General features: G+C 40.8%; 1 protein-coding gene across 1 annotated transcript; it reads left to right on the top strand.

Moving 5' to 3' along the window:
* The first annotated feature begins 39,138 nt into the window (after positions 1-39,138).
* Positions 39,139-55,998, top strand: LOC135570103 (zinc finger protein 678-like). The gene is made up of 2 exons (XM_065016164.1): positions 39,139-39,164; positions 54,388-55,998. The coding sequence occupies exon 2, from the start codon at positions 54,492-54,494 to the stop codon at positions 55,479-55,481; it is 990 nt and encodes a 329-aa protein (XP_064872236.1). The 5' UTR covers positions 39,139-39,164; positions 54,388-54,491; the 3' UTR covers positions 55,482-55,998.
* Positions 55,999-72,089: the final 16,091 nt, after the last annotated feature.

The raw sequence follows: 72,089 nt of genomic DNA, 5'->3' as shown, positions 1-72,089 counted from the left end.
TATATATATTATAACACCCAGACAGATTCCACCTCTAGAGACACATTATATATATATATATTATAACACCCAGACAGATTCCACCTCCTAGAGACACATTATATATATATATTATAACACCCAGACAGATTCCACCTCCTAGAGACACATTATATATATATATATTATAACACCCAGACAGATTCCACCTCCTAGAGACACATTATATATATATATATTATAACACCCAGACAGATTCCACCTCCTAGAGACACATTATATATATATATATTATAACACCCAGACAGATTCCACCTCCTAGAGACACATTATATATATATATTATAACACCCAGACAGATTCCACCTCTAGAGACACATTATATATATATATATTATAACACCCAGACAGATTCCACCTCTAGAGACACATTATATATATATATTATAACACCCAGACAGATTCCACCTCCTAGAGACACATTATATATATATATATTATAACACCCAGACAGATTCCACCTCTAGAGACACATTATATATTATAACACCCAGACAGATTCCACCTCTAGAGACACATTATATATATATATATTATAACACCCAGACAGATTCCACCTCTAGAGACACATTATATATATATATATTATAACACCCAGACAGATTCCACCTCTAGAGACACATTATATATATATATATTATAACACCCAGACAGATTCCACCTCCTAGAGACACATTATATATATATATTATAACACCCAGACAGATTCCACCTCCTAGAGACACATTATATATATATATATTATAACACCCAGACAGATTCCACCTCCTAGAGACACATTATATATATATATTATAACACCCAGACAGATTCCACCTCCTAGAGACACATTATATATATATATATTATAACACCCAGACAGATTCCACCTCTAGAGACACATTATATATATATATATATTATAACACCCAGACAGATTCCACCTCTAGAGACACATTATATATATATATATTATAACACCCAGACAGATTCCACCTCTAGAGAGACATTATATATATATATATTATAACACCCAGACAGATTCCACCTCCTAGAGACACATTATATATATATATATTATAACACCCAGACAGATTCCACCTCTAGAGACACATTATATATATATATATTATAACACCCAGACAGATTCCACCTCCTAGAGACACATTATATATATATATATTATAACACCCAGACAGATTCCACCTCCTAGAGACACATTATATATATATATTATAACACCCAGACAGATTCCACCTCCTAGAGACACATTATATATATATATATTATAACACCCAGACAGATTCCACCTCCTAGAGACATATTATATATATATATATTATAACACCCAGACAGATTCCACCTCTAGAGACACATTATATATATATATATTATAACACCCAGACAGATTCCACCTCCTAGAGACACATTATATATATATATATTATAACACCCAGACAGATTCCACCTCCTAGAGACACATTATATATATATATTATAACACCCAGACAGATTCCACCTCCTAGAGACACATTATATATATATATATTATAACACCCAGACAGATTCCACCTCCTAGAGACACATTATATATATATATTATAACACCCAGACAGATTCCACCTCCTAGAGACACATTATATATATATATTATAACACCCAGACAGATTCCACCTCCTAGAGACACATTATATATATATATTATAACACCCAGACAGATTCCACCTCCTAGAGACACATTATATATATATATATTATAACACCCAGACAGATTCCACCTCTAGAGACACATTATATATATATATTATAACACCCAGACAGATTCCACCTCTAGAGACACATTATATATATATATTATAACACCCAGACAGATTCCACCTCCTAGAGACACATTATATATATATATATTATAACACCCAGACAGATTCCACCTCTAGAGACACATTATATATATATATTATAACACCCAGACAGATTCCACCTCTAGAGACACATTATATATATATATATTATAACACCCAGACAGATTCCACCTCCTAGAGACACATTATATATATATATATTATAACACCCAGACAGATTCCACCTCCTAGAGACACATTATATATATATATATATTATAACACCCAGACAGATTCCACCTCTAGAGACACATTATATATATATATATTATAACACCCAGACAGATTCCACCTCCTAGAGACACATTATATATATATATATTATAACACCCAGACAGATTCCACCTCTAGAGACACATTATATATATATATTATAACACCCAGACAGATTCCACCTCCTAGAGACACATTATATATATATATATTATAACACCCAGACAGATTCCACCTCTAGAGACACATTATATATATATATTATAACACCCAGACAGATTCCACCTCTAGAGACACATTATATATATATATATTATAACACCCAGACAGATTCCACCTCCTAGAGACACATTATATATATATATATTATAACACCCAGACAGATTCCACCTCTAGAGACACATTATATATATATATTATAACACCCAGACAGATTCCACCTCCTAGAGACACATTATATATATATATATTATAACACCCAGACAGATTCCACCTCTAGAGACACATTATATATATATATATATTATAACACCCAGACAGATTCCACCTCTAGAGACACATTATATATATATATATTATAACACCCAGACAGATTCCACCTCCTAGAGACACATTATATATATATATATTATAACACCCAGACAGATTCCACCTCTAGAGACACATTATATATATATATATTATAACACCCAGACAGATTCCACCTCCTAGAGACACATTATATATATATATATATTATAACACCCAGACAGATTCCACCTCCTAGAGACACATTATATATATATATATTATAACACCCAGACAGATTCCACCTCTAGAGACACATTATATATATATATATTATAACACCCAGACAGATTCCACCTCCTAGAGACACATTATATATATATATATTATAACACCCAGACAGATTCCACCTCCTAGAGACACATTATATATATATATATTATAACACCCAGACAGATTCCACCTCCTAGAGACACATTATATATATATATTATAACACCCAGACAGATTCCACCTCTAGAGACACATTATATATATATATATTATAACACCCAGACAGATTCCACCTCCTAGAGACACATTATATATATATATATATTATAACACCCAGACAGATTCCACCTCCTAGAGACACATTATATATATATATATTATAACACCCAGACAGATTCCACCTCTAGAGACACATTATATATATATATATTATAACACCCAGACAGATTCCACCTCTAGAGACACATTATATATATATATATTATAACACCCAGACAGATTCCACCTCCTAGAGACACATTATATATATATATTATAACACCCAGACAGATTCCACCTCCTAGAGACACATTATATATATATATTATAACACCCAGACAGATTCCACCTCCTAGAGACACATTATATATATATATATATTATAACACCCAGACAGATTCCACCTCCTAGAGACACATTATATATATATATATTATAACACCCAGACAGATTCCACCTCCTAGAGACACATTATATATATATATATATTATAACACCCAGACAGATTCCACCTCCTAGAGACACATTATATATATATATATTATAACACCCAGACAGATTCCACCTCCTAGAGACACATTATATATATATATTATAACACCCAGACAGATTCCACCTCTAGAGACACACATTATATAACACCCAGACAGATTCCACTTCTAGAGACACATGACTTTGGTGAGACAAGTGCAAATCAATCCCAGAACAACAGCAAAGGACCTTGTGAAGATGCTGGAGGAAACAGGTACAAAGGTATCTACAGTGGGGCAAAAAAGTATTTAGTCGGCTACCAATTGTGCAAGTTCTCCCACTTAAAAAGGTGAGAGAGGCCTGTAATTTTCATCATAGGTACAAATAAATTAATGAATTTATTTGCAAATTATGGTGGGTGCGGAAAATGTGGACCAACCCAACACAACAGGCTACCAGGTCCAGAGCATGAACACCAAAAAACATACACACGTAACATATGAGTAATCCCGCACGAAACGTACTTTAAATAAAGAAGCAACTAATAAGACAAAACAAATAGACAACGAAAAAGGGATCGGTGGCGGCTAGTAGGCCGGTGACGACGACCTGCCGAGCGCCACCCGAACAGGCAGGAGAGCCAACTTCGGTGGAAGTCGTGACACACTGCAGCTAATGTAGAAGGAAAAACTGTGTTCATTTGTAAATACTCTGCCAAATCATATGTAAAGAATGCAACAAAGATGCAGAATCATCTGGACAAGTGCATGAAGTTCCCTCAGCGCTCACAACAAGCAACCTCTGACAAAAGTCCCTCTACTTCTATTCAGAGGTGAAAATGAAGAATCAGACACCTTATCGATAAGTCAACCAGCTCATGGTCCTCCTGGAATCAGACAGTATTTTTGACTCAATGGAGGAACATAATCAGAGAAATGCTGATGAATGTCTTGCTCTAGCTGTGTATGCAACTGGTTCAACTCTGGTGCTCACAGACTATGTGTATTGGAAGAGATTTCTGAATGTTCTTCACCCAGCATACACACCTCCAACCAGACATGCTTTATCTACTCATTTACTGGATGTAGAGTTCATCAGAGTTCAAGTGAAAGTCAAGCAAGCACAGACACAAGGGACAACAGACACACCGGTCTCTACATTGCAGATGAGCTGAAGGCAGTCATCAATGACCTTGGACCACAGAAGGTATTTACACTGGCGACAGACAATGCTTTGGACCACAGAAGGTATTTACACTGGCGACAGACAATGCTGCGAACATGAAGGCTGCTTGGTCTAAAGTGGAGGAGTCCAACCCTCACATCACACCCATTGGCTGTGCTGCTCATGCATTTAATATGCTCCTCAGGGACATCATGGCACTGAAAACAATGGATACACTCTACAAGAGAGCCAAGGAAATGGTTAGGTATGTGAAGGGTCATCAAGTTATAGCAGCAATCTACCTCACCAAGCGAAGTGAGAAGAATAAGAGTACCACATTGAAGCTGCCCATCAACACCCGTTGGGGTGGTGTTGTCATCATGTTAGACAGTCTCCTGGAGGGGAAGGAGTCTCTCCAAGAAATGGCCATATCACAGTCTGCCGATATGGACAACCCCATCAAGAGGATACTCCTGGATTATGTATTTTGAGAGAGAGTGGTAAGCAGCCTGAAACTCCTGAAACCTATAGCAGTAGCCATTGCACGGATTGAGGGGAGACAATGCCATCCTGTCTGATGTTCAGACTTAGCTTGCAGATGTAAGAGAAGAAATCCGTACTGCCCTGCCCACTTCACTGTTGCTCCAAGCAGAGGAAACTACAGTTCTGAAATACCTCAAAAAGCGCAAAGACTTCTGCCTGAAGCCCAGACACGCCGCAGCATGTTGGACCCCAAGTATGCTGGCAAGAGCATCCTGTCTGGTGCAGAGACCAACAATGCCTATGGTGTCATCATACCGTGTCTCACCACCTTGGCCTGGATGAGGGCAAGGTTCTTGGCAGTCTGGCGAAGTTCACTTCCAAGGAAGGGCTTTGGGATGGAGATGCAATATGGCAGTCGTGCCAACATATCTCATCAGCCACCTGGTGGACGGGTGGATCTGAGGCCCTTTCCCCTGTTGCCTCCATCATCCTCCAAATCCCACCAACATCAGCCGCCTCAGGGTGCAACTGGTCCTTGTTTGGGAACACACACACCAAACCATACAACAGGCTGACCAATACAATGGTTGAAAAATTTTGGCCATTCGGGCAAATTTGAGGCTTTTGAGCCTGACAATGAGCCATCCTCAACAAGGTTGGAAAGTGACAGTGAAGATGAGGCCTTCAGAGTCTGATGTTCAAGAGGTGGACATTGAGGAGGTCCAGGGAGAAGACATGGAAGCCTGAGAGAAAAACAAACAAAGCTTTAGTTTCTAGACTATCATTTTACAGATGTATGTTGAAAATGTTTTTGGGAGATGCGATGGATCATTGGGGATCATTCCTTTGCTGTTCAGTGAAATCATTCCATGTGATTCCAAGAACACAGGATGAGATGTTACTATCCTTTGTGCAAGCAGTTCCAAGAGTTCATGAACAGTGAGCCTGGTGAAATTTGGGGAGCGCATCATCAGTAGTGTACCTTTGGTTCCTAAGAGTCAACTTATTTAATAAAAAGTTAAATTCGGAACTAAATTGTTTTTATTTATTTATATTGGAAGGATTTAATCATTTGTAATTATGTCTACTTATGATATAGTAAAAGGTTTATGTTTCTGTCTCCGTATAATATATATATATAATATAACATGGTAAAAGTATCTGATGCAAAAAACATCTACATTTAAATGGTACAGTGCAAAAGTATTCATCCCCCTTGGTGTTTTTCCTATTTTTAACTGAACTACCGGTGAATACCATTCATTCCTCTGGATGACGTATCCAGGAGTTTAATATATAAACTGTTGGTCCTCAGTCTCATGGTACAGCGTAAAGTATTCATCCCCCTTGGTGTTTTTCCTATTTTTAACTGAACTACTGGTGAATACCATTCATTCCTCTGGATGACGTATCCAGGAGTTTAATATATAAACTGTTGGTCCTCAGTCTCATGGTACAGCGTAAAGTATTCATCCCCCTTGGTGTTTTTCCTATTTTTAACTGAACTACCGGTGAATACCATTCATTCCTCTGGATGACGTATCCAGGAGTTTAATATATAAACTGTTGGTCCTCAGTCTCATGGTACAGCGTAAAGTATTCATCCCCCTTGGTGTTTTTCCTATTTTGTTGCATTACAACCTGGAATTTAAATGGATTTTTATTTGGATTTCATGTAAGGGACAAACACAAAATAGTCCAAATTGGTGAAGTGAAATTTAAAAAATAACATGTTTTGAAATTAAAGAAATGTTAAAAAATATGGAAAAGTGGTGCATGCATATGTTATTCACCCCCAATGCTATGAAGCCCCTAAATAAGATCTGGTGCAACCAATTACCTTCAGAAGTCACATAATTAGTTAGATTGCAACAGGTGGACTTTATTTAAGTGTCACATGATCTCAGGAAATATACACCTCTTCTGAAAGGCCCCAGAGTCTGAAGCAAGGGGCACCACCAAGCAAGGGACACCATGAAGACCAAGGGCACCACCAAGCAGCGACACCATGAAGACCAAGGGCACCACCAAGCAAGCGACACTATGAAGACCAAGGGGCACCACCAAGCAAGCGACACCATGAAGACCAAGGAGCTCTCCAAACAGGTCAGGGACACCATGAAGACCAAGGGGCTCTCCAAACAGGTCAGGGACACCATGAAGACCAAGGGGCTCTCCAAACAGGTCAGGGACACCATGAAGACCAAGGAGCTCTCCAAACAGGTCAGGGACACCATGAAGACCAAGGGGCTCTCCAAACAGGTCAGGGACACCATGAAGACCAAGGAGCTCTCCAAACAGGTCAGGGCACCATGAAGACCAAGGGGCTCTCCAAACAGGTCAGGGACACCATGAAGACCAAGGGCTCTCCAAACAGGTCAGGGACACCATGAAGACCAAGGAGCTCTCCAAACAGGTCAGGGACAACATGAAGACCAAGGGGCTCTCCAAACAGGTCAGGGACACCATGAAGACCAAGGGGCTCTCCAAACAGGTCAGGGACACCATAAAGACCAAGGGGCACCACCAAGCAAGCAACACTATGAAGACCAAGGAGCTCTCCAAACAGGTCAGGGACAAAGTTGTGGATAGGAACAGAATAAGGTTGGTTTATAAAAAATATACAAAACTTTGAACATCCCACGGAGCACCATTAAATCCATTATTGTGAAAAGGAAAGGGTATGGCACCACAACAAACCCGCCAAGAGAGGGCCGCCCATCAAAACTCATGGACCAGGCAAGGAGGACATTAATCAGAGAGGCAACAACGAGACCAAAGATAACCCTGAAGGAGCTGCAAAGCTCCACAGCGGAGACTGGAGTATCTGTCCATAGGACCACTTTAAGCCGTACACTCCACAGAGCTGGGCTTTACGGAAGAGTGGCCAGAAAAAAGCCATTGCTTAAAGAAGAAAATAAGCAAACACTTTTGGAGTTCACCAAAAGGCATATGGGAGACTCCCCAAATATATGGAAGAAGGTACTCTGGTCAGATGAGACTAAAATTGTGCTTTTTGGCCATCAAGGAAAATGTTATGTCTGGCGCAAACCCGACACCTCTCATCACCCCAAGACTACCATCCCACAGTGAAGCATAGTGGTGGCAGCATCATGCTGATGTTTTTCATCGGCAGGGTCTGGGAAACTGGTCAGGATTGAAGGAATGATGGATGGCGCTAAATACAGGGTAATTCTTGGGGGAACCCTGTTTCAGTCTTCCAGAGATTTGAGACTGGGACGGAGGTTCACCTTCCAGCAGGACAATGACCCTAAGCATACTGCTAAAGCAACAATTGAGTGGTTTAAGGGGAAACATTTACATGTCTTCGAATGGCCTAGTCAAAGCCCAGACCTCAATCCAATTGAGAATCTGTGGTATGACTTAAAGATTGCTGTACACCATCTGAACCCATCCAACTTGAAGGAGCTGGAGCAGTTTTGCCTTGAAGAATGGGAAAAAATCCCAGTGGCTAGATGTGCCAAGCTTATAGAGACATACCCCAAGAGACTTGCAGCTGTAATTGCTGCAAAAGTTGGCTCTACAAAGTACTGACTTTGGGGGGGTGAATAGTTATGCCCGCTCAAGTTTTATTTTTTGTGTTATTTCTTGTTTGTTTCACAATAAAAAATATTTAGCATCTTCAAAGTGGTAGGTGTGTTGTGTAACTCAAATGATACAAACCCCCCCCAAAATCAATTTTAATTCCAGGTTGTAAGGCAACAAAATAGGAAAAATGCCAAGGGGGTGAATACTTTCGCAAAGCCACTGTAACGGTTGTCTTCGTCGTCTGACGAGGAGTTTGAAATATCGGACCAATGCGCAGCGTGGTATGTGTTGTGTAACTCAAATGATACAAACCCCCCCCAAAATCAATTTTAATTCCAGGTTGTAAGGCAACAAAATAGGAAAAATGCCAAGGGGGTGAATACTTTCGCAAAGCCACTGTAACGGTTGTCTTCGTCGTCTGACGAGGAGTATGAAATATCGGACCAATGCGCAGCGTGGTATGTGTTCATGATGTTTTATTACTGAACACTGAAATACAAAATAACAACGGGAAAAACCGAAACAGTCCTGAAAGGTGCAGAAAACACTAAACAGTCCTGAAAGGTGCAGAAAACACTAAACAGTCCTGAAAGGTGCAGAAAACACTAAACAGTCCTGTAAGGTAAAACACTAAACAGTCCTGAAAGGTGCAGAAAACACTAAACAGTCCTGAAAGGTGCAGAAAACACTAGACAGTCCTGAAAGGTGCAGAAAACACTAAACAGTCCTGTAAGGTGCAGAAAACACTAAACAGTCCTGTAAGGTAAAACACTAAACAGTCCTGAAAGGTGCAGAAAACACTGAACAGTCCTGAAAGGTGCAGAAAACACTAAACAGTCCTGAAAGGTGCAGAAAACACTAAACAGTCCTGTAAGGTGCAGAAAACACTGAACAGTCCTGAAAGGTGCAGAAAACACTAAACAGCCCTGAAAGTTGCAGGAAACACTAAACAGTCCTGTAAGGTGCAGAAAACACTAAACAGTCCTGAAAGGTGCAGAAAACACTAAACAGTCCTGAAAGGTAAAACACTAAACAGTCCTGTAAGGTGCAGAAAACACTAAACAGTCCTGAAAGGTGCAGAAAACACTAAACAGTCCTGAAAGCTGCAGAAAACACTAGACAGTCCTGAAAGGTGCAGAAAACACTAGACAGTCCTGAAAGGTGCAGAAAACACTAGACAGTCCTGAAAGGTGCAGAAAACACTAGACAGTCCTGAAAGGTGCAGAAAACACTAAACAGTCCTGAAAGGTGCAGAAAACACTAAACAGTCCTGAAAGGTGCAGAAAACACTAAACAGTCCTGAAAGGTGCAGAAAACACTAAACAGTCCTGAAAGGTGCAGAAAACACTAAACAGTCCTGAAAGGTAAAACACTAAACAGTCCTGAAAGCTGCAGAAAACACTAGACAGTCCTGAAAGGTGCAGAAAACACTAAACAGTACTGAAAGGTGCAGAAAACACTAAACAGTCCTGTAAGGTGCAGAAAACACTAAACAGTCCTGTAAGGTGCAGAAAACACTAAACAGTCCTGTAAGGTGCAGAAAACACTAAACAGAAAATAAACACCCACAAAACACAGGTGGGAAAAGGCTACCTAAGTATGATTCTCAGTCAGAGACAACGAACGACACCTGCCTCTGATTGAGAACCATAGTAGGCCAAACACAGGGAAATATAACATAGACAACCCACCCCAGCTCACGCCCTGACCAACCTAACACAAAGACATAAAAAATAACATAGACAACCCAGCTCACGCCCTGACCAACCTAACACAAAGACATAAAAAAGAACATAGACAACCCAACTCACGCCCTGACCAACAAACACAAAGACATAAAAAATAACATAGACAACCCACCCCAGCTCATGCCCTGACCAACCTAACACAAAGACATAAAAAAGAACATAGACAACCCAACTCACGCCCTGACCAACAAACACAAAGACATAAAAAATAACATAGACAACCCACCCCAGCTCATGCCCTGACCAACCTAACACAAAGACATAAAAAAGAACATAGACAACCCAACTCACGCCCTGACCAACCTAACACAAAGACATAAAAAAGAACATAGACAACCCACCCCAACTCACGCCCTGACCAACCTAACACAAAGACATAAAAAAGAACCTAGACAACCCACCCCAGCTCACGCCCTGACCAACAAACACAAAGACATAAAAAAGAACATAGACAACCCAACCCAACTCATGCCCTGACCAACCTAACACAAAGACATAAAAAAGAACATAGACAACCCAACCCAACTCATGTCCTGACCAACCTAACACAAAGACATAACGAAGAACATAGACAACCCAACTCACGCCCTGACCAACCTAACACAAAGACATAACGAAGAACATAGACAACCCAACTCACGCCCTCACCAACCTAACACAAAGACATAACGAAGAACATAGACAACCCAACTCACGCCCTGACCAACCTAACACAAAGACATAAAAAAGAACATAGACAACCCACCCCAGCTCATGCCCTGACCAACCTAACACAAAGACATAAAAAAGAACATAGACAACCCACCCCAACTCACGCCCTGACCAACCTAACACAAAGACATAAAAAAGAACATAGACAACCCACCCCAACTCACCCTGACCAACCTAACACAAAGACATAACGAAGAACATAGACAACCCAACTCACGCCCTGACCAACCTAACACAAAGACATAACGAAGAACATAGACAACCCACCCCAACTCACACCCTGACCAACCTAACACAAAGACATAAAAAGAGGTCAGAACGTGACAGCCACTGTATTAATATACATTTGCATATATTTCCGCTAATTCCCATATATTCCCACGGAAAGTTTCCACCTCTGAATATTCCCCAATATGCCCTAGTTGTGTGCCTTTCCATATCATGTCCAATCAATTGAAATGACCACAGGTGGACTCCAATCAAGTTGTAGAAACTTCTCAAGGATGATCAATGGAAACAGAATGCATCTGAGCTCAATTTGAAGTATCATCGCAAAGGGTTCTGAATAATTATGTAAATAAGATATTTCAGTTTTTATTTGTAATAAATTTGCATAAAAAATAAAAAACTGTTTTTGCTTTGTCATTTTGGGGTTTTGCGTTTAGATTGCTAATGATTTTTATTTATTTAATCAATTTTAAGAATAAGGCTGTAACGTAACAAAATGTGGAACAAGTGAAGGGGTCTGAATACTTTCTGAAGACACTGTATATCGAGGCTCTTGGTGGTAAAACAGGTTGTTGGACTCTTCAAGGTGTCGAAAGCTGCCCCATGAATGCTTCCCACAGTTGTGTCCATTTGTCTGGATGTCCTTTTGGTGTCGGACCATTCTTGATAAACTGTTGAGTTTTAAAAACCCTGCAGCGCTGCAGTTCTTGACACGAACCGGTGTGCTTCGTACCTACTACCATACCCCGTTAAAAGACACTGAAGTATTGTGTCTTGCCCATTCACCCTCTGACATACACAATCCATGTCTCAGTTGTCTCAAGGCTTAAAAATCCTTCTTTAACCTGTTTCCTCCTCTTCATCTACACTGATAATATTGATGGTAAAACAGGTTGTAATTGATATTGGTGGTAAAACAGGTTGTAATTGATATTGGTGGTAAAACAGGTTGTAATTGATATTGGTGGTAGAACAGGTTGTAATTGATATTGGTGCTAGAACAGGTTGTAATTGATATTGGTGGTAAAACAGGTTGTAATTGATATTGGTGGTAAAACAGGTTGTAATTGATATTGATGGTAAAACAGGTTGTAATTGATATTGGTGGTAAAACAGGTTGTAATTGATATTGGTGGTAAAACAGGTTGTAATTGATATTGGTGGTAAAACAGGTTGTAATTGATATTGGTGGTAGAACAGGTTGTAATTGATATTGGTGGTAGAACAGGTTGTAATTGATATAAACAGGTTGTAATTGATATTGGTGGTAGAACAGGTTGTAATTGATATTGATGGTAGAACAGGTTGTAATTGATATAAAACAGGTTGTAATTGATATTGGTGGTAGAACAGGTTGTAATTGATATTGATGGTAGAACAGGTTGTAATTGATATTGGTGGTAGAACAGGTTGTAATTGATATTGGTGGTAGAACAGGTTGTAATTGATATAAAACAGGTTGTAATTGATATTGATATAAAACAGGTTGTAATTGATATTGGTGGTAGAACAGGTTGTAATTGATATTGGTGGTAGAACAGGTTGTAATTGATATTGGTGGTAGAACAGGTTGTAATTGATATTGGTGGTAGAACAGGTTGTAATTGATATTGGTGGTAAAACAGGTTGTAATTGATATTGGTGGTAAAACAGGTTGTAATTGATATTGGTGGTAAAACAGGTTGTAATTGATATTGGTGGTAGAACAGGTTGTAATTGATATTGGTGGTAGAACAGGTTGTAATTGATATAAACAGGTTGTAATTGATATTGGTGGTAGAACAGGTTGTAATTGATATTGATGGTAGAACAGGTTGTAATTGATATAAAACAGGTTGTAATTGATATTGGTGATAGAACAGGTTGTAATTGATGTTGGTGGTAGAACATAGTTGTAATTGATATTGGTGGTAGAACAGGTTGTAATTGATATTGGTGGTAGAACAGGTTGTAATTGATATTGGTGGTAGAACAGGTTGTAATTGATATTGGTGGTAAAACAGGTTGTAATTGATATTGGTGGTAAAACAGGTTGTAATTGATATTGGTGGTAAAACAGGTTGTAATTGATATTGGTGGTAGAACAGGTTGTAATTGATATTGGTGGTAGAACAGGTTGTAATTGATATAAACAGGTTGTAATTGATATTGGTGGTAGAACAGGTTGTAATTGATATTGATGGTAGAACAGGTTGTAATTGATATAAAACAGGTTGTAATTGATATTGGTGGTAGAACAGGTTGTAATTGATATTGATGGTAGAACAGGTTGTAATTGATATTGGTGGTAGAACAGGTTGTAATTGATATTGGTGGTAGAACAGGTTGTAATTGATATAAAACAGGTTGTAATTGATATTGATATAAAACAGGTTGTAATTGATATTGGTGGTAGAACAGGTTGTAATTGATATTGGTGGTAGAACAGGTTGTAATTGATATTGGTGGTAGAACAGGTTGTAATTGATATTGGTGGTAGTACAGGTTGTAATTGATATTGATATAAAACAGGTTGTAATTGATATTGGTGGTAGAACAGGTTGTAATTGATGTTGGTGGTAGAACATAGTTGTAATTGATATTGGTGGTAGAACAGGTTGTAATTGATATTGGTGGTAGAACAGGTTGTAATTGATATTGGTGGTAGAACAGGTTGTAATTGATATTGGTGGTAGAACAGGTTGTAATTGATATTGGTGGTAGAACAGGTTGTAATTGATATATAACAGGTTGTAATTGATATAAAACAGGTTGTAATTGATATTGATGCTAAAACAGGTTGTAATTGATATTGGTGGTAGAACAGGTTGTAATTGATATTGGTGGTAGAACAGGTTGTAAATGATATTGGTGGTAGAACAGGTTGTAATTGATATTGGTGGTAGAACAGGTTGTAAATGATATTGGTGGTAGAACAGGTTGTAATTGATATTGATATAAAACAGGTTATAATTGATATTGGTGGTAGAACAGGTTGTAATTGATATTGGTGGTAGAACAGGTTGTAATTGATATTGGTGGTAGAACAGGTTGTAATTGATATAAACAGGTTGTAATTGATATTGGTGGTAGAACAGGTTGTAATTGATATTGATGGTAGAACAGGTTGTAATTGATATAAAACAGGTTGTAATTGATATTGGTGGTAGAACAGGTTGTAATTGATATTGATGGTAGAACAGGTTGTAATTGATATTGGTGGTAGAACAGGTTGTAATTGATATTGGTGGTAGAACAGGTTGTAATTGATATAAAACAGGTTGTAATTGATATTGATATAAAACAGGTTGTAATTGATATTGGTGGTAGAACAGGTTGTAATTGATATTGGTGGTAGAACAGGTTGTAATTGATATTGGTGGTAGTACAGGTTGTAATTGATATTGATATAAAACAGGTTGTAATTGATATTGGTGATAGAACAGGTTGTAATTGATGTTGGTGGTAGAACATAGTTGTAATTGATATTGGTGGTAGAACAGGTTGTAATTGATATTGGTGGTAGAACAGGTTGTAATTGATATTGGTGGTAGAACAGGTTGTAATTGATATTGGTGGTAGAACAGGTTGTAATTGATATTGGTGGTAGAACAGGTTGTAATTGATATATAACAGGTTGTAATTGATATAAAACAGGTTGTAATTGATATTGATGCTAAAACAGGTTGTAATTGATATTGGTGGTAGAACAGGTTGTAATTGATATTGGTGGTAGAACAGGTTGTAAATGATATTGGTGGTAGAACAGGTTGTAATTGATATTGATGGTAGAACAGGTTGTAAATGATATTGGTGGTAGAACAGGTTGTAATTTATATAAAACAGGTTGTAATTGATATTGATATAAAACAGGTTATAATTGATATTGGTGGTAGAACAGGTTGTAATTGATATTGGTGGTAGAACAGGTTGTAATTGATATTGGTGGTAGAACAGGTTGTAATTGATATAGAACAGGTTGTAATTGATATTAGATATAAAACAGGTTGTAATTGATATAGAACAGGTTGTAATTGATATAGAACAGGTTGTAATTGATATTGATGGTAGAACAGGTTGTAATTGATATAAAACAGGTTGTAATTGATATTGATGGTAGAACAGGTTGTAATTGATATTGGTGGTAGAACAGGTTGTAATTGATATTGATGGTAGAACAGGTTGTAATTGATATTGGTGGTAGAACAGGTTGTAATTGATATTGGTGGTAGAACAGGTTGTAATTGGTGGTAGAACAGGTTGTAATTGATATTGATATAAAACAGGTTGTAATTGATATTGGTGGTAGAACAGGTTGTAATTGATATTGGTGGTAGAACAGGTTGTAATTGATATTGATATAAAACAGGTTGTAATTGATATTGATGGTAGAACAGGTTGTAATTGATATTGGTGGTAGAACAGGTTGTAATTGATATTGGTGGTAGAACAGGTTGTAATTGATATAAAACAGGTTGTAATAGATATTGATGGTAAAAACAGGTTGTAATTGATATTGGTGGTAGAACAGGTTGTAATTGATATTGATGGTAGAACAGGTTGTAATTGATATTGATATAAAACAGGTTGTAATTGATATAAAACAGGTTGTAATTGATATAAAACCGGTTGTAATTTATATAAAACAGGTTGTAATTGATATTGATGGTAGAACAGGTTGTAATTGATATTGGTGGTAGAACAGGTTGTAATTGATATTGGTGGTAGAACAGGTTGTAATTGATATTGGTGGTAGAACAGGTTGTAATTGATATTGATGGTAGAACAGGTTGTAATTGATATTGGTGGTAGAACAGGTTGTAATTGATATTGGTGGTAGAACAGGTTGTAATTGATATTGGTGGTAGAACAGGTTGTAATTGATATTGGTGGTAGAACAGGTTGTAATTGATATTGGTTGTAGAACAGGTTGTAATTGATATAAAACAGGTTGTAATTGATATTGATGGTAGAACAGGTTGTAATTGATATTGGTGGTAGAACAGGTTGTAATTGATATTGATATAAAACAGGTTGTAATTGATATTGATGGTAGAACAGGTTGTAATTGATATTGGTGGTAGAACAGGTTGTAATTGATATTGGTGGTAGAACAGGTTGTAATTGATATAAAACAGGTTGTAATTGATATTGATATAAAACAGGTTATAATTGATATTGGTGGTAGAACAGGTTGTAATTGATATTGGTGGTAGAACAGGTTGTAATTGATATTGATGGTAGAACAGGTTGTAATTGATATTGGTGGTAGAACAGGTTGTAAATGATATTGGTGGTAGAACAGGTTGTAATTGATATTGGTGGTAGAACAGGTTGTAATTGATATTGGTGGTAGAACAGGTTGTAATTGATATTGGTGGTAGAACAGGTTGTAATTGATATAGAACAGGTTGTAATTGATATTAGATATAAAACAGGTTGTAATTGATATAAAACAGGTTGTAATTGATATTGGTGGTAGAACAGGTTGTAATTGATATTGATGGTAGAACAGGTTGTAATTGATATTGGTGGTAGAACAGGTTGTAATTGATATTGGTGGTAGAACAGGTTGTAATTGATATTGGTGGTAGAACAGGTTGTAATTGATATAAAACAGGTTGTAATTGATATTGGTGGTAGAACAGGTTGTAATTGATATTGATATAAAACAGGTTGTAATTGATATTGATATAAAACAGGTTGTAATTGATATTGATATAAAACAGGTTGTAATTGATGTAAAACAGGTTGTAATTGATATTGATATAAAACAGGTTGTAATTGATATTGATATAAAACAGGTTGTAATTGATATTGGTGGTAGAACAGGTTGTAATTGATATAAAACAGGTTGTAATTGATATAAAACAGGTTGTAATTGATATAAAACCGGTTGTAATTTATATAAAACAGGTTGTAATTGATATTGGTGGTAGAACAGGTTGTAATTGATATTGGTGGTAGAACAGGTTGTAATTGATATTGGTGGTAGTACAGGTTGTAATTGATATTGATATAAAACAGGTTGTAATTGATATTGGTGATAGAACAGGTTGTAATTGATGTTGGTGGTAGAACATAGTTGTAATTGATATTGGTGGTAGAACAGGTTGTAATTGATATTGGTGGTAGAACAGGTTGTAATTGATATTGGTGGTAGAACAGGTTGTAATTGATATTGGTGGTAGAACAGGTTGTAATTGATATTGGTGGTAGAACAGGTTGTAATTGATATATAACAGGTTGTAATTGATATAAAACAGGTTGTAATTGATATTGATGCTAAAACAGGTTGTAATTGATATTGGTGGTAGAACAGGTTGTAATTGATATTGGTGGTAGAACAGGTTGTAAATGATATTGGTGGTAGAACAGGTTGTAATTGATATTGATGGTAGAACAGGTTGTAAATGATATTGGTGGTAGAACAGGTTGTAATTGATATTGGTGGTAGAACAGGTTGTAATTGATATTGGTGGTAGAACAGGTTGTAAATGATATTGGTGGTAGAACAGGTTGTAATTGATATTGGTGGTAGAACAGGTTGTAATTGATATTGGTGGTAGAACAGGTTGTAAATGATATTGGTGGTAGAACAGGTTGTAATTGATATTGATATAAAACAGGTTATAATTGATATTGGTGGTAGAACAGGTTGTAATTGATATTGGTGGTAGAACAGGTTGTAATTGATATTGGTGGTAGAACAGGTTGTAATTGATATTGGTGGTAAAACAGGTTGTAAATGATATTGGTGGTAGAACAGGTTGTAATTGATATAGAACAGGTTGTAATTGATATAAACAGGTTGTAATTGATATTGGTGGTAGAACAGGTTGTAATTGATATTGATGGTAGAACAGGTTGTAATTGATATAAAACAGGTTGTAATTGATATTGGTGGTAGAACAGGTTGTAATTGATATTGATGGTAGAACAGGTTGTAATTGATATTGGTGGTAGAACAGGTTGTAATTGATATTGGTGGTAGAACAGGTTGTAATTGATATTGGTGGTAGAACAGGTTGTAATTGATATAAAACAGGTTGTAATTGATATTGATATAAAACAGGTTGTAATTGATATTGGTGGTAGAACAGGTTGTAATTGATATTGGTGGTAGAACAGGTTGTAATTGATATTGGTGGTAGTACAGGTTGTAATTGATATTGATATAAAACAGGTTGTAATTGATATTGGTGATAGAACAGGTTGTAATTGATGTTGGTGGTAGAACATAGTTGTAATTGATATTGGTGGTAGAACAGGTTGTAATTGATATTGGTGGTAGAACAGGTTGTAATTGATATTGGTGGTAGAACAGGTTGTAATTGATATTGGTGGTAGAACAGGTTGTAATTGATATTGGTGGTAGAACAGGTTGTAATTGATATATAACAGGTTGTAATTGATATAAAACAGGTTGTAATTGATATTGATGCTAAAACAGGTTGTAATTGATATTGGTGGTAGAACAGGTTGTAATTGATATTGGTGGTAGAACAGGTTGTAAATGATATTGGTGGTAGAACAGGTTGTAATTGATATTGATGGTAGAACAGGTTGTAAATGATATTGGTGGTAGAACAGGTTGTAATTGATATTGATGGTAGAACAGGTTGTAATTGATATTGGTGGTAGAACAGGTTGTAATTGATATTGGTGGTAGAACAGGTTGTAATTGATATTGGTGGTAGAACAGGTTGTAATTGATATAGAACAGGTTGTAATTGATATTAGATATAAAACAGGTTGTAATTGATATAGAACAGGTTGTAATTGATATTGGTGGTAGAACAGGTTGTAATTGATATTGATATAAAACAGGTTGTAATTGATATTGATATAAAACAGGTTGTAATTGATATTGGTGGTAGAACAGGTTGTAATTGATATTGATATAAAACAGGTTGTAATTGATATAAAACAGGTTGTAATTGATATAAAACCGGTTGTAATTTATATAAAACAGGTTGTAATTGATATTGATGGTAGAACAGGTTGTAATTGATATTGGTGGTAGAACAGGTTGTAATTGATATTGATATAAAACAGGTTGTAATTGATATAGAACCGGTTGTAATTGATATAAAACAGGTTGTAATTGATATTGATATAAAACAGGTTGCAATTGATATTGATATAGAACAGGTTGTAATTGATATTGGTGGTAGAACAGGTTGTAATTGATATAAAACAGGTTGTAATTGATATTGATGGTAGAACAGGTTGTAATTGATATAAAACAGGTTGTAATTGATATTGATGGTAGAACAGGTTGTAATTGATATAAAACAGGTTGTAATTGATATTGATATAAAACAGGTTGTAATTGATATTGGTGGTAGAACAGGTTGTAATTGATATTGATGGTAGAACAGGTTGTAATTGATATTGGTGGTAGAACAGGTTGTAATTGATATTGGTGGTAGAACAGGTTGTAATTGATATAAAACAGGTTGTAATTGATATTGATATAAAACAGGTTGTAATAGATATTGATGGTAAAAACAGGTTGTAATTGATATTGGTGGTAGAACAGGTTGTAATTGATATTGATGGTAGAACAGGTTGTAATTGATATTGGTGGTAGAACAGGTTGTAATTGATATTGATATAAAACAGGTTGTAATTGATATAAAACAGGTTGTAATTGATATAAAACCGGTTGTAATTTATATAAAACAGGTTGTAATTGATATTGATGGTAGAACAGGTTGTAATTGATATTGGTGGTAGAACAGGTTGTAATTGATATTGGTGGTAGAACAAGTTGTAATTGATATTGGTGGTAGAACAGGTTGTAATTGATATTGGTGGTAGAACAGGTTGTAATTGATATTGGTGGTAGAACAGGTTGTAATTGATATTGGTGGTAGAACAGGTTGTAATTGATATTGGTGGTAGAACAGGTTGTAATTGATATTGGTGGTAGAACAGGTTGTAATTGATATAAAACAGGTTGTAATTGATATTGATGGTAGAACAGGTTGTAATTGATATTGATATAAAACAGGTTGTAATTGATATTGATGGTAGAACAGGTTGTAATTGATATTGGTGGTAGAACAGGTTGTAATTGATATTGGTGGTAGAACAGGTTGTAATTGATATTGGTGGTAGAACAGGTTGTAATTGATATTGGTGGTAGAACAGGTTGTAATTGATATTGGTGGTAGAACAGGTTGTAATTGATATTGATATAAAACAGGTTGTAATTGATATTGGTGGTAGAACAGGTTGTAATTGATATAAAACAGGTTGTAATTGATGTAAAACAGGTTGTAATTGATATTGATATAAAACAGGTTGTAATTGATATAAAACAGGTTGTAATTGATATAAAACAGGTTGTAATTGATATAAAACAGGTTGTAATTGATATTGGTGGTAGAACAGGTTGTAATTGATATTGGTGGTAGTACAGGTTGTAATTGATATTGATATAAAACAGGTTGTAATTGATGTAAAACAGGTTGTAATTGATATTGATATAAAACAGGTTGTAATTGATATAAAACAGGTTGTAATTGATATTGGTGGTAGAACAGGTTGTAATTGATATTGGTGGTAGAACAGGTTGTAATTGATATTGATGGTAGAACAGGTTGTAATTGATATTGGTGGTAGAACAGGTTGTAATTGATATAAAACAGGTTGTAATTGATATTGGTGGTAGAACAGGTTGTAATTGATATTGATATAAAACAGGTTGTAATTGATATTGATATAAAACAGGTTGTAATTGATATAAAACAGGTTGTAATTGATATTGGTGGTAGAACAGGTTGTAATTGATATTGATATAAAACAGGTTGTAATTGATATAAAACAGGTTGTAATTGATATAAAACAGGTTGTAATTGATATTGATGGTAGAACAGGTTGTAATTGATATAAAACAGGTTGTAATTGATATAAAACAGGTTGTAATTGATATTGATGGTAGAACAGGTTGTAATAGATTTTGATGGTAGAACAGGTTGTAATTGATATTGGTGGTAGAACAGGTTGTAATTGATATTGGTGGTAGAACAGGTTGTAATTGATATAAAACAGGTTGTAATTGATATTGGTGGTAGAACAGGTTGTAATTGATATTGGTGGTAGAACAGGTTGTAATTGATATTGATATAAAACAGGTTGTAATTGATATTGGTATAAAACAGGTTGTAATTGATATTGGTGGTAGAACAGGTTGTAATTGATATTGATGGTAGAACAGGTTATAATTGATATTGGTGGTAGAACAGGTTGTAATTGATATTGGTGGTAGAACAGGTTGTAATTGATATTGGTGGTAGAACAGGTTGTAATTGATATAAAACAGGTTGTAATTGATATTGGTGGTAGAACAGGTTGTAATTGATATAAAACAGGTTGTAATTGATATTGATGGTAGAACAGGTTGTAATTGATATAAAACAGGTTGTAATTGATATAAAACAGGTTGTAATTGATATTGATGGTAGAACAGGTTGTAATTGATATTTATATAAAACAGGTGGTATTTCATATTGGTATATAATATATATATATATATTGGTGTCTATATAAATAATGAGGGTAAAAAGTGTCACAATAAGTTCTAGCCACATTCTATTTTACAGACAAAACAGTTGCAGAGGTTTATTTATTCAAATCCCTTCTGTTGCAAACCAAATGCTGCACTAGAAGCACGGGGGAATTATGTCTAGATTTTTCTGTCCAGTGGAGATTAGTTTATAAATTGCCTGGCTGGGCTGTGGGACAGTGGAGATGAGTTTATAAAATGCCTGGCAGTGCTGTGGGACAGTGGAGATTAGTTTATAAATTGCTTGGCAGTGCTGTGTGACAGTGGAGATTAGTTTATAAATTGCCTGGCTGGGCTGTGGGACAGTGGAGATTAGTTTATAAATTGCCTGGCTGGGCTGTGGGACAGTGGAGATTAGTTTATAAATTGCCTGGCTGGGCTGTGGGACAGTGGAGATGAGTTTATAAATTGCCTGGCTGGGCTGTGGGACAGTGGAGATTAGTTTATAAATTGCCTGGCTGGGCTGTGGGACAGTGGAGATTAGTTTATAAATTGCCTGGCTGGGCTGTGGGACAGTGGAGATTAGTTTATAAATTGCCTGGCTGGGCTGTGGGACAGTGGAGATTAGTTTATAAATTGCCTGAGCTGGGACAGTGGAGATTAGACAGTGGACAGTGGAGATGAGTTTATAAATTGCCTGGCTGGGCTGTGGGACAGTGGAGATTAGTTTATAAATTGCCTGGCTGGGCTGTGGGACAGTGGAGATTAGTTTATAAATTGCCTGGCTGGGCTGTGGGACAGTGGAGATTAGTTTATAAATTGCCTGGCTGGGCTGTGGGACAGTGGAGATTAGTTTATAAATTGCCTGGCTGGGCTGTGGGACAGTGGAGATTAGTTTATAAATTGCCTGGCTAGGCTGTGGGACAGTGGATATGAGTTTATAAATTGCCTGGCTAGGCTGTGGGACAGTGGATGTGTAGGGATAATTCAAATGGAACTGTTAACAGGCATTTCCATTAATTATCTTGAATAACTAAAGCAATCAACCAATCAGCATCCAGGATTCAAATTTGCTATTTTATAATGAGCGATCTAGTCTGGATTAAACCTCAATTTTAAAGTTTTATCATGTGGAGCTTTAATTTAGATCTCTCTGTTTAACCAAATACTCTGTTTGATCTTTGGCAGGAGAGAGACCAGACTCTCACTCTGACAGCGGGAAGAGTCCTTCAGGGGAACCAGACTCAGAGACGCCCAAACCAGCGAGACGACACCACTGGTCCCAGTGTAAAAAGAGTTTTAAGTGGTTATGGAAGCTGAAAAGTCACGATAGAACAGACACAGGAGGGAAGTCTTCACAATGTTCCCAGTGTGGAAAGAGTTTTACCCGGTTAGGGAACCTGAAAAGGCACGAGAGAATACACACAGGAGAGAAACCTTTCCAATGTGCCCAATGTGGAAAGAGTTTTACCCGGTTAGGGAGCCTGAATGAACATAAAATAATACACACAGGAGAGAAACCTTTCCAATGCTCCCGGTGTGGAAAGGGCTTTAGGTGGTTAGGGAACCTGAAAAAGCATGAAAGAACACACACAGGAGAGAAACCTTTCCAATGTTCCCAGTGTGGAAAGAGTTTTCCACAGTTAGGGAGCTTGAAGGAGCATGAAAGGACACACACAGGGGAGACATCTTACCATTGCTCCCTGTGTGGAAAGGATTTTACCAAGCTAAGGAACCTAATAAAACATACAGAATTACACACAGGAGAGAAGCCTTTCCAATGCTCCCAGTGTGGGAAGGGTTTTACACGGCTAGGGAACCTGAAGGATCATAAAAGAGTACACACAGGAGAGAAACCTTACCAATGTTCCCAGTGTGGGAAGAGTTTTACACGGTTACGGAGCCTGAACGAACATAAATTAATACACACAGGAGAGAAGCGTTTCCAATGTTCTCAGTGCGGAAAGGGTTTTACCCTGTTAGGGAGCCTGAAAAAGCATGAGAGAACACACACAGGAGAAAAGCCGTTCCAATGCTCCCAGTGTGGAAAGAGTTTTACACAATTGGGGAGCTTGAAGGTGCATGAAAGGGCACACACAGGGGAGACATCTTACCATTGCTCTCTGTGTGGAAAGAATTTTACCAAGTTAGGGAACCTAAAAAAACATAAACAATTACACACAGGAGAGAAACCTTTCCAATGCTCCCAGTGTGGGAAGGGTTTTACACGGCTAGGGAACCTGAAGGACCATAAAAGAGTACACACAGGAGAGAAGCCTTTCCAATGTTCACAGTGTGGAAAGAATTTTACGTGGTTAGGAAACCTGAAAAAGCACGAGAGAACACACACAGGAGAGAAACCGTTCCAATGCTCCAAGTGTGGAAATAGTTTTAAAAGGTTAGGGAGCCTGAAGGAGCATGAAAGAACACACACATGGGAGACAGCTTACCATTGCTCTATGTGTGGAAAGAATTTTACCAAGTTAGGGAACCTAAACAAACATGAAAAATTACACACAGGAAAGAAGACTTTCCAATGCACCCAGTGTGGGAAGGGTTTTACACGATTAGGGAATCTGAAGGACCATAAAAGAACACACACAAGAGAGAAGCCTTTCCAATGTTCCCAGTGTGGAAAGGGTTTTACCCAGATAGGGAACCTGAAAAGGCACGAGAAAATACACACAGGAGAAAAATCTTTCCATTGTCCGCAGTGTGGAAAGGATTTTACCCAGTTAGTGAACCTGAAAAGGCACGAGAGAACACACACAGTTTTAACAACGACCCCAGGAGTCGGAAACAGTTCGAAGAACAGAACGGAAAACCGAACAAAAAAAATGAAGAAACAGAAACCGAACCGGGAAAGAAAATGATCTCTACAGTTTTGAAACAATAACCTTTATTTTAAAAGTAAAATATTAATAACGTTCTTTTACAGTAACTAGACTTTAAAAAGTTAATATTCTGTTAACTCATCGACATAATGTTGAGACATACTATACTATTTGTGGCTAAAGCATAAATTGACACTTCAAAAACACTCAAACTTGTATCTCAAACAGACTGTTTAAAAAAATACTATTTCCTCATAGAACATGTTACCTCCCTGCGGAGGATGAGCTGGCCATTCTGTGGTTGGGATACGACCCACACTATTCTGTGGTTGGGGTACGCCCACACCATTCTGTTGTTGGGGTACGCCCACACCATTCTGTTGTTGGGGTACGACCCACACTATTCTGTGGTTGGGATACGACCCACACTATTCTGTTGTTGGGGTACGACCCACACCATTCTGTTGTTGAGGTACGACCCACACCATTCTGTTGTTGGGGTACGACCCACACTATTCTGTTGTTGGGGTACGCCCACACCATTCTGTTGTTGGGGTACGACCCACACTATTCTGTTGTTGGGGTACGACCCACACCATTCTGTTGTTGGGGTACGACCCACACTATTCTGTGGTTGGGATACGACCCACACTATTCTGTTGTTGGGGTACGACCCACACTATTCTGTTGTTGGGGTACGACCCACACTATTCTGTGGTTGGGATACGACCCACACTATTCTGTTGTTGGGGTACGACCCACACTATTCTGTGGTTGGGATACGACCCACACTATTCTGTTGTTGAGATACGACCCACACTATTCTGTGGTTGGGATACGACCCACACTATTCTGTTGTTGGGGTACGACCCACACCATTCTGTTGTTGGGGTACGACCCACACTATTCTGTTGTTGGGGTACGACCCACACTATTCTGTTGTTGGGGTACGACCCACACTATTCTGTTGTTGGGATACGACCCACACCATTCTGTTGTTGGGGTACGACCCACACCATTCTGTTGTTGGGGTACGACCCACACCATTCTGTTGTTGGGGTATGCCCACACCATTCTGTTGTTGGGGTACGACCCACACTATTCTGTTGTTGGGGTACGCCCACACCATTCTGTTGTTGGGGTACGACCCACACTATTCTGTTGTTGGGGTACGCCCACACCATTCCAACACAGAAAAGATGCTTTTAACATATTTATTAAAGAAAAGATTGGAAGGAAAGTATTTATCAGTAATTATAAGTAATTATAAGTCATATTTCATAGAAATCTAGAAACACTGGGAACTTACTTTAATTAAGTTCCAGGCAGTTACAGGGCCTCTCGAGTGGCGCAGCGGTCTAAGGCATCGCAGTGCGAGCTGTGCGCCTAGAGATCCTGGTTCTAGTCCAGGTTCTGTCTCAGTGGTAGCTGTGTCAATAGAGATCCTTGTTCTAGTCCAGGTTCTGTCTCAGTGCTAGCTGTGCCACTAGAGATCCTGGTTCTAGTCCAGGTTCTGTCTCAGTGCAGGTTCTGTCTCTGTCTCAGTTCTGTCTCAGTAGAGATCCTGGTTCTAGTCCAGGTTCTGTCCCAGTGCTAGCTGTGTCACTAGAGATCCTGGTTCTAGTCCAGGCTCTGTCTCAATGCTAGCTGTGTCACTAGAGATCCTGGTTCTAGTCCAGGCTCTGTCTCAGTGGTAGCTGTGTCACTAGAGATCCGGGTTCTAGTCCAGGCGTGCCACTAGAGATCCTGGTTCTAGTCCAGGTTCTGCCTCAGTGCTAGCTCTGTCACTAGAGATCCTGGTTCTCGTCCAGGCTCTGTCTCAGTGGTAGCTGTGTCACTAGAGATCCTGGTTCTAGACCAGGCGTGCCACTAGAGATCCTGGTTCCAGTCCAGTTTCTGTCTCATTGCGAGCTCTGTCACTAGAGATCCTGGTTCTAGTCCAGGTTCTGCCTCAGTGCTAGCCTGTCACTAGAGATCCTGGTTCTAGTCCAGGTTCTGTCTCAGTGCTAGCTGTGCCATTAGAGATCCTGGTTCTAGTCCAGGTTATGTCTCAGTGCTAGCTGTGTCACTAGAGATCCTGCTTCTAGTCCAGGTTCTGTCTCAGTGCTAGCTGTGTCACTAAATATCCTGGTTCTAGTCCAGGTTCTGCCTCAGTGCTAGCTCTGTCACTAGAGATCCTGGTTCTAGTCCAGGTTCTGCCTCAGTGCTAGCTCTGTCACTAGAGATCCTGGTTCTAGTCCAGGTTCTGTCTCAGTGCTAGCTGTGTCACTAAAGATCCTGGTTCTAGTCCAGGCTCGCATTCGTCCACGACCGGGACAACAATGAGGTGGTGCACAATTGGCCCAGCATCGTCCGGGTTAGGGGGAGGGTTTGGCCCAGCATCGTCCAGGTTAGGGGAGGGTTTGGCTCAGCATCGTCCGGGTTAGGGGAGAGTTTGGCCCAGCATCGCCGGGGTTAGGGGAGGGTTTGGTCCAGCATCGTCCGGGTTAGGGGAGAGTTTGGCCCAGCATCGCCGGGATAGGGGAGGGTTTGGCCCAGCATCGCCGGGATAGGGGAGGGTTTGGCCCAGCATCGTCCGGGTTAGGGGAGGGTTTGGCCCAGCATCGTCCGATTTAGGGGAGGTTTTGGCCCAGCATCGTCCGGGTTAGGGGAGGGTTTGGCTCCGCATCGTCCAGGTTAGGGGAGAGTTTGGCCGGCAGGGATGTTGTTGTCCCATCGTGAACTAGCGACTCCTGTGGCGGGCCGGGCACAATGCACGCTGACACGGTCGCCGGGTGTTAACTGGCACGGTCGCCAGTGTTAACTCCACCACATTGGTGCGGCTGGCTTCCGGGTTAAGCGGGCATTGTGTCAAGAAGCAGTACGGCTTGGCTGGGTTGTGTTTCGGAGGACACACGGCTCTCGACCTTTGCCTCTCCCGAGTCTGTACTGGAGTTGCAGCGATGGGACAAGGCTGTAACTACCAATTGGATGTCACGAAATTGGGGAGAATTTAATTTTTTTTTTTAAACAGAATAAAATAAAATAAATATATAGTTTTTAAAGCCAACAAAGGGCAAAGCCCTAATTCTCACTCAGAACTCTCCCAGCTGAAAATGTTTTCCATTGTGTTTTGAGTACCTGCCCCTCCCTCCCACAGAAGCATCATAGCTGTAGCCCCTCCCCCTCAGAAGCATCATAGCTGTAGCCCCTCCCCCTCAGATGCATCATAGCTGTAGCCCCTCCCCCCAAGTTTGATTCAGAAGATAGAGAGATTTTTAATTAGAGAAGAAGGCATTCACTTTTTTCAATGATACTTATAGTTATCACGTTTCACATTGGATGTATTAACTACAGAACAGGTAAGATGTGTTTTTAATGCTAATGTTGGTGTCACTCTGAACACACACTGAAGTTCAACGTTCCTCCATAGAAGCCTCCTCCTCCGTAGGTATAATTCTGTGGGTCTAATTCAGATAATGATACGCTATAACGAGATGCCCAGCTCTTCAAGACAAGCTCCTCCCTCCTCTCGCTCTCTCCGCCCACAAAATGTATGTGGCTTCTTCTTCTTCTTTCATGTAAATAACTAGCTCGCCCGCTCCCATAGCAAGCTGCTCTGTCCACACTGATTGGTGCGGAATGAAAGGAGTTCTGGTTCTAGAATTGTGGTTCCAACCCCTGGGGGTGTATTCATTACGAAACGGGGAGGGACTTATCAGAATTTGGTCCAATAGAAAAAGGGGAGGGACTTATCAGAATTGGTCCAATAGAAAAAGGGGAGGGACTTATCAGAATTTGTCCAATAGAAAATCCGCCCAAAATGGCAAAAATGTTCCCGAATCAGCGAATGTTTTACCCAGTTAGGAAATCTGAAAACACATGAGAGGGAACACACAGGAGAAAAACCTTTCCAATGTTCCCAGTGTGGAAAGCATTTTACCCAGTTAGGGAACCTGAAAACACATGAGAGGTAACACACAGGGGAAGATACGACCTTCCACATTTTCCAGGACACCAACAATAAGATTATAAAGGGAGGGCTGTGTTCTGACATGTGTTTGACTGAGAATTTGTGTTTTTGTTGATGTTGCATGAAATCATGTTTGTATGAAATATTACCACAAAAAAAAATAGGCCTACTTGAGGTTTTTTTTCCTCTCGAGACGAGACATTTTAAAACGTGTATTTTATTTTGATTATGGATTTGGATTCATTGAATAGAAATATGAACCCTTTAGATGTTAATGATTTGATTTGGAAAGTTGTAGATTTTATTAAATAGATTTGAATGAATGTGTATTTCTTGTTTCTAACCTTGAAAAAAACTCGTCAATTTAGACGTTTTGTTTCATTTAATTAATTTGTGTTGTCGTGTTTGTGACTATCATTAAATGTGAAGACTTATTTATCAAATCAGTTCTCTGTGTGTAATTAATGATTTAAACTAATCATGTCAACTTTAATTAACTAGGAAGTCGAGGCACCACGGGAAGATTTTTGTTTATAGAATGTCAATTTCCCGTATATAACTCTTCAGATATTTTTATATATTTTTATATATAATTTTTTATATATTTTTATATATTATTTTTATATATTTTTATATATTATTTTTATATATTATTTTTATATATTTTTATATATTATTTTTATATATATTGTTTATATATTATTTTTATATATTTTTATATATTATTTTTATATATTATTTTTTATATATTATCAAAAACAGTGGCTTATTGTTATTAATTAATTGTTATTATTACCTCATCAGTTCTCATTACTGAACGTCGCAAACCCTTGGATATCTGCACGAAACCCTAAATCACGAATCAACAATATACAAATTGGCTTAATTATTTATTTACTAACTAACTAAATAATCACACAGAATGACATAACAGACAAACAGTGTATATTTGGATTACTACATGATACAAAGAAAAAGTCCCTAGTGGACCAAGCCGATATGACGGCTTGGTAGGCAAAGGAAAGGGGTGGGGACTGAGAAAGAGCGGGAAAGACAACATGGATTCACTACACACAGAGGATAATTGTACTCATGGACATGCTAATGCCGATATGACGGCTTGGTAGACAAAGGAAAGGGGTGGGGACTGAGAAAGAGCGGGAAAGACAACATGGATTCACTACACACAGTGGATAATTGTACTCATGGACATGCTAATGCCGATATGAACATGAACGGCCGCTCATTCTCACACACACACACACATTCTGAAAGAAATTGCGATGTTGTCGTCGTTGTTGTCTCTCCGTTGAAAGCACTTGATCGCCCTGTAGAGTTCATCAGAGTCTCTGGTTAACTTTCCCTAGAAGTCACAATGTCTTTCGTGGTTGTAGGCGGTTAGAATGGGTACTTCAGAGTACCATTCAGAAATGTTCTCATAGGCTAGATGCTTCGGCGGTTGTCAGTATTCTCGTTCTAGGTTTACGTCATTTCTAGCTTCAGACTAGTCATTTTTTTTTTCTAGAATTTGCTCCTTCTTCTGTAGTTTTTTTAAATGTATTTTTATTTTACCTTTATTTAACTAGGCAAGTGCGTTAAGAACAAATTCTTATTTTCAATGACGGCCTAGGAACAGTGGGTTAACTGCCTGTTCAGGGGCAGAACGACAGATTTGTACCTTGTCAGCTCGGGGATTTTGAACTTGCAACCTTCCGGTTACTAGTCCAATGCTCTAACCGCCCCTAGCCTAGTGATCGATAGTCTCAGTGATCAATAGTGATCGATAGTCTCAGTGTAAACCTTTCCAGCTGTGGAGCCAAAACTACAGCTGTATGGTCTATAGAATTGTAGCCATTCCAACGTGGGGACTCTGTCCCGGCGTTCTCTGACTTAATGTAGGAAGTGGGTTTTATACTCTGTGGGAAAAAAGGGGCGGTTCTATGACGTCTGATGTAAAGTATAGACTCATGGGGGTGTGGCCACTGACCAGTGACACTTTTACTCTGTGGAAAAAAGGGCGGTTCTATGACGTCTGATGTAAAGTCTAGACTCATGGGGGTGTGGCCACTGACCAGTGACACTTTTACTCTGTGGAAAAAAGGGGCGGTTCTATGACGCCTGATGTAAAGTCTAGACTCATGGGGGGTGTGGCCACTGACCAGTGAAACCTTTATAACTAAACAAGTATCTCGTTTTAGAAGGCCAACATGACATCTTCTCACAAATAGTTTCATATTCAATCATATGTTTTTACTCAACATTCAGGAAGAAAACGAATAACTGAGACACTTCCAAAGCTACCGTTATTCTGTCCGTCCTTCCTGATGTCACAAAATAAAACACCTTCGACAGGACTGTTCTTTAAATACCCACAATCCCACATTCTCAAAATTAGAAATATTGTTTAAACCTTCAATCTTGGGAAATAGAAGTTAGGTTTATTCCCCCCTCTCTTTCTGCATGACCAGGGGGAGAGAGTCTCTGTCAGGAATTAATGGGAGAGAGAGAATGAGAGAGGGGGAAATATAAGTCAGGTTTATTCCCACTCTCTTTCTGCATGACCAGGGGGAGAGAGTCTCTGTCAGGAATTAATGGGAGAGAGAGAATGAGAGAGGGGGAAATATAAGTTAGGTTTATTCCCCCCTCTCTTTCTGCATGACCAGGGAGAGAGTCTCTGTCAGGAATTTATGGGAGAGAGAGAATGAGAGAGGGGGAAATATAAGTCAGGTTTATTCCCACTCTCTTTCTGCATGACCAGGGGGAGAGAGTCTCTGCCATGAATTAATGGGAGAGAGAGAATGAGAGAGGGGGAAATAGAAGTCAGGTTTATTCCCACTCTCTTTCTGCATGACCAGGGAGAGAGAGAATGAGAGAGGGGGAAATATAAGTCAGGTTTATTCCCACTCTCTTTCTGCATGACCAGGGGGAGAGAGTCTCTGCCAGGAATTAATGGGAGAGAGAGAATGAGAGAGGGGGAAATAGAAGTCAGGTTTATTCCCCCTCTCTTTCTGCATGACCAGGGGGAGAGAGTCTCTGCCAGGAATTTATGACCATAAAACTTGTGGTGGATGAGAGAGGGGGAGCCACGAAAAAACAAACAAAGGACCACTTTGTGACCCCCCCCAGAATGAGAGAGCGGTGGGGAGCCACGAAAAACAAAACAAAGGACCACGTCGTGACCCCCCCAGAATGAGAGAGGAGGAGCCACGATATACACCCAAAAGGACCACGTCGTGACCCCCCCCAGAATGAGAGAGGAGGAGCCACGATATACACCCCAAAGGACCACGTCGTGACCCCCCCCCAGAATGAGAGAGGGGTGGGGAGCCACGATATACAGCCCAAAGGGCCACGTCGTGACCCCCCAGAATGAGAGAGGAGGAGCCACGATATACACCCCAAAGGACCACGTCGTGACCCCCAGAATGAGAGAGGAGGAGCCACGATATACACCCCAAAGGACCACGTCGTGACCCCCCCCAGAATGAGAGAGGAGGAGCCACGATATACACCCCAAAGGACCACGTCGTGACCCCCAGAATGAGAGGAGGAGCCACGATATACACCCCAAAGGACCACGTCGTAACCCCCAGAATGAGAGAGGAGGAGCCACGATATACACCCCAAAGGGCCACGTCGTGATCCCCCAGAATGAGAGAGGAGGAGCCACGATATACACCCCAAAGGACCACGTCGTGACCCCCAGAATGAGAGAGGAGGAGCCACGATATACACCCCAAAGGATCACGTCGTGACCCCCCAGAATGAGAGAGGAGGAGCCACGATATACACCCCAAAGGACCACGTCGCAGCCCCCCAGAATGAGAGAGGAGGAGCCACGATATACACCCCAAAGGGACCACGTCGTGACCCCCAGAATGAGAGAGGAGGAGCCACGATATACACCCCAAAGGACCACGTCGTGATTCCCCAGAATGAGAGAGGAGGAGCCACAATATACACCCCAAAGGACCACGTCGTGACCCCAGGATGAGAGAGGAGGAGCCACGATATATACACCCCAAAGGACCACATCGTGACCCCCAGAATGAGAGATTTATATACACCCCAAAGGACCACGTCGTGAACCCTCCCAGAATGAGAGGAGGAGCCACGATATACACCCCAAAGGACCACGTCGTGACCCCCAGAATGAGAGAGGAGGAGCCACGATATACACCCCAAAGGACCACGTCGTGACCCTCCCCCAGAATGAGAGAGGAGGAGCCACGATATACACCCCAAAGGACCACGTCGTGACCCCCAGAATGAGAGAGGAGGAGCCACGATATACACCCCAAAGGACACGCCGTGACCCTTCCCAGAATGAGAGAGGAGGAGCCACGATATACACCCCAAAGGACCACGTCGTGACCCCCCAGAATGAGAGAGGAGGAGCCACGATATACACCCCAAAGGACCACGTCGTGACCCCCCAGAATGAGAGAGGAGGAGCCACGATATACACCCCAAAGGACCACGTCGTGACCCACCCCCAGAATGAGAGAGGAGGAGCCACGATATACACCCCAAAGGACCACGTCGTGACCCCCAGAATGAGAGAGGAGGAGCCACGATATACACCCCAAAGGACCACGTCGTGACCCTCCCCCAGAATGAGAGAGGAGCCACGATATACACCCCAAAGGACCACGTCGTGACCCTCCCCCAGAATGAGAGAGGAGGAGCCACGATATACACCCCAAAGGACCACGTCGTGACCCCCCCCAGAATGAGAGAGGAGGAGCCACGATATACACCCCAAAGGACCACGTCGTGACCCTCCCCCAGAATGAGAGAGGAGGAGCCACGATATACACCCCAAAGGACCACGTCGTGATCCACCCCCCAGAATGAGAGAGGAGGAGCCACGATATACACCCCAAAGGACCACGTCGTGACCCCCAGAATGAGAGAGGAGGAGCCACGATATACACCCAAAAGGACCACGTCGTGACCCCCCCCAGAATGAGAGAGGAGGAGCCACGATATACACCCCAAAGGACCACGTCGTGACCCCCCAGAATGAGAGAGGGTGGGGAGCCACGATATACAGCCCAAAGGGCCACGTCGTGACCCCCCAGAATGAGAGAGGAGGAGCCACGATATACACCCCAAAGGACCACGTCGTGACCCCCAGAATGAGAGAGGAGGAGCCACGATATACACCCCAAAGGACCACGTCGTGACCCCCAGAATGAGAGAGGAGGAGCCACGATATACACCCCAAAGGACCACGTCGTGACCCCCAGAATGAGAGAGGAGGAGCCACGATATACACCCCAAAGGACCACGTCTAACCCCCAGAATGAGAGAGGAGGAGCCACGATATACACCCCAAAGGCCACGTCGTGATCCCCCAGAATGAGAGAGGAGGAGCCACGATATACACCCCAAAGGGACCACGTCGTGACCCCCCAGAATGAGAGGAGGAGCCACGATATACACCCCAAAGGATCACGTCGTGACCCCCAGAATGAGAGAGGAGGAGCCACGATATACACCCCAAAGGACCACGTCATGACCCCCAGAATGAGAGAGGAGGAGCCACGATATACACCCCAAAGGACCACGTCGTGACCCCCAGAATGAGAGAGGAGGAGCCACGATATACACCCCAAAGGACCACGTCGTGACCCCCAGAATGAGAGAGGAGGAGCCACAATATACACCCCAAAGGAACCCCCCAGGATGAGAGAGGAGGAGCCACGATATACACCCCAAGGACCACATCGTGACCCCAGAATGAGAGAGGTGGGGAGCCACGATATACACCCCAAAGGACCACGTCGTGAACCCTCCCAGAATGAGAGAGGAGGAGCCACGATATACACCCCAAAGGACCACGTCGTGACCCCCCAGAATGAGAGAGGAGGAGCCACGATATACACCCCAAAGGACCACGTCGTGACCCTCCCCCAGAATGAGAGAGGAGGAGCCACGATATACACCCCAAAGGACCACGTCGTGACCCCCCCCCCCAGAATGAGAGAGGAGGAGCCACGATATACACCCCAAAGGACCACGTCGTGACCCTTCCCCAGAATGAGAGAGGAGGAGCCACGATATACACCCCAAAGGACCACGTCGTGACCCCCCCAGAATGAGAGAGGAGGAGCCACGACCATACACCCCAGAATGAGAAGGAGGACCACGATATACACCCCAAAGGACCACGTCGTGACCCCACCCCCGTGACCACGATATACCCCCCAGAATGAGAGAGGAGGAGCCACGATATACACCCCAAAGGACCACGCCGTGACCCCCCCAGAATGAGAGGAGGAGCCACGATATACACCCCAAAGGACCACGTCGTGACCCTCCCCCAGAATGAGAGAGGAGGAGCCAATACACCCCAAAGGACCACGGTGACCCCCAGAATGAGAGAGGAGGAGCCACGATATACACCCCAAAGGACCACGTCGTGACCCTCCCCCAGAATGAGAGAGGAGGAGCCACGATATACACCCCAAAGGACCACGTCGTGACCCCCCCAGAATGAGAGAGGAGGAGCCACGATATACACCCCAAAGGACCACGTCGTGACCCCCCCAGAATGAGAGAGGAGGAGCCACGATATACACCCCAAAGGACCACGTCGTGACCCACCCCCCAGAATGAGAGAGGAGGAGCCACGATATACACCCCAAAGGGCCAGACATGTACTAGTCTTCAAACTAAAGGTGTATGAAAAGTGATGCGTTGTTCTGATAACATTGATAAGATATGAAGAAGACACTTGCTGCCTCATCGATCTTCTCAAATGTATTAATCCACCATGTCGGAGGAAGTCCTCTGACCAACAGAGGCAGCACCCTCTGCTTGTCTGTATGGGGTGGTCACCAGGTAGGAAGATGGAATGGAAACCCCAGAATGAAAGGAGAAACTGAGAATAGCCAGAACGATGTCTGGTTCTTTTCTTTTGAATCTGACAGCTCCCTTTAGCCCAGTTGTAACATTAATGCCAACAACATATAAGTGAACGTGTAACTCTGGATAAGAGCCCTAAATGACTTAAATGTAAATGTAAATGAAGAAAACACAGGTGCTGATTGTAAAAAGCATTTGATTGATGCACATTTTATTTATTTTTGTCTGAATAAAAATCAAATGTGGAACGCCGCTAGTACACGTTCATTATATACACTGAATTTACAAAACATTATGAACACCTGCTCTTTTCATGACACAGCCCACCTACACAAGCTACTTTATATTCGTAAAATATTCCAATCAGATTCCCCCATTAACCCATTAGTATAGGAGGTATTCAGAAAGTATTCAGACCCCTTGACTTTTCCCAGATTTTGTTACATCACAGCTAACATTGATTCAATGTTTTTTCCCCTCATCAATCTATACACACCCTATAATGACATCACAATACCCCATAATGATATCACAATACCCTATAATGACATCACAATACCCCATGAATCACAATACCCCATAATGACAAAGCAAAAACACCAATATCACATTTACAAAGTATACAGACCTTTACTCAGTACTTTGTTGAAGCAACCAGCGATTACAGCCCTTCATGGGTATGAGGCTTCAGCACACCTGTATTTGGGGAGTTTATCCATTCTCTGCAGATCCCACCCATTCTTCTCTGAAGAGTGTCTGGGCCACTCAAGGGCATTCAGAGACTTGTCCGATTTCCCCTCGAAATGTCCCCTCGTCTTTATATACAGTATTTGAATTATTTTATTTTTAAAAGTCAGTCTTTATCAAGGGTGTCAATAACTGAGGAGTTTATTTAGATCATATCTATTTATCTATTTATTATATCTGTCCATCAACACTTGTTGCTCTTTTACGTGTTGATATAATATTCTTATTTGAAAAGAGTTTCCCTAAACTGCTTTATAATATTATAATTCAATGAAGAAGAAAAAAGTGTTCCCTCCTCAAGTTGCTTAACATTTGCTAAAAATATAAGTGTTCCCTCCTCAACTGCGTTTTCCTCCTCCAGACCAGATGGCGATATGTGTCTTTCAGGCGAACTGTGACGTATAATCTCTGGAACGCTTCTACAACAGCAGTCGCCTCGGTAGTCAGCAAAGTCGGAACATTCAAGTTCTTTAACACTTCCTGGTTTAATGCCAATATGTTTTAAAATATGAAAGAACTACACGTTGTTGCAGGTGTCTGATTGTAACAAGCATTTGATTGCTAATGCTAATGAGCTAACATCCCCGACCATGAGTTTTTGTCTGAGAATTGCTTGACCGAGAAAGGAAATCTCATAAACTGTTAATGTCAAAAAGAAGTAGAAGGTGAGGCTGTTACAGTGAAAGAAGGAAGAGGCTTTCATGAAAGAGGAGGATGATGTTACAGTTTTTGTAATGAAGGAGGAGGATGGGGAGATACAGTGAAAGAGGAGGAAGACGTTTTTAGTGAAGGAGGAAGAGGGGGAGATTACTGTCACATGTAACTGGAGAACAAACACAGTAAATACAGTGAGTACTTTTATCTAAAACCACATTGATCTGATTAACACACAAGCTACTTTATATATTGTAAAACAAATCAAATTGTAAGTGATTAACATTAGTATACTGGGTATTCAAAAGTGATTTACACTTGACTTTTTCCCAGATTTTTTTTTACAAACACAGCTAACATTGTCTAGTATTCTACTTTATATGATTCAATTGTATACTTCTCAGTGTATTGAAACAATACCCAGTGATTCTACACTTGACTATGTTGTTCTTTCAGATTTTGTTATGATATTCACAATACCCTATAATGTTTTTTCATTCAATACACCCTATAATGATATCACAATACCCCATAATGATATCAAAGGTGTTGCAAAATGACAGATTTTGTTCATAATACTCCCAAAATGATTCAAATCCCCAGTGATTCTATCATTTATTTTACAAAATACAGACTATGTTGTTCTGTAGGTATTTTATATCCTCCAGTGATAAATAACTGACTCACATTTATACAGTTGACTTCTTTAGGCTTCACTTTGTTTGTAACAGTGTACACTTGACTATGTTGTTCTTTGGCAGCGATTAAATTCTCTGCAGATCCCACCCATTCTTCATGGCACACCTGTATTTGGGGAGTTTATCCAATTCTCTGAAGATCCCACCCAGTGATTCTCACTTGACTATGTCCACTCAAGGGCATTCAGAGACCCGATTTCCCCTGAAATGTCCCCTCTATGTTGTTCTTTATATAGCAAAGTATTTGATTATTTTATTTTTGATATCATTTTTTCTGTAGGTTTTTATCAAATGTCAATAACTGTAGGAGTTTATTCTATCTATTTATCTATTTATTATGTTCTAAAACTAATCCATCAACACTTGTTGCTCTACAGTGTTGACTATCTTTTATTTCTGAGAGAAAAAAAACGTTTCCCTACACTTGCTTTATAATATTATAATTCAATGAAGAAGAAAAATAGTGTTTGTTCAATGTTTTTCTATTGATCCTATATTTATTACTGAACTAATTTATCTAACACTAGGCTCTTTGTAAAATCAAGTGTTGATATTTTTGTACGTGCTGATATAATATTCTTATTTAATGAAGGAAAAAAAAAACGTTTACCTTAAACTGCTTTATAATATTATAATTCAATGAAGAAGAAAAAAAGTGTTCCCTCCTCAACTGCGTTTTCCTCCAGACAGCAGATGGATTCTACGCGTTTATAATTCAATTTGTTAGTCCTCCATAAAATGACTATGTTCTTCTGGCGATGTTTCTAGTGATTATAATTCTGGGGAGGTATTGTTTATAATATTAAAGTCGAACTCAAGAACAAGTGTTCCTTCCTTTAATTTGCCACTTGATTCTTTGTTTATATTTGCTCAATATGTTTTAAACTACTTCTGTGTGAAAGAACTAGTTATCCCATTTAATTTCGTATGTTGTTCTGTAGGCTGTCTGGTTAAGTTAACACTAGTCTGTTGCTAATTCTAATGATGTTGTTGAACATCCCCGACCACTTGAGTTTATAAGCTACACTGAGATTGTTGCTTGACCGATGTTTTCTCCAGTGATTCTACACTTGACTATGGAAATCTCTCCAGTGAACAGACTACTAACATACCTCCATTTAGATTGAAGAAGTAGACATCCTCAGTGATTGCTGTTACAGTGAAAGAAATTTCTAGGAAAGAGGCTTTCATCGTGACCAGTGGAATGATGTTACAGTCTTAGGATTGATTTTATGAGGAGGAAGCCGGGATGATGTCTACAGTGAAAAGAGAGGAAGTTGTTTTGGAGTGAAGGAGGAGGAGGGGGAGATGACTGTCACATTGAAGGAGGAGGAAGATCCTCCAGTGATTCTAATGACTGGAGAACTGATTAACACCATTAAATACAGTGAGTACTGTCTTATAAAACAGGGAATTGACTGATTAAGATCTTTAGTAAGGAGGAAACTCTGCAGTTAGTGACTATTGTTGGTCCTCCAGTGAATTGACTATGTTTGTTCTGTAGGTATTGTTCCTCCAGTGATTCTACACTTGACTATGTTGTTCTGTAGGTATTGTTATACGTCCTCAGTGATTCTACACTTGACTATGTTGTTCTGTAGGTATTGTTATTGTTGTTATACTGTCCTCCAGTGATTCTACACTTGACTATGTTGTTCTGTAGGTATTATATTGTCGTCCTCAGTGATTCTACACTTGACTATGTTGTTCTGTAGGTATTGTTATACGTCCTCCAGTGATTCTACACTTGACTATGTTGTTCTGTAGGTATTGTTATACGTCCTCCAGTGATTCTACACTTGACTATGTTGTTCTGTAGGTATTGTTATACGTCCTCCAGTGATTCTACACTTGACTATGTTGTTCTGTAGGTATTGTTATTGTTATACGTCCTCCAGTGATCCTACACTTGACTATGTTGTTCTGTAGGTATTGTTATGTCCTCCAGTGATTCTACACTTGACTATGTTGTTCTGTAGGTATTGTTATTCTGTAGTGATTCTACACTTGACTATGTTTCTGTAGGTGATTCTACACTTGACTATGTTGTTCTGTAGGTATATGTCCTCCAGTGATTCTACACTTGACTATGTTGTTCTGTAGGTATTGTTATACGTCCTCCAGTGATTCTACACTTGACTATGTTGTTCTGTAGGTATTGTTATACGTCCTCCAGTGATTCTACACTTGACTATGTTGTTCTGTAGGTATTGTTATACGTCCTCCAGTGATTCTACACTTGACTATGTTGTTCTGTAGGTATTGTTATGTCCTCCAGTGATTCTACACTTGACTATGTTGTTCTGTAGGTATTGTTATGTCCTCCAGTGATTCTACACTTGACTATGTTGTTCTGTAGGTATTGTTATACGTCCTCCAGTGATTCTACACTTGACTATGTTGTTCTGTAGGTATTGTTATACGTCCTCCAGTGTATTGTCCTCCAGTGATCTACACTTGACTATGTTGTTCTGTAGGTATTGTTATACGTCCTCCAGTGATTCTACACTTGACTATGTTGTTCTGTAGGTATTGTTATACGTCCTCCAGTGATTCTACACTTGACTATGTTGTTCTGTAGGTATTGTTATACGTCCTCCAGTGATTCTACACTTGACTATGTTGTTCTAGGTATTGTTATACGTCCTAGTGGTATTGTTATACGTCCTCCAGTGATTCTACACTTGACTATGTTGTTCTGTAGGTATTGTTATACGTCCTCCAGTGATTCTACACTTGACTATGTTGTTCTGTAGGTATTGTTATACGTCCTCCAGTGATTCTACACTTGACTATGTTGTTCTGTAGGTATTGTTATACGTCCTCCAGTGATTCTACACTTGACTATGTTGTTCTGTAGGTATTGTTATACGTCCTCCAGTGATTCTACACTTGACTATGTTGTTCTGTAGGTATTGTTATACGTCCTCCAGTGATCTACACTTGACTATGTTGTTCTATACGTCCTCCAGTGATTCTTGACTATGTTGTTCTGTAGGTATTGTTATACGTCCTCCAGTGATTCTACACTTGACTATGTTGTTCTGTAGGTATTGTTATACGTCCTCCAGTGATTCTACACTTGACTATGTTGTTCTGTAGGTATTGTTATACGTCCTCCAGTGATTCTACACTTGACTATGTTGTTCTGTAGGTATTGTTATACGTCCTCCAGTGATTCTACACTATGTTGTTCTATGTTGTTCTGACTATGTTGTTCTGTAGGTATTGTTATACGTCCTCCAGTGATTCTACACTTGACTATGTTGTTCTGTAGGTATTGTTATACGTCCTCCAGTGATTCTACACTTGACTATGTTGTTCTGTAGGTATTGTTATACGTCCTCCAGTGATTCTACACTTGACTATGTTGTTCTGTAGGTATTTCGTCCTCCAGTGATTCTACACTTGACTATGTTGTTCTGTAGGTATTGTTATACGTCCTCCAGTGATTCTACACTTGACTATGTTGTTCTGTAGGTATTGTACGTCCTCCAGTGATTCTACACTTGACTATGTTGTTCTGTAGGTATTGTTATACGTCCTCCAGTGATTCTACACTTGACTATGTTGTTCTGTAGGTATTGTCCTCCAGTGATTCTACACTTGACTATGTTGTTCTGTAGGTATTGTTATACGTCCCAGTGATTCTCTTGACTAGTAGGTATTCAGTGATTCTACACTTGACTATGTTGTTCTGTAGGTATTGTTATACGTCCTCCAGTGATTCTACACTTGACTATGTTGTTCTGTAGGTATTGTTATACGTCCTCCAGTGATTCTACACTTGACTATGTTGTTCTGTAGGTATTGTTATACGTCCTCCAGTGATTCTACACTTGACTATGTTGTTCTGTAGGTATTGTTATACGTCCTCCAGTGATTCTACACTTGACTATGTTGTTCTGTAGGTATTGTTATACGTCCTCCAGTGATACTACACTTGACTATGTTGTTCTGTAGGTACTGTTATACGTCCTCCAGTGATACTACACTTGACTATGTTGTTCTGTAGGTATTGTTATACGTCCTCCAGTGATTTGTTGTTGTTGTTGTCACTTTTCCTGTTGAAAAGCTTTATAATGATAATAAATAATAATAATAAATGTAAATACAGTAAATTACAAAACACAAAAGGTGTAAACAAATTAAAAAAATGTTTCGAGCAAAATTAGTTTTAAGCAAAACTTAGCGGGTCTGATGAGAAATGGTGATGTCATTCTTCATTTGCTTGAGGAACAAATAGAGGAACTTGTGTTATGTCACGACTTACCTGGACCACCTGTTGAGATGTGTCATGACTTACCTGGACCACCTGTTGAGATGTCATGACTTACCTGGACCACCTTTTGAGATGTGCCATGACTTACCTGGACCACCTGTTGAGATGTCACGACTTACCTGGACCACCTGTTGAGATGTGTCATGACTTAACTGGACCACCTGTTGAGATGTGTCATGACTTACCTGGACCACCTGTTGAGACGTGTCATGACTTACCTGGACCACCTGTTGAGATGTGTCATGACTTACCTGGACCACCTGTTGAGATGTGCCATGACTTACCTGGACCACCTGTTGAGATGTGTCATGACTTAACTGGACCACCTGTTGAGATGTGCCATGACTTACCTGGACCACCTGTTGAGATGTCATGACTTACCTGGACCACCTGTTGAGATGTCATGACTTACCTGGACCACCTGTTGAGATGTGTCATGACTTACCTGGACCACCTGTTGAGATGTCACGACTTACCTGGACCACCTGTTGAGATGTGCCATGACTTACCTGGACCACCTGTTGAGATGTCATGACTTACCTGGACCACCTTTTGAGATGTGCCATGACTTACCTGGACCACCTGTTGAGATGTGTCATGACTTACCTGGACCACCTGTTGAGATGTCATGACTTACCTGGACCACCTGTTGAGATGTGCCATGACTTACCTGGACCACCTGTTGAGATGTCATGACTTACCTGGACCACCTGTTGAGATGTGTCATGACTTACCTGGACCACCTGTTGAGATGTGTCATGACTTACCTGGACCACCTGTTGAGATGTGCCATGACTTACCTGGACCACCTGTTGAGATGTGTCATGACTTACCTGGACCACCTGTTGAGATGTCATGACTTAACTGGACCACCTGTTGAGATGTGCCATGACTTACCTGGACCACCTGTTGAGATGTGCCATGACTTACCTGGACCACCTGTTGAGATGTCATGACTTACCTGGATCACCTTTTGAGATGTGCCATGACTTACCTGGACCACCTGTTGAGATGTGTCATGACTTACCTGGACCACCTGTTGAGATGTCATGACTTACCTGGACCACCTGTTGAGATGTGTCATGACTTACCTGGACCACCTGTTGAGATGTGTCATGACTTACCTGGACCACCTGTTGAGATGTGTCATGACTTACCTGGACCACCTGTTGAGATGTGTCATGACTTACCTGGACCACCTGTTGAGATGTGTCATGACTTAACTGGACCACCTGTTGAGATGTGCCATGACTTACCTGGACCACCTGTTGAGATGTCATGACTTACCTGGACCACCTGTTGAGATGTGTCATGACTTACCTGGACCACCTGTTGAGATGTCATGACTTAACTGGACCACCTGTTGAGATGTGCCATGACTTACCTGGACCACCTGTTGAGATGTGTCATGACTTACCTGGACCACCTGTTGAGATGTCATGACTTACCTGGACCACCTGTTGAGATGTGTCATGACTTACCTGGACCACCTGTTGAGATGTCACGACTTACCTGGACTACCTGTGGAGATGTGTCATGACTTACCTGGACCACCTGTTGAGATGTCACGACTTACCTGGACCACCTGTTGAGATGTGTCATGTCATGACTTACCTGGACCACCTGTTGAGATGTCATGACTTACCTGGACCACCTGTTGAGATGTGTCATGACTTACCTGGACCACCTGTTGAGATGTGCTATGACTTACCTAGACCACCTGTTGAGATGTCATGACTTACCTGGACCACCTGTTGAGATGTGTCATGACTTACCTGGACCACCTGTTGAGATGTCATGACTTACCTGGACCACCTGTTGAGATGTGTCATGACTTACCTGGACCACCTGTTGAGATGTCATGACTTACCTGGACCACCTGTTGAGATGTGTCATGACTTACCTGGACCACCTGTTGAGATGTGTTATGACTTACCTGGACCACCTGTTGAGATGTGTCATGACCCCCTTTTTGAGATGTGCCTTGTGTTCAGTAAATCAGATGTTAATTTCTTGCGTCGAGCCAACCCGGATCCGGGATCATGACTACAGCCTCAAGCTTATTACCATAACGCAACGTTAACTATTCATGAAAATCGCAAATGAAATGAAATCAATATGCTAGCTCTCATGCTTAGCCTTTTGTTAACAACACTGTCATCTCAGATTTTCAAAAATATACTTCTCAACCATAGCAAAACTAGCATTTAGCGTTAGCATTTAGCATTAGCATTTAGCGTTAGCATCACCAGGCAACATTTTCACAAAAACCAGAAAAACATTCAAATAAATCATTTACCTTTGAAGAACTTCGGATGTTTTCAATGAGGAGACTCTCTGTTAGATAGCAAATGTTCAGTTTTCCTGAAAGATTATTTGTGCAGGAGAAATTGGTCCGTTTTCTGCGTCATGTTTGGCTACCAAAGAAAAACGAAAATTCAGTTATAAAAACGCCAAACTTTTTCCAAAATAACTCCATAATATCGACTGAAACATGGCAAACGTTGTTTAGAATCAATCCTCAAGGTGTTTTTTCTACATATCTCTTCAATGATGTATCGTTCCTGGAAGTGTGCTTCTCCCTCTGAATGGCATGGTAAAATGATTGCACCTGAGAATTGCGTACCAACTTAGACAAAGGACACCGGGCGGACCCCTGGCAAATGTAGTCTCTTATGGCCAATCTTCCAATGATATGCCTACAAATACGTCACAATGCTGCAGACATCTTGGACGAACGGCAGAGAGCATAAGCTCGTTCACGGCACATTCACAGCCATATAAGGAGACGATAGAAAAACAGAGCTTCAGAAATTCTGCTCATTTCCTGTTTGAGGTTTCGCCTGTAGCATGAGTTCCGTGGCACTCACAGATAATATCTTTGCAGTTTTGAAAACGTCAGAGTGTTTTCTTTCCAAAGCTGCCAATTATATGCATAGTCAAGCATCTTTTCGTGAGAAAATATTGCGCTTAAAACGGGAACGTTTTTTGATCCAATAATGAAATAGCGTCCCCATAGCTTCAACTGGTTAAAGGAGACTAGCAAGTTTAAATAGGAAATTGCATAAAAATCTTATATTTGTCTAAATTAAACTGGTTAACTTTTTTATATACAGTACCTGCCAAAAGTTTGGACACACCTGTTAATTGAAATGCATTCCAGGTGACTACCTCATGAAGCTGGTTGAGAGAATGCCAAGTGTGCAACGCTGTCATCAGGACAAAGGGGTGGGTATATGCAGAATCTCAAATATATAAAATATATTTTGATTTGTTTAACACTTGTTTTGGTTACTACATGATTCCATATGTGTTATTTCATAGTTTTGATGTCTTCACAATTATTCTACAATGTATAAAATAGTAAAAAAAAATAAAGAAAAACCTTTAATGAGTAGGTGTTCTAACACTCCAAACTGAGTGTTCTAACCTTGAATGAGGAGGTGTTCTAACACTCCAAACTGAGTGTTCTAACCTTGAATGAGGAGGTGTTCTAACACTCCAAACGGAGTGTTCTAACCTTGAATGAGGAGGTGTTCTAACACTCCAAACTGAGTGTTCTAACCTTGAATGAGTAGGTGTTCTAACACTCCAAACTGAGTGTTCTAACCTTGAATGAGGAGGTGTTCTAAAACGGTTGACCGGTAGTGTATATACAAAAAAATATATAAATTCAAATGCCTCACAAAGAAGCTCACCTATTGGTAGATGGGTTTAACAACAACAACAAGAAGCTCACCTATTGGTAGATGGGTTTAACAACAACAACAAGAAGCTCACCTATTGGTAGATGGGTTTAACAACAACAACAAGAAGCTCACCTATTGGTAGATGGGTTTAACAACAACAACAAGAAGCTCACCTATTGGTAGATGGGTTTAACAACAACAACAACAAGCTCACCTATTGGTAGATGGGTTTAACAACAACAACAAGAAGCTCACCTATTGGTAGATGGGTTTAACGACAACAACAAGAAGCTCACCTATTGGTAGATGGGTTTAACAACAACAACAAGCTCAATGGGTTTAACAACAACAACAAGAGCTCACCTATTGGTAAGTTTAACAACAACAACAAGAAGCTCACCTATTGGTAGATGGGTTTAACAACAACAACAAGAAGCTCACCTATTGGTAGATGGGTTTAACAACAACAACAAGAAGCTCACCTATTGGTAGATGGGTTTAACAACAACAACAAGAAGCTCACCTATTGGTAGATGGGTTTAACAACAACAACAAGAAGCTCACCTATTGGTAGATGGGTTTAACAACAACAACAAGAAGCTCACCTATTGGTAGATGGGTTTAACAACAACAACAAGAAGCTCACCTATTGGTAGATGGGTTTAACAACAACAACAAGAAGCTCACCTATTGGTAGATGGGTTTAACAACAACAACAAGAAGCTCACCTATTGGTAGATGGGTTTAACAACAACAACAAGAAGCTCACCTATTGGTAGATGGGTTTAACAACAACAAGAAGAAGCAGACATTTAATATCCCTTTGAGCTTGAGGTGGAGTTATTAATTACACTTTAGATCAGGACTGGACGATATGGTCCAAATGTTCTATCATGGTATTTTAACATAAATTGACGGTATTTGACTGTATTGAAAATGTTTTTTTAATAATAAAAGTTTTACATTTGCTTTATAAGTAGTGGGTGAATTTAGGGTGGCAGCACATATATTCCAAGTGATTTCAATGAGTTTTTCTCCATTCTGATTGGTTTATACTGTTCAATTCCACCCCAAAAAGTCATCATGTTAAACATTTCCTGCAATGAGTTTTCTCCATTCTGATTGGTTTATACTGTTCAATTCAACCAACCCCCAAAAGTCATCATGTTAAACATTTCCTGCAATTTTTCTCCATTCTGATTGGTTTATACTGTTCAATTCAACTTCAAAAAGTCATCATGTTAAACATTTCCTGCAATTAGTTTTCTCCATTCTGATTGGTTTATACTGTTCAACCCCCAAAAAAAGTCATCATGTTAAACATTTCCTGCAATTAGTTTTCTCCATTCTGATTGGTTAATGTGATTTCAATTAGTTTTTCTCCATTCTGATTGGTTTATACTGTTCAATTCAACCCCAAAAAGTCATCATGTTAAACATTTCCTGCAATTAGTTTTTCTCCATTCTGATTGGTTTATACTGTTCAATTCAACATCAACCCCCTCCCCCCAAAAGTAATCATGTTAAACATTTCCTGCAATGAGTTTTTCTCCATTCTGATTGGTTTATGTGATTTCAATGAGTTTTTCTCCATTCTGATTGGTTTATACTGTTCAATTCAACCCCAAAAAGTCATCATGTTAAACATTTCCTGCAATTAGTTTTTCTCCATTCTGATTGGTTTATGTGATTTCCACACTGCCACGTAGGGCTGCTCGATATGGGCAAGAAATCTGGGCCTTATTTTTTAACCAAATCTTGCAATTTGACTTGCGATTTAGAGCAAAACACTTGGGTTAACTGTTGGAATCATGGGACTAGAATGTCTATTCTAATTATACAGTTAGAATATAATATTGGGCACTTTGAATACAGCGTTTGACATAACAACGAATGAAAATTGCCAGGGAGGTTGTGACAGGGTAGGAACTAATGTGTTGATAGGTGGTTTCCTAGGGGGACCCTATAATCTTGGGCAACATTGAATGTTTTCTCTTAGCTTCTTCATGTAGTTTATTCTTGCTTTGCGTTGTACCTCTTTTAATTTAGAAGACACTGTTGATAACAACCATAAGTTAGCGATTAGCATTAGGAGGGTAGAAGACACTGTTGCACGAACAACTGATTTTAGGTCAACACCATCACTGTTGATAACAACCATAAGTTAGCGATTAGCATTAGCAGGGTAGGAGGGTAGAAGACACTGTTGCACGAACAACTGATTTTAGGTCAACACCATCACTGTTGATAACAACCATAACAACCATAAGTTAGCGATTAGCATTAGGAGGGTAGAAGACACTGTTGCACGAACAACTGATTTTAGGTCTACACCATCACTGGTGTTATCAGGCTGTGTAGCTAAATTAGCGATTAGCATTAGCGGCTAACAATATTGAGGAACAACACTGTTGATAACAACCATAAGTTAGCGATTAGCATTAGCGGCTAACAATATTGAGGAACAACACTGTTGATAACAACAACACTGTTGATAACAACCATAACAACCATAAGTTAGCGATTAGCATTAGCAGGGTAGGAGGGTAGAAGACACGGTTGCAGGAACAACATGCTGATTTTAGGTCTACACCATCACTGGTGTTATCACTAAATTGGTAGCATTAGCGGCTAACAATATTGAGGAACAACACTGTTGATAACAACCATAAGTTAGCGATTAGCATTAGCGGCTAACAATATTGAGGAACAACACTGTTGATAACAACCATAAGTTAGCGATTAGCATTAGCGGCTAACAAGATTGAGGAACAACACTGTTGATAACAACAACACTGTTGATAACAACCATAAGTTAGCGATTAGCATTAGCAGGGTAGGAGGGTCGAAGACACGGTTGCAGGAACAACATGCTGATTTTAGGTCTACACCATCACTGGTGTTATCAGGCTGTGTAGCTAAATTAGCGATTAGCATTAGCGGCTAACAATATTGAGGAACAACACTGTTGATAACAACAACACTGTTGATAACAACCATAACAACCATAAGTTAGCGATTAGCATTAGCTGGGTAGGAGGGTAGAAGACACGGTTGCACGAACAACATGCTGATTTTAGGTCAACACCATCACTGTTGATAACAACCATAACAACCATAAGTTAGCGATTAGCATTAGGAGGGTAGAAGACACTGTTGCACGAACAACATGCTGATTTTAGGTCTACACCATCACTGGTGTTATCAGGCTGTGTAGCTAAATTAGCGATTAGCATTAGCGGCTAACAATATTGAGGAACAACACTGTTGATAACAACCATAAGTTAGCGATTAGCATTAGCAGGGTAGGAGGGTAGAAGACACGGTTGCAGGAACAACATGCTGATTTTAGGTCTACACCATCACTGGTGTTATCAGGCTGTGTAGCTAAATTAGCGATTAGCATTAGCGGCTAACAATATTGAGGAACAACACTGTTGATATAACAACCATAAGTTAGCGATTAGCATTAGCGGCTAACAAGATTGAGGAACAACACTGTTGATAACAACAACACTGTTGATAACAACCATAAGTTAGCGATTAGCATTAGCAGGGTAGGAGGGTAGAAGACACGGTTGCAGGAACAACATGCTGATTTTAGGTCTACACCATCACTGGTGTTATCAGGCTGTAGCTAAATTAGCGATTAGCATTAGCGGCTAACAATATTGAGGAACAACACTGTTGATAACAACCATAAGTTAGCGATTAGCATTAGCGGCTAACAATATTGAGGAACAACACTGTTGATAACAACCATAAGTTAGCGATTAGCATTAGCGGCTAACAATATTGAGGAACAACACTGTTGATAACAACCATAAGTTAGCGACAGCATTAGCGGCTAACAAGATTGAGGAACAACACTGTGGATAACAACAACACTGTTGATAACAACCATAAGTTAGCGATTAGCATTAGCAGGGTAGGAGGGTAGAAGACACGGTTGCAGGAACAACATGCTGATTTTAGGTCTACACCATCACTGGTGTTATCAGGCTGTGTAGCTAAGTTAGCGATTAGCATTAGCATCTAGGAGGGTAGAAGACACGGTTGCAGGAACAACATGCTGATTTTTGTTCTACACCATCACTGGTGTTATCAGGCTGTGTTAAGTTAGCGATTATGCATTAGCAGGGTAGGAGGGTAGAAACACATTGCAGGAACAACATGCTGATTTTTGGTCTAAACTACCATCACTGGTGTTATCAGGCTGTTAAGCTACCATTAGCGATTAGCATGACCAGGGTTAAACACCATTTGCAGGAACAACATGCTGATTTTTGGTTAAACTATCACTGGTGTTACCAGGTTAAACTAGCTAAGTTAGCGATTAGCATTAGCAGGGTAGGAGGGTAGAAGACACGGTTTAGGAACAACATGCTGATTTTTAGGTCTACACCATCACTGGTGTTATCAGGCTGTGTAGCTCATTATAATAACTTCCTTATCGTTTGCACTGGTATAAGACTTTTGTTTTCTTTTTTTGTTTTTACTGGTGTTATTGAATGTATGTTTTGTTTACTCCACGTTATCTCTGTTGTTGTTGTTTGTGGTCTAAACTACCATTTGCTTTATCTTGGCCACCAGTTGTAAATGAGAACTTGTTTATAGAACTAAGTTAAGCCTAACCTGGTTAAACTACCATTATGACATCGTTGACCACCTGGTTAAACTACCATTATGACATCGTTGACCACCTGGTTAAACTACCATTATGACATCGTTGACCGCCTGGTTAAACTACCATTATGACATCGTTGACCACCTGGTTAAACTACCATTATGACATCGTTGACCACCTGGTTAAACTACCATTATGACATCGTTGACCACCTGGTTAAACTACCATTATGACATCGTGACCACCTGGTTAAACTACCATTATGACATCGTGACCGCCTGGTTAAACTACCATTATGACATCGTGACCACCTGGTTAAACTACCATTATGACATCATGACCACCTGGTTAAACTACCATTATGACATCATGACCACCTGGTTAAACTACCATTATGACATCATGACCACCTGGTTAAATAAAGGTGAAATAAATAACATTACGCTTGCTCTTACTCAGTACATTTATTAGCTAAGTTAGCGATTAGCATTAGCGGCTAACAATATTGAGGAACAACACTGTTGATAACAACCATAAGTTAGCGATTAGCATTAGCGGCTAACAAGATTAGAGGAACAACACTGTTGATAACAACCATAAGTTAGCGATTAGCATTAGCGGCTAACAAGATTGAGGAACAACACTGTTGATAACAACCATAAGTTAGCGATTAGCATTAGCGGCTAACAAGATTAGAGGAACAACCTGCTAATAAAAGACAAACTAGCTGTTTGCAGATGCAAGAAACACAAGCTAATAGTGTAATTATATCAAATGCTAGTAGATTTATATTTTAAGAAGCAAAGTGACAACTGCATGGTTGTTATCAACCATTGACGATGCAGACTGAACGCAAGTGTCTCGTTGTTGACGAGTAATCCAAATGCGTTCCTGTGACAGAGGGACGTGGTCTGTGTGTGGAAAGCCGCATAGAGAGAGAGAGATGACTCAAGTATCGAACTATAAAAATGGAGTCCACACTGCTGCATGCTATCACATTTCCAACCAAACATTCCAACCTGACTGTGCTGCTGTCAAGTTTTCAACTGTTCTGCTTCAATGCAAAACCACTGTCATACCATGAACACTTTGAACATCTTTGATGTTCTTTTATACACCCAGTCACTACAAAGATGCAGGCTCCTAACTCAGTGTATCAATACACCCAGTCACTACAAAGATACAGGCGTCCTACCTAACTCAGTGTATCACCCCAGTCACTACAAAGAGCCTGGTTCCTACCTCTAGGTTTCTTCACTACAAAGATGCAGGCGGCCTACCTAAGGGAGTTTTTCAATACAGCCAGTCCCTCAGAGCCTGGTTCCTACCTAACTCAGGTTTCTTCCTACAAAGATTTTGGCCTTTCTAAGGGAGTTTATCAATACCCAGTCACTACAAAGATGCAGGCGTCTACACTAACTCAGTGTTGCTACACCCAGTCACTGGGGTTTTAGGCGGTTTACCTAACTCAGTGTTTGACACCCAGTCACTGATGATACGAAGGGCTTTATAAATACATTTGATTTGATTTCATTACACCCAGTCACTACAAAGATGGGCGTCCTACAACTCAGTGTATCAATCACATTTTAACAAACTCAGTGTATCAATACAAAGTCACTACAAAGATGCAGGCGTCCTACCTAACTCAGTGTATCAATACAAAATACAAAGATGAAGGTCAAGTTAAAAACTCAAACTCAGTTCAACGCAAAAACTGTATACCAGTCAACCCTACTTTAGATGCAGGATGTATTCAGTGTATCAATACACCCAGTCACTACAAAGATACAGGCGTCCTACCTAACTCAGTGTATCAATACACCCAGTCACTACAAAGATGCAGGCGTCCTACCTAACTCAGTGTATCAATACACCCAGTCACTACAAAGATGCAGGCGTCCTACCTAACTCAGTGTATCAATACACCCAGTCACTACAAAGATACAGGCGTCCTACCTAACTCAGTGTATCAATACACCCAGTCACTACAAAGATACAGGCGTCCTACCTAACTCAGTGTATCAATACACCCAGTCACTACAAAGATGCAGGCGTCCTACCTAACTCAGTGTATCAATACACCCAGTCACTACAAAGATACAGGCGTCCTACCTAACTCAGAAGTTGCCATAGAGGAAGGAAACTGCTCAGGGATTTCACCATGAAGCCAATGGTGGCTTTAAAACAAAGTTGAATGGTTGTGATCGGAGCTAGAGTATCTACGCTCAAGCTGGGCAAAGTTGATGTCCACGTGTAGACTTCATCTGTAGGGATGTTAGTACACTTAACAAGAAATATAAATGCAACATGTAAAGTGTTGGTTCCATGTTTCAGGAGCTGAAATAAAATTTTCAGAAATGTTCCTTATTTTTCACCTGACAGAAAAAATATATATATATATATTAACGCTGATTTCTCTAGCAAAATAGGTTGGCATCCCTGTGAGCACTTCTCCTTTGCCAAGATAATCCATCCACCTGACAGGTGTGGCATATCAAATGTGTTTCCATCCCTGTGAGCATTTCTCCTTTGCCAAGATAATCCATCCACCTGACAGGTGTGGCATATCAAAAAAGCTGATTAAACATCATGATCATTACACAGGTGCACCTTGTGCTGGGGGACAATAAAAGACCACTGATATGTACAGTTTTGTCACACAACACAATGCCACAGATGTCTCAAGTTTTGAGGGAGCGTGCAATTGGCATGCTGCTGACTGCAGGAATGTCCACCAGAGCCGTTGCTAGAGAATTGAATGTTCATGTCTCTACCATAAGCCGCCTCCAATGTCGTTTTGGAGAATTTGGCAGTACATCCAACCGGCCTCATAACTGCCGACCACGTGGGACCAACTTCTTCATTTTAAGACCAGCCACCCGGACAGCTGGTGAAACTGTGGGTTTGCGCAACTGAAGATTTTCTGCACAAACTGTCAGAAACCGTCTCCGGGATGCTCATCTGCATGCTCGTCGTCCTCACCGGGGTCTTGACCTGATATTTCTCTGTCAAATCAGTTAACTGACAGCAGCTAGCTAGCATAGCTTTGTGATAGAGAGGATCACCAAGCTATTCTAACTAGCTGCTGCAGCTATCACAGCTAAGCTATTCTAACTAACTGATTTGACAGAGAAATATCAGCTAGAGCAGATAGCCAGCTGCTATTCTCAGCTAACTGATTTGACAGGGAAATATTAACTAGAGAGGTTAGCCAGCTGCAGCTATCACCAAGCTATGCTAGCTAGCTGCTGTCAGCTAACTGATTTGACAGAGAAATATCAGCTAGAGCAGATAGCCAGCTGCAGCTATCACCAAGCTATTCTAGCTAGCTGCTGTCAGCTAACTGATTTTACAGGGAAATATTAACTAGAGAGAAATATTAACTTAGCCAGCTGCAGCTATCACCAAGCTATGCTAGCTAGCTGCTGTCAGCTGACTGATTTGACAGGGAAATATTAACTAGAGGATAGCCAGCTGCAGCTATCACCAAGCTATTCTAGCTAGCTGCTGTCACCTTGGCTAAACACAGGGTCTAGCCTTTAGCCTACACATAGACCTGAATTAGAGATGGTGAGAAGGGGAGAAGTCCTCAACTTCAAAACGTTATTCTCTTCAGCAAAACTAGCTTACCTCATTTTACTCACTACTAGACTAGAAGAATGGGGTAATAATGCTTTTTTCAGGGGAGATTAGTTTATGAAGATGCAGTGGAGATTAGTTTTTTTTCCAGGGAGATTAGTTAATAAATTGCCTGGCTTGGCTGTGCCTGGCAGGGCCTTGGGACAGTGGTTGTATAGGGATAATTCAAATATAATTGTTAACAGGCATTACCCAGGGATCATCATGAATAACTAACGGCTATTAACCAATCAGTATCCACGATCCAAATGTACTGTTTTATAATGAGGGCTCTAGTCACTAGATTAAACCTCAAAGGAAGACAGTTTTTATCATGAGGAGATTTCATTCAGGTCTCTCAGTTTAACCAAATACTCTTTGTTTTTGGCAGGAAAGAGACCAGCCTCTCACTCTGACAGACGGAAGAGTCCTTCAGGGGAACCAGACCCAGAGACTCCCAAACCAGCGAGACGACACCACTGCTCCCTGTGTAATATGAGTTTTAAGTGGTCATGGAAGCTGAAAGAGCATAAAATGACACACGTAGGAGAAAAGCCATTCCAATGCTCCCAGTGTGGAAAGAGTTTTACTTTGTTAGGGAGCCTGAACAAACATAAGAGAATACACACAGGAGAAAAGCCTTATCACTGCTCCCAATGTGGAAATAGTTTTATGTGGTTAGGGAGCCTGAACAAACATAAGCGAATACACTCGGGAGAGAAGCCTTTCCCCTGTTCCCATTGTGGAAAGAATTTTAGGTTGTTAGATACCCTGAAGGAGCACAAGAGGACACACACAGGGGAAAAACCTTACCATTGCTCCCAGTGTGGAAATAGTTTTTCCCAGTTAGGGAACCTAAACAAACACAAAAAAATACACTCTGGAGAGAAACCGTACCCCTGTTCCCATTGTGGAAAGAATTTTAGGTTGTTAGATAATCTGAAAGAGCATGAGAGAACACACACAGGGGAGAAACCTTACCAATGCTCCCAGTGTGGAAATGATTTTACCCAGTTAGGGAACCTAAAAAAGCATGAGATAATCCACTCTAGAGAGAAGCCTTACCACTGCTCCCATTGTGAAAAGAGATTTACCCAGTTAGGGAGCCTGAACAAACATAAGAGAATACACTCTGGAGAGAAGCCTTACCCCTGTTCCCATTGTGGAAAGAATTTTAGGTTGTTAGATAATCTGAAAGAGCATGAGAGGACACACACAGGGGAGAAACCTTACCATTGCGCCCAGTGTGGAAAGGATTTTACCAAGTTAGGGAACCTAAAAGAGCATGAGAGGACACACACAGGGGAGAAGTCTTATCACTGCTCCCATTGTGGAAAGAGTTTTATCCAGCTAGGGAACCTGAATAAACATAAGAGAATACACTCTGGAGAGAAGCCTTACCCCTGTTCCCAGTGTGGAAAGAATTTTACCCAGTTGGGGAACTTAAACAAACATAAGAGAATACACTCTGCAGAGAAACCTTAACATTGTTCCAAGTTAGGGAACCTGAAAAGGCATGAGAAACATAAACACAGTTTGGATAGAGTTTTAGTTCGGGAACCTAATTGTGGAAAGACATTTTCCCGGACAGAGAATCTGAAATCACATGAGAGCATAGACAAGGCTAGTGTTCTGACTTATGTTTTTGAGTGTTGTTTTTATCAAATCCCCCCACCCCCAAAAAAAAAATAGTCCTACTTTAGTTTTTTCCTCTTGAGACATGATTACAATTACAATAAAGTTACAATTTAAAATGTTTTTTGATTATGGATTTGGATTGATTGAATAGAAATATGAACCCTCAGATGTTAATGATATGATTTGGAAAGTTGTCAAATGTAATTATTAAATGGAGGAATCTAAAACGGATCCGTAAACTGATACGCATTATCTAATCCATTATCTAATCCATTATCTAATCCATTATCTAATCCATTATCTAATCCATTATCTAATCCATTATCTAATCCATTATCTAATCCATTATCTAATCCATTATCTAATCCATTATCTAATCCATTATCTAATCCATTATCTAATCCATTATCTAATCCATTATCTAATCCATTATCTAATCCATTATCTAATCCATTATCTAATCCATTATCTAATCCATTATTATCTAATCCATTATCTAATCCATTATCTAATCCATTATCTAATCCATTATCTAATCCATTATCTAATCCATTATCTAATCATTATCTAATCCATTATCTAATCCATTATCTAATCCATTATCTAATCCATTATCTAATCCATTTTACATTTTAAAACAGGTTCTCTGGCAGAAAATGCGTATCAGCCAATTACAATCAGGGATTTACTTGCAGGCTAAATTGAAGCGGTTCTTCATCAGATAACATGGCACACGTTACAGCCCTATGCTTGTGTTGGTTGCAGGAGCAGGACGCTGCTGTTTCCTGCTCTGCAAAGATCTCAGAAAAAGTACAAATGTATCACCTAAGAAGTAGATGTGAGCCCACCACCCAAATGTATCACATAAGAAGTAGATGTGAGCCCACCACCCAAATGTATCACATAAGAAGTAGATGTGAGCCCACCACCCAAATGTATCACATAAGAAGTAGATGTGAGCCCACCACCCAAATGTATCACATAAGAAGTAGATGTGAGCCCACCACCCAAATGTATCACATAAGAAGTAGATGTGATGAGGGGGGGGAGCCCTGTGATGTATCTCTCCCTGAGTGAGAGAGGTGGGCACTTTGACAGAGTCCAACATTGTGTTCGAGGGGTTTAGGAACTTAGAGACATTTGACAAATTTGCCAATATTCCCCTTCTAGACTGTTGATTCGAGTCCTCCTGACTCGAGATAAACGTCTTTAAAGAACTGCAATACTGCCATCTGTAGGGCGATAATGAGACTGCCATCTGTAGGATGATAATGAGACTGCAATACTGCCATCTGTAGGGTGATAATGAGCCTGCAATACTGTCATCTGTAGGGTCATAATGAGACTGCCATCTGTAGGATGATAATGGGACTGCCATCTGTAGGGTGATAATGGGACTGCAATACTGCCATCTGTAGGGTGATAATGAGACTGCAATACTGCCATCTGTAGGGTGATAATGAGACTGCAATACTGCCATCTGTAGGGTGATCATGAGACTGCAATACTGCCATCTGTAGGGTGATAATGAGACTGCAATACAGCCATCTGTAGGATGATAATGAGACTGCAATACTGCCATCTGTAGGATGATAATGAGACTGTAATACTGCCATCTGTAGGATGATCATGAGACTGCAATACTGCCATCTGTAGGATGATAATGAGACTGCAATACTGCCATCTGTAGGATGATAATGAGACTGCAATACTGCCATCTGTAGGATGATAATGAGACTGCAATACTGCCATCTGTAGGATGATAATGAGACTGCAATACTGCCATCTGTAGGATGATAATGAGACTGCATCTGTAGGTGATAAGGAGACTGCAATACTGCCATCTGTAGGATGATAATGAGACTGCAATACTGCCATCTGTAGGATGATAATGAGACTACAATACTGCCATCTGTAGGATGATAATGAGACTGCAATACTGCCATCTGTATGAGACTACAATACTGCCATCTGGATACAGCCATCTGTAGGATGATAATGAGACTGCAGCCATCTGTAGGATGATAATGGGACTACAATACTGCCATCTGTAGGGTGATAATGAGACTGCAATACAGCCATCTGTAGCATGATCATGAGACTGCAATACTGCCATCTGTAGGGTGATAATGAGACTGTAATACTGCCATCTGTAGGATGATCATGAGACTGCAATACTGCCATCTGTAGGATGATAATGAGACTGCAATACTGCCATCTGTAGGATGATAATGAGACTGCAATACTGCCATCTGTAGGATGATAATGAGACTGCAATACTGCCATCTGTAGGATGATAATGAGACTGCAATACTGCCATCTGTAGGATGATAATGAGACTGCAATACTGCCATCTGTAGGATGATAATGAGACTGTAATACTGCCATCTGTAGGATGATAATGAGACTGCCATCTGTAGGGTGATAATGAGAGTTAAACCTGTAAACATACCATATTCTAAACATTGGGTTTTAGGTCTGGGTTTCTATACAGCACTTTGAGATATCAGCTGATGTAAGAAGGGCTTTATAAATACATACATTTGATTTGATTTGATTTCTTTCCACATTATGGATATCAACGTTGTCGGTCCTACATTTTGGTGTTCCTATAATATAGTCTATTCAATATGGTTATTAGGCAATAGCACTGTGTTAGCACTGTGTTAGCACTGTGTTAGCACTGTGTTTGTGTTTAAGGCTGAAGAAAGAGGTAGTTCCTTATTCAATTCACTCTTCAGTAAATTTAGGATTTTAATTTCCTGATCAGCATTTTGTGCCGTAGAACCTGTTTTAAAAATGGAAACGGTTGCTTAATGTTTTGTATTTCTTAATTCTAAACCTTCATGAATTTAGTATTTTGGTTTCATTGAGTTCATTTGTGCACCAGGGCTCTCTATTCAGTCTGAAGTGTTACAGGTTCCGCTATAAAAATATAAAAGGTCATTTCGGATTGAGCAGACACGTGCAGGGTTTACCTTGAATGCCTTTACATTACAATCACGCTGGAAAGATGAACTTGGGCGTAGTGGATTCAATAGAGCCCTTAGTCTTCAAGCTAAAGGTGTATGAACATGTGATAACGTAGTTCTGATAACGATAAGTTGCTGACAAAAAAAAAAAACATTTCCCTGCTACTTCATGAATGTTTCCCATCGGTGTTATTAAAACATTTCCCTGCTACTTCATGAATGTTTCCCATCGGTGTTATTAAAACATTTCCCTGCTACTTCATGAATGTTTCCCATCGGTGTTATTAAAACATTTCCCTGCTACTTCATGAATGTTCCCATCAGTGTTATTAAAACATTAACTAGCTACTTCATGAATGTTTCCCATCGGTGTTATTAAAACATTTCCCTGCTACTTCATGAATGTTTCCCATCGGTGTTATTAAAACATTTCCCTGCTACTTCATGAATGTTTCCCATCAGTGTTAAAACATTTCCCTGCTACTTCATGAATGTTTCCCATCGGTGTTATTAAAACATTTCCCTGCTACTTCATGAATGTTTCCCATCGGTGTTATTAAAACATTAACTAGCTACTTCATGAATGTTTCCCATCGGTGTTATTAAAACATTTCCCTGCTACTTCATGAATGTTTCCCATCGGTGTTATTAAAAAACATGAATTTCCCATCAGTGTTATTAAAACATTAACTAGCTACTTCATGAATGTTTCCCATCGGTGTTATTAAAACATTTCCCTGCTACTTCATGAATGTTTCCCATCGGTGTTATTAAAACATTTCCTAGCTACTTCATGAATGTTTCCCATCGGTGTTATTAAAACATTTCCCTGCTACTTCATGAATGTTCCCATCGGTGTTATTAAAACATTAACTAGCTACTTCATGAATGTTTCCCATCGGTGTTATTAAAACATTTCCCTGCTACTTCATGAATGTTTCCCATCGGTGTTATTAAAACATTTCCCTGCTACTTCATGAATGTTTCCCATCGGTGTTATTAAAACATTTCCCTGCTACTTCATGAATGTTCCCATCGGTGTTATTAAAACATTAACTAGCTACTTCATGAATGTTTCCCATCGGTGTTATTAAAACATTTCCCTGCTACTTCATGAATGTTTCCCATCAGTGTTATTAAAACATTTCCCTGCTACTTCATGAATGTTTCCCATCGGTGTTATTAAAACATTTCCCTGCTACTTCATGAATGTTTCCCATCAGTGTTATTAAAACATTAACTAGCTACTTCATGAATGTTTCCCATCGGTGTTATTAAAACATTTCCCTGCTACTTCATGAATGTTCCCATCGGTGTTATTAAAACATTAACTAGCTACTTCATGAATGTTTCCCATCGGTGTTATTAAAACATTTCCCTGCTACTTCATGAATGTTTCCCATCGGTGTTATTAAAACATTTCCCTGCTACTTCATGAATGTTCCCATCAGTGTTATTAAAACATTAACTAGCTACTTCATGAATGTTTCCCATCGGTGTTATTAAAACACATTGAATGTTTCCCATCGGTGTTATTAAAACATTTCCCTGCTACTTCATGAATGTTCCCATCAGTGTTATTAAAACATTAACTAGCTACTTCATGAATGTTTCCCATCGGTGTTATTAAAACATTTCCCTGCTACTTCATGAATGTTTCCCATCGGTGTTATTAAAACATTTCCCTGCTACTTCATGAATGTTTCCCATCAGTGTTATTAAAACATTTCCCTGCTACTTCATGAATGTTTCCCATCAGTGTTATTAAAACATTTCCAGCTACTTCATGAATGTTTCCCATCGGTGTTATTAAAACATTTCCCTGCTACTTCATGAATGTTCCCATCGGTGTTATTAAAACATTTCCCTGCTACTTCATGAATGTTTATTATTAAAACATTTCCCTGCTACTTCATGAATGTTCCCATCAGTGTTATTAAAACATTAACTAGCTACTTCATGAATGTTTCCCATCGGTGTTATTAAAACATTTCCCTGCTACTTCATGAATGTTTCCCATCGGTGTTATTAAAACATTTCCCTGCTACTTCATGAATGTTCCCATCAGTGTTATTAAAACATTAACTAGCTACTTCATGAATGTTTCCCATCGGTGTTATTAAAACATTTCCCTGCTACTTCATGAATGTTCCCATCTGTATTATTAAAACATTTCCCAGCTACTTCATGAATGTTCCCATCAGTGTTATTAAAACATTAACTAGCTACTTCATGAATGTTTCCCATCGGTATTATTAAAACATTAACTAGGTACTTCATGAATGTTTCCCATCAGTGTTATTAAAACATTAACTAGGTACTTCATGAATGTTTCCCATCGGTATTATTAAAACATTTCCCAGCTACTTCATGAATGTTCCCCATTGGTATTATTAAGACATTTCCGAGCTACTTCATGAATGTTCCCATCGGTATTATTAAAACATTTCATGAATGTTTCCCATTGGTATTATTAAAACATTTCCTAGCTACTTCATGAATGTTCACTTCAGTGTTATTAAAACATTTCCTAGCTACTTCATGAATGTTCCCATCAGTATTATTAAAACATTTCCTAGCTACCATGAATGTTCCCGGGAAAAAACACTTCATGAATGTTTCCCATGATTTGTAATAAAATTTGATTAATGCAACATTTTTGTATCTGAATGATTAAATAAATATTTTAAAACATTTCTAGCTACTTCATGAATGTTCCCATCAGTGTTATTCATTATCTGAATGTACTTACAGAAAAGTTATTCTGAATGGAGGGCTATTAAAGGTAGATAACAGGACAGGTCTGAGTGGGTGAATGGATTTGATTAATAGATACATTTTTGTTCTGAGTGGGTGAATTAAGGATTAAAGGTAGATATTTTTTTAAGGTCTGAGTGGGTGTTGGAGGACTAGAAGGTAGATAACAGGACAGGTCTAGTGGGTGAATGGAGGACTAGAAGGTAGAAACAGGTTAGGTCTGAATGGGTGAATGGAGGACTAGAAGGTAGATAACAGGACAGGTCTGAGTGGGTGAATGGAGGACTAAAACATTAACGGAGGACAGGTCTGAGTGATGAACAGGGAAGGTAGATAACAGGACAGGTCTGAGTGGGTGAATGGAGGGCTAGAAGGTAGATAACAGGACAGGTCTGAGTGGGTGAATGGAGGACTAGAAGGTAGATAACAGGACAGGTCTGAGTGGGTGAATGGAGGACTAGAAGGTAGATAACAGGACAGGTCTGAGTGGGTGAATGGAGGACTAGAAGGTAGATAACAGGACAGGTCTGAGTGGGTGAATGGAGGACTAGAAGGTAGATAACAGGACAGGTCTGAGTGGGTGAATGGAGGACTAGAAGGTAGATAACAGGACAGGTCTGAGTGGGTGAATGGAGGACTAGAAGGTAGATAACAGGACAGGTCTGAGTGGGTGAATGGAGGACTAGAAGGTAGATAACAGGACAGGTCTGAGTGGGTGAATGGAGGACTAGAAGGTAGATAACAGGACAGGTCTGAGTGGGTGAATGGAGGACTAGAAGGTAGATAACAGGACAGGTCTGAGTGGGTGAATGGAGGACTAGAAGGTAGATAACAGGACAGGTCTGAGTGGGTGAATGGAGGACTAGAAGGTAGATAACAGGACAGGTCTGAGTGGGTGAATGGAGGACTAGAAGGTAGATAACAGGACAGGTCTGAGTGGGTGAATGGAGGACTAGAAGGTAGATAACAGGACAGGTCTGAGTGGGTGAATGGAGGACTAGAAGGTAGATAACAGGACAGGTCTGAGTGGGTGAATGGAGGACTAGAAGGTAGATAACAGGACAGGTCTGAGTGGGTGAATGGAGGACTAGAAGGTAGATAACAGGACAGGTCTGAGTGGGTGAATGGAGGACTAGAAGGTAGATAACAGGACAGGTCTGAGTGGGTGAATGGAGGACTAGAAGGTAGATAACAGGACAGGTCTGAGTGGGTGAATGGAGGACTAGAAGGTAGATAACAGGACAGGTCTGAGTGGGTGAATGGAGGACTAGAAGGTAGATAACAGGACAGGTCTGAGTGGGTGAATGGAGGACTAGAAGGTAGATAACAGGACAGGTCTGAGTGGGTGAATGGAGGACTAGAAGGTAGATAACAGGACAGGTCTGAGTGGGTGAATGGAGGACTAGAAGGTAGATAACAGGACAGGTCTGAGTGGGTGAATGGAGGACTAGAAGGTAGATAACAGGACAGGTCTGAGTGGGTGAATGGAGGACTAGAAGGTAGATAACAGGACAGGTCTGAGTGGGTGAATGGAGGACTAGAAGGTAGATAACAGGACAGGTCTGAGTGGGTGAATGGAGGACTAGAAGGTAGATAACAGGACAGGTCTGAGTGGGTGAATGGAGGACTAGAAGGTAGATAACAGGACAGGTCTGAGTGGGTGAATGGAGGACTAGAAGGTAGATAACAGGACAGGTCTGAGTGGGTGAATGGAGGACTAGAAGGTAGATAACAGGACAGGTCTGAGTGGGTGAATGGAGGACTAGAAGGTAGATAACAGGACAGGTCTGAGTGGGTGAATGGAGGACTAGAAGTTAGATAACAACGTGTCTGGACAGGTCTGATGATGGATGAACTGTATAGCACCAGGCTGTATGAACTGTATAGCACCAGGCTGTATGAACTGTATAGCACCAGGCTGTATGAACTGTATAGGCCAGGCTGTATGAACTGTATAGCACCAGGCTGTATGAACTGTATAGCACCAGGCTGTATGAACTGTATAGCACCAGGCTGTATGAACTGTATAGCACCAGGCTGTATGAACTGTATAGCACCAGGCTGTATGAACTGTATAGCACCAGGCTGTATGAACTGTATAGCGCCAGGCTGTATGAACTGTATAGCACCAGGCTGTATGAACTGTATAGCACCAGGCTGTATGAACTGTATAGCTCCAGGCTGTATGAACTGTATAGCACCAGGCTGTATGAACTGTATAGCACCAGGCTGTATGAACTGTATAGCTCCAGGCTGTATGAACTGTATAGCACCAGGCTGTATGAACTGTATAGCTCCAGGCTGTATGAACTGTATAGCACCAGGCTGTATGAACTGTATAGCACCAGGCTGTATGAACTGTATAGCACCAGGCTGTATGAACTGTATAGCTGTATGAACTGTATAGCTGTATGAACTGTATAGCTGTATGAACTGTATAGCGCCAGGCTGTATGAACTGTATAGCACCAGGCTGTATGAACTGTATAGCGCCAGGCTGTATGAACTGTATAGCACCAGGCTGTATGAACTGTATAGCGCCAGGCTGTATGAACTGTATAGCACCAGGCTGTATGAACTGTATAGCACCAGGCTGTATGAACTGTATAGCTGTATGAACTGTATAGCGCCAGGCTGTATGAACTGTATAGCGCCAGGCTGTATGAACTGTATAGCGCCAGGCTGTATGAACTGTATAGCACCAGGCTGTATGAACTGTATAGCTGTATGAACTGTATAGCACCAGGCTGTATGAACTGTATAGCACCAGGCTGTATGAACTGTATAGCACCAGGCTGTATGAACTGTATAGCACCAGGCTGTATGAACTGTATAGCACCAGGCTGTATGAACTGTATAGCGCCAGGCTGTATGAACTGTATAGCACCAGGCTGTATGAACTGTATAGCACCAGGCTGTATGAACTGTATAGCACCAGGCTGTATGAACTGTATAGCACCAGGCTGTATGAACTGTATAGCACCAGGCTGTATGAACTGTATAGCACCAGGCTGTATGAACTGTATAGCACCAGGCTGTATGAACTGTATAGCTCCAGGCTGTATGAACTGTATAGCACCAGGCCAGGCTGTATGAACTGTATAGCACCAGGCTGTATGAACTGTATAGCACCAGGCTGTATGAACTGTATAGCTCCAGGCTGTATGAACTGTATAGCACCAGGCTGTATGAACTGTATAGCACCAGGCTGTATGAACTGTATAGCTGTATGAACTGTATAGCACCAGGCTGTATGAACTGTATAGCTGTATGAACTGTATAGCACCAGGCTGTATGAACTGTATAGCTGTATGAACTGTATAGCACCAGGCTGTATGAACTGTATAGCTGTATGAACTGTATAGCACCAGGCTGTATGAACTGTATAGCTGTATGAACTGTATAGCACCAGGCTGTATGAACTGTATAGCTCCAGGCTGTATGAACTGTATAGCACCAGGCTGTATGAACTGTATAGCACCAGGCTGTATGAACTGTATAGCTCCAGGCTGTATGAACTGTATAGCACCAGGCTGTATGAACTGTATAGCACCAGGCTGTATGAACTGTATAGCACCAGGCTGTATGAACTGTATAGCACCAGGCTGTATGAACTGTATAGCACCAGGCTGTATGAACTGTATAGCACCAGGCTGTATGAACTGTATAGCACCAGGCTGTATGAACTGTATAGCGCCAGGCTGTATGAACTGTATAGCACCAGGCCAGGCTGTATGAACTGTATAGCACCAGGCTGTATGAACTGTATAGCACCAGGCTGTATGAACTGTATAGCACCAGGCTGTATGAACTGTATAGCACCAGGCTGTATGAACTGTATAGCTCCAGGCTGTATGAACTGTATAGCACCAGGCTGTATGAACTGTATAGCGCCAGGCTGTATGAATTGTATAGCTGTATGAACTGTATAGCTGTATGAACTGTATAGCACCAGGCTGTATGAACTGTATAGCTGTATGAACTGTATAGCACCAGGCTGTATGAACTGTATAGCTGTATGAACTGTATAGCACCAGGCTGTATGAACTGTATAGCACCAGGCTGTATGAACTGTATAGCTGTATGAACTGTATAGCACCAGGCTGTATGAACTGTATAGCACCAGGCTGTATGAACTGTATAGCACCAGGCTGTATGAACTGTATAGCGCCAGGCTGTATGAACTGTATAGCACCAGGCTGTATGAACTGTATAGCTCCAGGCTGTATGAACTGTATAGCGCCAGGCTGTATGAACTGTATAGCGCCAGGCTGTATGAACTGTATAGCTGTATGAACTGTATAGCGCCAGGCTGTATGAACTGTATAGCACCAGGCTGTATGAACTGTATAGCTGTATGAACTGTATAGCTCCAGGCTGTATGAACTGTATAGCGCCAGGCTGTATGAACTGTATAGCGCCAGGCTGTATGAACTGTATAGCGCCAGGCTGTATGAACTGTATAGCGCCAGGCTGTATGAACTGGATAGCTGTATGAACTGTATAGCGCCAGGCTGTATGAACTGTATAGCGCCAGGCTGTATGAACTGTATAGCGCCAGGCTGTATGAACTGTATAGCACCAGGCTGTATGAACTGTATAGCACCAGGCTGTATGAACTGTATAGCACCAGGCTGTATGAACTGTATAGCACCAGGCTGTATGAACTGTATAGCACCAGGCTGTATGAACTGTATAGCGCCAGGCTGTATGAACTGTATAGCACCAGGCTGTATGAACTGTATAGCGCCAGGCTGTATGAACTGTATAGCACCAGGCTGTATGAACTGTATAGCACCAGGCTGTATGAACTGTATAGCACCAGGCTGTATGAACTGTATAGCGCCAGGCTGTATGAACTGTATAGCGCCAGGCTGTATGAACTGTATAGCTCCAGGCTGTATGAACTGTATAGCACCAGGCTGTATGAACTGTATAGCTGTATGAACTGTATAGCGCCAGGCTGTATGAACTGTATAGCACCAGGCTGTATGAACTGTATAGCACCAGGCTGTATGAACTGTATAGCACCAGGCTGTATGAACTGTATAGCACCAGGCTGTATGAACTGTATAGCACCAGGCTGTATGAACTGTATAGCACCAGGCTGTATGAACTGTATAGCACCAGGCTGTATGAACTGTATAGCACCAGGCTGTATGAACTGTATAGCTCCAGGCTGTATGAACTGTATAGCACCAGGCTGTATGAACTGTATAGCACCAGGCCAGGCTGTATGAACTGTATAGCACCAGGCTGTATGAACTGTATAGCACCAGGCTGTATGAACTGTATAGTGCCAGGCTGTATGAACTGTATAGCACCAGGCTGTATGAACTGTATAGCACCAGGCTGTATGAACTGTATAGCACCAGGCCAGGCTGTATGAACTGTATAGCACCAGGCTGTATGAACTGTATAGCACCAGGCTGTATGAACTGTATAGCACCAGGCTGTATGAACTGTATAGCTGTATGAACTGTATAGCACCAGGCTGTATGAACTGTATAGCACCAGGCTGTATGAACTGTATAGCTGTATGAACTGTATAGCACCAGGCTGTATGAACTGTATAGCACCAGGCTGTATGAACTGTATAGCACCAGGCTGTATGAACTGTATAGCACCAGGCTGTATGAACTGTATAGCACCAGGCTGTATGAACTGTATAGCACCAGGCTGTATGAACTGTATAGCACCAGGCTGTATGAACTGTATAGCACCAGGCTGTATGAACTGTATAGCACCAGGCTGTATGAACTGTATAGCACCAGGCTGTATGAACTGTATAGCACCAGGCTGTATGAACTGTATAGCTCCAGGCTGTATGAACTGTATAGCACCAGGCTGTATGAACTGTATAGCACCAGGCTGTATGAACTGTATAGCACCAGGCTGTATGAACTGTATAGCTCCAGGCTGTATGAACTGTATAGCGCCAGGCTGTATGAACTGTATAGCACCAGGCTGTATGAACTGTATAGCGCCAGGCTGTATGAACTGTATAGCACCAGGCTGTATGAACTGTATAGCACCAGGCTGTATGAACTGTATAGCTCCAGGCTGTATGAACTGTATAGCACCAGGCCAGGCTGTATGAACTGTATAGCTCCAGGCTGTATGAACTGTATAGCGCCAGGCTGTATGAACTGTATAGCACCAGGCTGTATGAACTGTATAGCGCCAGGCTGTATGAACTGTATAGCACCAGGCCAGGCTGTATGAACTGTATAGCGCCAGGCTGTATGAACTGTATAGCGCCAGGCTGTATGAACTGTATAGCGCCAGGCTGTATGAACTGTATAGCACCAGGCTGTATGAACTGTATAGCGCCAGGCTGTATGAACTGTATAGCTGTATGAACTGTATAGCTCCAGGCTGTATGAACTGGATAGCTGTATGAACTGTATAGCGCCAGGCTGTATGAACTGTATAGCGCCAGGCTGTATGAACTGTATAGCACCAGGCTGTATGAACTGTATAGCACCAGGCTGTATGAACTGTATAGCACCAGGCTGTATGAACTGTATAGCACCAGGCTGTATGAACTGTATAGCACCAGGCTGTATGAACTGTATAGCTGTATGAACTGTATAGCACCAGGCTGTATGAACTGTATAGCACCAGGCTGTATGAACTGTATAGCACCAGGCTGTATGAACTGTATAGCACCAGGCTGTATGAACTGTATAGCTCCAGGCTGTATGAACTGGATAGCTGTATGAACTGTATAGCGCCAGGCTGTATGAACTGTATAGCGCCAGGCTGTATGAACTGTATAGCGCCAGGCTGTATGAACTGTATAGCGCCAGGCTGTATGAACTGTATAGCTCCAGGCTGTATGAACTGGATAGCTGTATGAACTGTATAGCTCCAGGCTGTATGAACTGTATAGCGCCAGGCTGTATGAACTGTATAGCGCCAGGCTGTATGAACTGTATAGCACCAGGCTGTATGAACTGTATAGCACCAGGCTGTATGAACTGTATAGCACCAGGCTGTATGAACTGTATAGCGCCAGGCTGTATGAACTGTATAGCGCCAGGCTGTATGAACTGTATAGCTCCAGGCTGTATGAACTGTATAGCGCCAGGCTGTATGAACTGTATAGCGCCAGGCTGTATGAACTGTATAGCACCAGGCTGTATGAACTGTATAGCACCAGGCTGTATGAACTGTATAGCGCCAGGCTGTATGAGCTGTATAGCGCCAGGCTGTATGAACTGTATAGCACCAGGCTGTATGAACTGTATAGCTGTATGAACTGTATAGCACCAGGCTGTATGAACTGTATAGCACCAGGCTGTATGAACTGTATAGCGCCAGGCTGTATGAACTGTATAGCTGTATGAACTGTATAGCGCCAGGCTGTATGAACTGTATAGCGCCAGGCTGTATGAACTGTATAGCACCAGGCTGTATGAACTGTATAGCGCCAGGCTGTATGAACTGTATAGCACCAGGCTGTATGAACTGTATAGCACCAGGCTGTATGAACTGTATAGCACCAGGCTGTATGAACTGTATAGCTGTATGAACTGTATAGCTGTATGAACTGTATAGCACCAGGCTGTATGAACTGTATAGCACCAGGCTGTATGAACTGTATAGCGCCAGGCTGTATGAACTGTATAGCTGTATGAACTGTATAGCGCCAGGCTGTATGAACTGTATAGCGCCAGGCTGTATGAACTGTATAGCACCAGGCTGTATGAACTGTATAGCTGTATGAACTGTATAGCACCAGGCTGTATGAACTGTATAGCACCAGGCTGTATGAACTGTATAGCTGTATGAACTGTATAGCGCCAGGCTGTATGAACTGTATAGCTGTATGAACTGTATAGCTCCAGGCTGTATGAACTGTATAGCACCAGGCTGTATGAACTGTATAGCTGTATGAACTGTATAGCACCAGGCTGTATGAACTGTATAGCACCAGGCTGTATGAACTGTATAGCACCAGGCTGTATGAACTGTATAGCTGTATGAACTGTATAGCACCAGGCTGTATGAACTGTATAGCTGTATGAACTGTATAGCTGTATGAACTGTATAGCTGTATGAACTGTATAGCACCAGGCTGTATGAACTGTATAGCACCAGGCTGTATGAACTGTATAGCTGTATGAACTGTATAGCGCCAGGCTGTATGAACTGTATAGCACCAGGCTGTATGAACTGTATAGCACCAGGCTGTATGAACTGTATAGCACCAGGCTGTATGAACTGTATAGCACCAGGCTGTATGAACTGGATAGCTGTATGAACTGTATAGCGCCAGGCTGTATGAACTGTATAGCACCAGGCTGTATGAACTGTATAGCACCAGGCTGTATGAACTGTATAGCACCAGGCTGTATGAACTGTATAGCACCAGGCTGTATGAACTGTATAGCACCAGGCTGTATGAACTGTATAGCTCCAGGCTGTATGAACTGTATAGCACCAGGCTGTATGAACTGTATAGCACCAGGCTGTATGAACTGTATAGCACCAGGCTGTATGAACTGTATAGCACCAGGCTGTATGAACTGTATAGCACCAGGCTGTATGAACTGTATAGCACCAGGCTGTATGAACTGTATAGCTCCAGGCTGTATGAACTGTATAGCGCCAGGCTGTATGAACTGTATAGCTGTATGAACTGTATAGCACCAGGCTGTATAGCGAACTGTATAGCGCCAGGCTGTATGAACTGTATAGCACCAGGCTGTATGAACTGTATAGCACCAGGCTGTATGAACTGTATAGCACCAGGCTGTATGAACTGTATAGCGCCAGGCTGTATGAACTGTATAGCGCCAGGCTGTATGAACTGTATAGCACCAGGCTGTATGAACTGTATAGTGCCAGGCTGTATGAACTGTATAGTGCCAGGCTGTATGAACTGTATAGCACCAGGCTGTATGAACTGTATAGCACCAGGCTGTATGAACTGTATAGTGCCAGGCTGTATGAACTGTATAGCACCAGGCTGTATGAACTGTATAGCACCAGGCTGTATGAACTGTATAGCACCAGGCTGTATGAACTGTATAGCACCAGGCTGTATGAACTGTATAGCACCAGGCTGTATGAACTGTATAGCACCAGGCTGTATGAACTGTATAGCACCAGGCTGTATGAACTGTATAGCACCAGGCCAGGCTGTATGAACTGTATAGCACCAGGCTGTATGAACTGTATAGCGCCAGGCTGTATGAACTGTATAGCTCCAGGCTGTATGAACTGTATAGCACCAGGCTGTATGAACTGTATAGCGCCAGGCTGTATGAACTGTATAGCGCCAGGCTGTATGAACTGTATAGCACCAGGCTGTATGAACTGTATAGCACCAGGCTGTATGAACTGTATAGCTCCAGGCTGTATGAACTGTATAGCACCAGGCTGTATGAACAGGCTGTATGAACTGTATAGCGCCAGGCTGTATGAACTGTATAGCTGTATGAACTGTATAGCACCAGGCTGTATGAACTGTATAGCGCCAGGCTGTATGAACTGTATAGCACCAGGCCAGGCTGTATGAACTGTATAGCGCCAGGCTGTATGAACTGTATAGCGCCAGGCTGTATGAACTGTATAGCACCAGGCCAGGCTGTATGAACTGTATAGCGCCAGGCTGTATGAACTGTATAGCACCAGGCTGTATGAACTGTATAGCACCAGGCCAGGCTGTATGAACTGTATAGCACCAGGCTGTATGAACTGTATAGCACCAGGCTGTATGAACTGTATAGCACCAGGCTGTATGAACTGTATAGCGCCAGGCTGTATGAACTGTATAGCACCAGGCTGTATGAACTGTATAGCGCCAGGCTGTATGAACTGTATAGCTGTATGAACTGTATAGCGCCAGGCTGTATGAACTGTATAGCACCAGGCTGTATGAACTGTATAGCACCAGGCTGTATGAACTGTATAGCGCCAGGCTGTATGAACTGTATAGCACCAGGCTGTATGAACTGTATAGCGCCAGGCTGTATGAACTGTATAGCACCAGGCTGTATGAACTGTATAGCGCCAGGCTGTATGAACTGTATAGCGCCAGGCTGTATGAACTGTATAGCTCCAGGCTGTATGAACTGTATAGCGCCAGGCTGTATGAACTGTATAGCACCAGGCTGTATGAACTGTATAGCACCAGGCTGTATGAACTGTATAGCGCCAGGCTGTATGAACTGTATAGCACCAGGCTGTATGAACTGTATAGCACCAGGCTGTATGAGCTGTATAGGTCCAGGCTGTATGAACTGTATAGCTCCAGGCTGTATGAACTGTATAGCACCAGGCTGTATGAACTGTATAGCACCAGGCTGTATGAACTGTATAGCGCCAGGCTGTATGAACTGTATAGTGCCAGGCTGTATGAACTGTATAGCACCAGGCTGTATGAACTGTATAGCACCAGGCTGTATGAACTGTATAGCACCAGGCTGTATGAACTGTATAGCGCCAGGCTGTATGAACTGTATAGCACCAGGCTGTATGAACTGTATAGCACCAGGCTGTATGAACTGTATAGCACCAGGCTGTATGAACTGTATAGCACCAGGCCAGGCTGTATGAACTGTATAGCACCAGGCTGTATGAACTGTATAGCACCAGGCTGTATGAACTGTATAGCACCAGGCTGTATGAACTGTATAGCACCAGGCTGTATGAACTGTATAGCACCAGGCTGTATGAACTGTATAGCACCAGGCTGTATGAACTGTATAGCGCCA

The sequence above is a fragment of the Oncorhynchus nerka genome, unplaced genomic scaffold, assembly GCF_034236695.1.
Source record: "Oncorhynchus nerka isolate Pitt River unplaced genomic scaffold, Oner_Uvic_2.0 unplaced_scaffold_1112, whole genome shotgun sequence".
Classification (NCBI taxonomy): Eukaryota; Metazoa; Chordata; class Actinopteri; order Salmoniformes; family Salmonidae; genus Oncorhynchus; species Oncorhynchus nerka.
The sequence above is the reverse complement of the archived record's forward strand: the minus strand, read 5'-3'. Positions and strand labels throughout refer to the sequence as shown.

What these genes read in the sequence shown, in the direction of transcription:
- LOC135570103 (XM_065016164.1), top strand. Translation starts at nt 54,492, where the DNA reads ATGAGTTTTAAGTGGTCATGGAAGCTGAAAGAGCATAAAATGACACAC.